Below are 72089 nucleotides of genomic sequence, written 5' to 3' on the forward strand. Positions count from 1 at the left end.
GATATTTCCTTTTTCACCATAGCCCTCTAAGGGCTTCCAAATATCCCTTTGCCAATTCCACAAGAACAGGTTTAGCGAAAGGCTTCTTCAAGGGAAAGATGTAACTCTGTGAGATGAATTAACAGAACACAGAGCAGTTTCTCAGAAAGATTCTTTCCAGTTTTGAACGGAAGATATTTCCTTTTTCACCATAGCCCTCTATGGGCTTCCAAATATCCCTTTGCCAATTCCACAAGAACAGCCTTAGCGAAAGGCTTCTTGAAGGGAAAGATGTAACTCTGTGAGATGAATTAATAGAACACAGAGCAGTTTCTCAGAAAGCTTCTTTCCAGTTTTGAACGGAAGATATTTCCTTTTTCACCATAGCCCTCTATGGGCTTCCAAATATCCCCTTGCCAATTCCACAAGAACAGCCTTAGCGAAAGGCTTCCTGAAGGGAAAGATGTAACTCTGTGAGATGAATTAACAGAACACAGAGCAGTTTCTCAGAAAGCTTCTTTCCAGTTTTGAACGGAAGATATTTCCTTTTTCACCATAGCCCTCTATGGGCTTCCAAATATCCCTTTGCCAATTAAACAAGAACAAGTTTAGCGAAAGGCTTCTTGAAGGGAAAGATGTAACTCTGTGAGATGAATTAACAGAACACAGAGCAGTTTCTCAGAAAGCTTCTTTCCAGTTTTGAACGGAAGATATTTCCTTTTTCACCATAGCCCTCTATGGGCTTCCAAATATCCCTTTGCCAATTCCACAAGAACAGCCTTAGCGAAAGGCTTCTTGAAGGGAAAGATGTAACTCTGTGAGATGAATTAACAGAACACAGAGCAGTTTCTCAGAAAGCTTCTTTCCAGTTTGGAACGGAAGATAATTCCTTTTTCACCATAGCCCTCTATGGGCTTCCAAATATCCCTTTGCCAATTCCACAAGAACAGCCTTAGCGAAAGGCTTCTTGAAGGGAAAGATGTAACTCTGTGAGATGAATTAACAGAACACAGAGCAGTTTCTCAGAAAGCTTCTTTCCAGTTTTGAACGGAAGATGTTTCCTTTTTCACCATAGCCCTCTATGGGCTTCCAAATATCCCTTTGCCAATTAAACAAAAACAAGTTTAGCGAAAGGCTTCTTGAAGGGAAAGGCGTAACTCTGTGAGATGAATTAACAGAACACAGAGCAGTTTCTCAGAAAGCTTCTTTCCAGTTTTGAACGGAAGATATTTCCTTTTTCACCATAGCCCTCTATGGTCTTTCAAATATCCCTTTGCCAATTCCACAAGAACAGCCTTAGCGAAAGGCTTCTTGAAGGGAAAGATGTAACTCTGTGAGATGAATTAACAGAACACAGAGCAGTTTCTCAGAAAGCTTCTTTCCAGTTTGGAACGGAAGATATTTCCTTTTTCACCATAGCCCTCTATGGGCTTCCAAATATCCCTTTGCCAATTCCACAAGAACAGCATTAGCGAAAGGCTTCTTGAAGGGAAAGATGTAACTCTGTGAGATGAATTAACAGAACACAGAGCAGTTTCTCAGAAAGCTTCTTTCCATTTTTGAACGGAAGATATTTCCTTTTTCACCATAGCCCTCTATGGGCTTCCAAATATCCCTTTGCCAATTCCACAAGAACAGCCTTAGCGAAAGGCTTCTTGAAGGGAAAGATGTAACTCTGTGAGATGAATTAACAGAACACAGAGTAGTTTCTCAGAAACCTTCTTTCCAGTTTTGAACGGAAGATATTTCCTTTTTCACCATAGCCCTCTATGGGCTTCCAAATATCCCTTTGCCAATTCCACAAGAACAGCCTTAGCGAAAGGCTTCTTGAACGGAAAGATGTAACTCTGTGAGATGAATTAACAGAACACAGAGCAGTTTCTCAAAAAGCTTCTTTCCAGTTTTGAACGGAAGATATTTCCTTTTTCACCATAGCCCTCTATGGGCTTCCAAATATCCCTTTGCCAATTCCACAAGAACAGCCTTAGCGAAAGGCTTCTTGAAGGGAAAGATGTAACTCTGTGAGATGAATTAAAAGAACACAGAGCAGTTTCTCAGAAACCTTCTTTCCAGTTTTGAACGGAAGATATTTCCTTTTTCACCATAGCCCTCTGTGGACTTCAAAATATCCCTTTGCCAATTCCACAAGAGCAGCCTTAGCGAAAGGCTTCTTGAAGGGAAAGATGTAACTCTGTGAGATGAATTAACAGAACGCAGAGCAGTTTCTCAGAAAGCTTCTTTCCCGTTTGGAACGGAAGATATTTCCTTTTTCACCATAGCCCTCTATGGGCTTCCAAATATCCCTTTGCCAATTCCACAAGAACAGCCTTAGCGAAAGGCTTCTTGAAGGGAAAGATGTAACTCTGTGAGATGAATTAACAGAACACAGAGCAGTTTCTCAGAAAGCTTCTTTCCAGTTTTGAACGGAAGATATTTCCTTTTTCACCATAGCCCTCTATGGGCTTCCAAATATCCCTTTGCCAATTCCACAAGAACAGACTTAGCGAAAGGCTTCTTGAAGGGAAAGATGTAACTCTGTGAGATGAATTAACAGAACACAGAGCAGTTTCTCAGAAACCTTCTTTCCAGTTTTGAACGGAAGATATTTCCTTTTTCACCATAGCCCTCTATGGGCTTCCAAATATCCCTTTGCCAATTCCACAAGAACAGCCTTAGCGAAAGGCTTCTTGAAGGGAAAGATGTAACTCTGTGAGATGAATTAACAGAACGCAGAGCAGTTTCTCAGAAAGCTTCTTTCCAGTTTGGAACGGAAGATATTTCCTTTTTCACCATAGCCCTCTATGGGCTTCCAAATATCCCCTTGCCAATTCCACAAGAACAGCCTTAGCGAAAGGCTTCTTGAAGGGAAAGATGTAACTCTGTGAGATGAATTAACAGAACACAGAGCAGTTTCTCAGAAAGCTTCTTTCCAGTTTTGAACGGAAGATATTTCCTTTTTCACCATAGCCCTCTATGGGCTTCCAAATATCCCTTTGCCAATTCCACAAGAACAGCCTTAGCGAAAGGCTTCTTGAAGGGAAAGATGTAACTCTGTGAGATGAATTAACAGAACACAGAGCAGTTTCTCAGAAAGCTTCTTTCCAGTTTTGAACTTAAGATATTTCCTTTTTCACCATAGCCCTCTATGGACTTCAAAATATCCCTTTGCCAATTCCACAAGAACAGCCTTAGCGAAAGGCTTCTTGAAGGGAAAGATGTAACTCTGTGAGATGAATTAACAGAACGCAGAGCAGTTTCTCAGAAAGCTTCTTTCCAGTTTGGAACGGAAGATATTTCCTTTTTCACCATAGCCCTCTATGGGCTTCCAAATATCCCTTTGCCAATTCCACAAGAACAGCCTTAGCGAAAGGCTTCTTGAAGGGAAAGATGTAACTCTGTGAGATGAATTAACAGAACACAGAGCAGTTTCTCAGAAAGCTTCTTTCCAGTTTTGAACGGAAGATGTTTCCTTTTTCACCATAGCCCTCTATGGGCTTCCAAATATCCCTTTGCCAATTAAACAAAAACAAGTTTAGCGAAAGGCTTCTTGAAGGGAAAGACGTAACTCTGTGAGATGAATTAACAGAACACAGAGCAGTTTCTCAGAAAGCTTCTTTCCAGTTTTGAACGGAAGATATTTCCTTTTTCACCATAGCCCTCTATGGTCTTTCAAATATCCCTTTGCCAATTCCACAAGAACAGCCTTAGCGAAAGGCTTCTTGAACGGAAAGATGTAACTCTGTGAGATGAATTAACAGAACACAGAGCAGTTTCTCAGAAAGCTTCTTTCCAGTTTGGAACGGAAGACATTTCCTTTTTCACCATAGCCCTCTATGGGCTTCCAAATATCCCTTTGCCAATTCCACAAGAACAGCATTAGCGAAAGGCTTCTTGAAGGGAAAGATGTAACTCTGTGAGATGAATTAACAGAACACAGAGCAGATTCTCAGAAACCTTCTTTCCAGTTTTGAATGGAAGATATTTCCTTTTTCACCATAGCCCTCTATGGGCTTCCAAATATCCGTTTGCCAATTCCACAAGAACAGCCTTAGCGAAAAGCTTCTTGAAGGGAAAGATGTAACTCTGTGAGATGAATTAACAGAACACAGAGCAGTTTCTCAGAAAGCTTCTTTCCAGTTTTGAACGGAAGATATTTCCTTTTTCACCATAGCCCTCTATGGGCTTCCAAATATCCCTTTGCCAATTCCACAAGAACAGCCTTAGCGAAAGGCTTCTTGAAGGGAAAGATATAACTCTGTGAGATGAATTAACAGAACACAGAGCAGTTTCTCAGAAAGCTTCTTTCCAGTTTTGAACGGAAGATATTTCCTTTTTCACCATAGCCCTCTATGGGCTTCCAAATATCCCTTTGCCAATTAAACAAAATCAAGTTTAGCGAAAGGCTTCTTGAAGGGAAAGATGTAACTCTGTGAGATGAATTAACAGAACACAGAGCAGTTTCTCAGAAAGCTTCTTTCCAGTTTTGAACGGAAGATATTTCCTTTTTCACCATAGCCCTCTATGGGCTTCCAAATATCCCTTTGCCAATTCCACAAGAACAGCCTTAGCGAAAGGCTTCTTGAAGGGAAACATGTAACTCTGTGAGATGCAATTAACAGAACACAGAGCAGTTTCTCAGAAAGATTCTTTCCAGTTTTGAACGGAAGATATTTCCTTTTTCACCATAGCCCTCTATGGGCTTCCAAATATCCCTTTGCCAATTCCACAAGAACAGCCTTAGCGAAAGGCTTCTTGAAGGGAAAGATGTAACTCTGTGAGATGAATTAACAGAACACAGAGCAGTTTCTCAGAAAGCTTCTTTCCAGTTTTGAACGGAAGATATTTCCTTTTTCAGCATAGCCCTCTATGGGCTTCCAAATATCCCTTTGCCAATTCCACAAGAACAGCCTTAGCGAAAGGCTTCTTGAAGGGAAAGATGTAACTCTGTGAGATGAATTAACAGAACACAGAGCAGTTTCTCAGAAAGCTTCTTTCCAGTTTTGAACAGAAGATAATTCCTTTTTCACCATAGCCCTCTATGGGCTTCCAAATATCCCTTTGTCAATTCCACAAGAACGGCCTTAGCGAAAGGCTTCTTGAAGGGAAAGATGTAACTCTGTGAGATGAATTAACAGAACACAGAGCAGTTTCTCAGAAACCTTCTTTCCAGTTTTGAACGGAAGATATTTCCTTTTTCACCGTAGCCCTCTATGGACTTCAAAATATCCCTTTGCCAATTCCACAAGAACAGCCTTAGCGAAAGGCTTCTTGAAGGGAAAGATGTAACTCTGTGAGATGAATTAACAGAACGCAGAGCAGTTTCTCAGAAAGCTTCTTTCCAGTTTGGAACGGAAGATATTTCCTTTTTCACCATAGCCCTCTATGGGCTTCCAAATATCCCTTTGCCAATTCCACAAGAACAGCCTTAGCGAAAGGCTTCTTGAAGGGAAAGATGTAACTCTGTGAGATGAATTAACAGAACACAGAGCAGTTTCTCAGAAAGCTTCTTTCCAGTATTGAACGGAAGATATTTCCTTTTTCACCATAGCCCTCTATGGGCTTCCAAATATCCCTTTGCCAATTCCACAAGAACAGCCTTAGCGAAAGGCTTCTTGAAGGGAAAGATGTAACTCTGTGAGATGCAATTAACAGAACACAGAGCAGTTTCTCAGAAAGCTTCTTTCCAGTTTTGAACGGAAGATATTTCCTTTTTCACCATAGCCCTCTATGGGCTTCCAAATATCCCTTTGCCAATTCCACAAGAACAGCCTTAGCGAAAGGCTTCTTGAAGGGAAAGATGTAACTCTGTGAGATGAATTAACAGAACACAGAGCAGTTTCTCAGAAAGATTCTTTCCAGTTTTGAACGGAAGATATTTCCTTTTTCACCATAGCCCTCTATGGGCTTCCAAATATCCCTTTGCCAATTCCACAAGAACAGCCTTAACGAAAGGCTTCTTGAAGGGAAAGATGTAACTCTGTGAGATGAATTAACAGAACACAGAGCAGTTTCTCAGAAACCTTCTTTCCAGTTTTGAACGGAAGATATTTCCTTTTTCACCATAGCCCTCTGTGGACTTCAAAATATCCCTTTGCCAATTCCACAAGAGCAGCCTTAGCGAAAGGCTTCTTGAAGGGAAAGATGTAACTCTGTGAGATGAATTAACAGAACGCAGAGCAGTTTCTCAGAAAGCTTCTTTCCAGTTTGGAACGGAAGATATTTCCTTTTTCACCATAGCCCTCTATGGGCTTCCAAATATCCCTTTGCCAATTCCACAAGAACAGCCTTAGCGAAAGGCTTCTTGAAGGGAAAGATGTAACTCTGTGAGATGAATTAACAGAACACAGAGCAGTTTCTCAGAAACCTTCTTTCCAGTTTTGAACTTAAGATATTTCCTTTTTCACCATAGCCCTCTATGGGCTTCCAAATATCCCTTTGCCAATTCCACAAGAACAGCCTTAGCGAAAGGCTTCTTGAAGGGAAAGATGTAACTCTGTGAGATGAATTAACAGAACACAGAGCAGTTTCTCAGAAAGCTTCTTTCCAGTTTTGAACGGAAGATATTTCCTTTTTCACCATAGCCCTCTATGGGCTTCCAAATATCCCTTTGCCAATTCCACAAGAACAGCCTTAGCGAAAGGCTTCTTGAAGGGAAAGATGTAACTCTGTGAGATGCAATTAACAGAACACAGAGCAGTTTCTCAGAAAGATTCTTTCCAGTTTTGAACGGAAGATATTTCCTTTTTCACCATAGCCCTCTATGGGCTTCCAAATATCCCTTTGCCAATTCCACAAGAACAGCCTTAGCGAAAGGCTTCTTGAAGGGAAAGATGTAACTCTGTGAGATGAATTAACAGAACACAGAGCAGTTTCTCAGAAAGCTTCTTTCCAGTTTTGAACGGAAGATATTTCCTTTTTCACCATAGCCCTCTATGGGCTTCCAAATATCCCTTTGCCAATTCCACAAGAACAGCCTTAGCGAAAGGCTTCTTGAAGGGAAAGATGTAACTCTGTGAGATGAATTAACAGAACACAGAGCAGTTTCTCAGAAACCTTCTTTCCAGTTTTGAACGGAAGATATTTCCTTTTTCACCATAGCCCTCTATGGGCTTCCAAATATCCCTTTGCCAATTCCACAAGAACAGCCTTAGCGAAAGGCTTCTTGAACGGAAAGATGTAACTCTGTGAGATGAATTAACAGAACACAGAGCAGTTTCTCAAAAAGCTTCTTTCCAGTTTTGAACGGAAGATATTTCCTTTTTCACCATAGCCCTCTATGGGCTTCCAAATATCCCTTTGCCAATTCCACAAGAACAGCCTTAGCGAAAGGCTTCTTGAAGGGAAAGATGTAACTCTGTGAGATGAATTAACAGAACACAGAGCAGTTTCTCAGAAACCTTCTTTCCAGTTTTGAACGGAAGATATTTCCTTTTTCACCATAGCCCTCTGTGGACTTCAAAATATCCCTTTGCCAATTCCACAAGAGCAGCCTTAGCGAAAGGCTTCTTGAAGGGAAAGATGTAACTCTGTGAGATGAATTAACAGAACGCAGAGCAGTTTCTCAGAAAGCTTCTTTCCCGTTTGGAACGGAAGATATTTCCTTTTTCACCATAGCCCTCTATGGGCTTCCAAATATCCCTTTGCCAATTCCACAAGAACAGCCTTAGCGAAAGGCTTCTTGAAGGGAAAGATGTAACTCTGTGAGATGAATTAACAGAACACAGAGCAGTTTCTCAGAAAGCTTCTTTCCAGTTTTGAACGGAAGATATTTCCTTTTTCACCATAGCCCTCTATGGGCTTCCAAATATCCCTTTGCCAATTCCACAAGAACAGACTTAGCGAAAGGCTTCTTGAAGGGAAAGATGTAACTCTGTGAGATGAATTAACAGAACACAGAGCAGTTTCTCAGAAACCTTCTTTCCAGTTTTGAACGGAAGATATTTCCTTTTTCACCATAGCCCTCTATGGACTTCAAAATATCCCTTTGCCAATTCCACAAGAACAGCATTAGCGAAAGGCTTCTTGAAGGGAAAGATGTAACTCTGTGAGATGAATTAACAGAACGCAGAGCAGTTTCTCAGAAAGCTTCTTTCCAGTTTGGAACGGAAGATATTTCCTTTTTCACCATAGCCCTCTATGGGCTTCCAAATATCCCCTTGCCAATTCCACAAGAACAGCCTTAGCGAAAGGCTTCTTGAAGGGAAAGATGTAACTCTGTGAGATGAATTAACAGAACACAGAGCAGTTTCTCAGAAAGCTTCTTTCCAGTTTTGAACGGAAGATATTTCCTTTTTCACCATAGCCCTCTATGGGCTTCCAAATATCCCTTTGCCAATTCCACAAGAACAGCCTTAGCGAAAGGCTTCTTGAAGGGAAAGATGTAACTCTGTGAGATGAATTAACAGAACACAGAGCAGTTTCTCAGAAAGCTTCTTTCCAGTTTTGAACTTAAGATATTTCCTTTTTCACCATAGCCCTCTATGGACTTCAAAATATCCCTTTGCCAATTCCACAAGAACAGCCTTAGCGAAAGGCTTCTTGAAGGGAAAGATGTAACTCTGTGAGATGAATTAACAGAACGCAGAGCAGTTTCTCAGAAAGCTTCTTTCCAGTTTGGAACGGAAGATATTTCCTTTTTCACCATAGCCCTCTATGGGCTTCCAAATATCCCTTTGCCAATTCCACAAGAACAGCCTTAGCGAAAGGCTTCTTGAAGGGAAAGATGTAACTCTGTGAGATGAATTAACAGAACACAGAGCAGTTTCTCAGAAAGCTTCTTTCCAGTATTGAACGGAAGATATTTCCTTTTTCACCATAGCCCTCAATGGGCTTCCAAATATCCCTTTGCCAATTCCACAAGAACAGCCTTAGCGAAAGGCTTCTTGAAGGGAAAGATGTAACTCTGTGAGATGCAATTAACAGAACACAGAGCAGTTTCTCAGAAAGCTTCTTTCCAGTTTTGAAAGGAAGATATTTCCTTTTTCACCATAGCCCTCTATGGGCTTCCAAATATCCCTTTGCCAATTCCACAAGAACAGCCTTAGCGAAAGGCTTCTTGAAGGGAAAGATGTAACTCTGTGAGATGAATTAACAGAACACAGAGCAGTTTCTCAGAAAGCTTCTTTCCAGTTTTGAACGGAAGATATTTCCTTTTTCACCATAGCCCTCTATGGGCTTCCAAATATCCCTTTGCCAATTCCACAAGAACAGCCTTAGCGAAAGGCTTCTTGAAGGGAAAGATGTAACTCTGTGAGATGAATTAACAGAACACAGAGCAGTTTCTCAGAAAGCTTCTTTCCAGTTTTGAACGGAAGATATTTCCTTTTTCACCATAGCCCTCTATGGGCTTCCAAATATCCCTTTGCCAATTCCACAAGAACAGCCTTAGCGAAAGGCTTCTTGAAGGGAAAGATGTAACTCTGTGAGATGAATTAACAGAACACAGAGCAGTTTCTCAGAAAGCTTCTTTCCAGTTTTGAACTTAAGATATTTCCTTTTTCACCATAGCCCTCTATGGACTTCAAAATATCCCTTTGCCAATTCCACAAGAACAGCCTTAGCGAAAGGCTTCTTGAAGGGAAAGATGTAACTCTGTGAGATGAATTAACAGAACGCAGAGCAGTTTCTCAGAAAGCTTCTTTCCAGTTTGGAACGGAAGATATTTCCTTTTTCACCATAGCCCTCTATGGGCTTCCAAATATCCCTTTGCCAATTCCACAAGAACAGCCTTAGCGAAAGGCTTCTTGAAGGGAAAGATGTAACTCTGTGAGATGAATTAACAGAACACAGAGCAGTTTCTCAGAAAGCTTCTTTCCAGTATTGAACGGAAGATATTTCCTTTTTCACCATAGCCCTCAATGGGCTTCCAAATATCCCTTTGCCAATTCCACAAGAACAGCCTTAGCGAAAGGCTTCTTGAAGGGAAAGATGTAACTCTGTGAGATGCAATTAACAGAACACAGAGCAGTTTCTCAGAAAGCTTCTTTCCAGTTTTGAACGGAAGATATTTCCTTTTTCACCATAGCCCTCTATGGGCTTCCAAATATCCCTTTGCCAATTCCACAAGAACAGCCTTAGCGAAAGGCTTCTTGAAGGGAAAGATGTAACTCTGTGAGATGAATTAACAGAACACAGAGCAGTTTCTCAGAAACCTTCTTTCCAGTTTTGAACGGAAGATATTTCCTTTTTCACCATAGCCCTCTATGGGCTTCCAAATATCCCTTTGCCAATTCCACAAGAACAGCCTTAGCGAAAGGCTTCTTGAACGGAAAGATGTAACTCTGTGAGATGAATTAACAGAACACAGAGCAGTTTCTCAAAAAGCTTCTTTCCAGTTTTGAACGGAAGATATTTCCTTTTTCACCATAGCCCTCTATGGGCTTCCAAATATCCCTTTGCCAATTCCACAAGAACAGCCTTAGCGAAAGGCTTCTTGAAGGGAAAGATGTAACTCTGTGAGATGAATTAACAGAACACAGAGCAGTTTCTCAGAAACCTTCTTTCCAGTTTTGAACGGAAGATATTTCCTTTTTCACCATAGCCCTCTGTGGACTTCAAAATATCCCTTTGCCAATTCCACAAGAGCAGCCTTAGCGAAAGGCTTCTTGAAGGGAAAGATGTAACTCTGTGAGATGAATTAACAGAACGCAGAGCAGTTTCTCAGAAAGCTTCTTTCCCGTTTGGAACGGAAGATATTTCCTTTTTCACCATAGCCCTCTACGGGCTTCCAAATATCCCTTTGCCAATTCCACAAGAACAGCCTTAGCGAAAGGCTTCTTGAAGGGAAAGATGTAACTCTGTGAGATGAATTAACAGAACACAGAGCAGTTTCTCAGAAAGCTTCTTTCCAGTTTTGAACGGAAGATATTTCCTTTTTCACCATAGCCCTCTATGGGCTTCCAAATATCCCTTTGCCAATTCCACAAGAACAGACTTAGCGAAAGGCTTCTTGAAGGGAAAGATGTAACTCTGTGAGATGAATTAACAGAACACAGAGCAGTTTCTCAGAAACCTTCTTTCCAGTTTTGAACGGAAGATATTTCCTTTTTCACCATAGCCCTCTATGGACTTCAAAATATCCCTTTGCCAATTCCACAAGAACAGCCTTAGCGAAAGGCTTCTTGAAGGGAAAGATGTAACTCTGTGAGATGAATTAACAGAACGCAGAGCAGTTTCTCAGAAAGCTTCTTTCCAGTTTGGAACGGAAGATATTTCCTTTTTCACCATAGCCCTCTATGGGCTTCCAAATATCCCCTTGCCAATTCCACAAGAACAGCCTTAGCGAAAGGCTTCTTGAAGGGAAAGATGTAACTCTGTGAGATGAATTAACAGAACACAGAGCAGTTTCTCAGAAAGCTTCTTTCCAGTTTTGAACGGAAGATATTTCCTTTTTCACCATAGCCCTCTATGGGCTTCCAAATATCCCTTTGCCAATTCCACAAGAACAGCCTTAGCGAAAGGCTTCTTGAAGGGAAAGATGTAACTCTGTGAGATGAATTAACAGAACACAGAGCAGTTTCTCAGAAAGCTTCTTTCCAGTTTTGAACGGAAGATATTTCCTTTTTCACCATAGCCCTCTATGGACTTCAAAATATCCCTTTGCCAATTCCACAAGAACAGCCTTAGCGAAAGGCTTCTTGAAGGGAAAGATGTAACTCTGTGAGATGAATTAACAGAACGCAGAGCAGTTTCTCAGAAAGCTTCTTTCCAGGTTGGAACGGAAGATATTTCCTTTTTCACCATAGCCCTCTATGGGCTTCCAAATATCCCTTTGCCAATTCCACAAGAACAGCCTTAGCGAAAGGCTTCTTGAAGGGAAAGATGTAACTCTGTGAGATGAATTAACAGAACACAGAGCAGTTTCTCAGAAAGCTTCTTTCCAGTATTGAACGGAAGATATTTCCTTTTTCACCATAGCCCTCAATGGGCTTCCAAATATCCCTTTGCCAATTCCACAAGAACAGCCTTAGCGAAAGGCTTCTTGAAGGGAAAGATGTAACTCTGTGAGATGCAATTAACAGAACACAGAGCAGTTTCTCAGAAAGCTTCTTTCCAGTTTTGAACGGAAGATATTTCCTTTTTCACCATAGCCCTCTATGGGCTTCCAAATATCCCTTTGCCAATTCCACAAGAACAGCCTTAGCTAAAGGCTTCTTGAAGGGAAAGATGTAACTCTGTGAGATGAATTAACAGAACACAGAGCAGTTTCTCAGAAACCTTCTTTCCAGTTTTGAACGGAAGATATTTCCTTTTTCACCATAGCCCTCTATGGGATTCCAAATATCCCTTTGCCAATTCCACAAGAACAGCCTTAGCGAAAGGCTTCTTGAAGGGAAAGATGTAACTCTGTGAGATGAATTAACAGAACACAGAGCAGATTCTCAGAAAGCTTCTTTCCAGTTTTGAATGGAAGATATTTCCTTTTTCACCATAGCCCTCTATGGTCTTCCAAATATCCCTTTGCCAATTCCACAAGAACAGCCTTAGCGAAAGGCTTCTTGAAGGGAAAGATGTAACTCTGTGAGATGAATTAACAGAACACAGAGCAGTTTCTCAGAAAGATTCTTTCCAGTTTTGAACGGAAGATATTTCCTTTTTCACCATAGCCCTCTATGGGCTTCCAAATATCCCTTTGCCAATTCCACAAGAACAGACTTAGCGAAAGGCTTCTTGAAGGGAAAGATGGAACTCTGTGAGATGAATTAACAGAACACAGAGCAGTTTCTCAGAAACCTTCTTTCCAGTTTTGAACGGAAGATATTTCCTTTTTCACCATAGCCCTCTATGGACTTCAAAATATCCCTTTGCCAATTCCACAAGAACAGCCTTAGCGAAAGGCTTCTTGAAGGGAAAGATGTAACACTGTGAGATGAATTAACAGAACGCAGAGCAGTTTCTCAGAAAGCTTCTTTCCAGTTTGGAACGGAAGATATTTCCTTTTTCACCATAGCCCTCTATGGGCTCCAAATATCCCTTTGCCAATTCCACAAGAACAGCCTTAGCGAAAGGCTTCTTGAAGGGAAAGATGTAACTCTGTGAGATGAATTAACAGAACACAGAGCAGTTTCTCAGAAAGCTTCTTTCTAGTTTTGAACTTAAGATATTTCCTTTTTCACCATAGCCCTCTATGGACTTCAAAATATCCCTTTGCCAATTCCACAAGAACAGCCTTAGCGAAAGGCTTCTTGAAGGGAAAGATGTAACTCTGTGAGATGAATTAACAGAACGCAGAGCAGTTTCTCAGAAAGCTTCTTTCCAGTTTGGAACGGAAGATATTTCCTTTTTCACCATAGCCCTCTATGGGCTTCCAAATATCCCTTTGCCAATTCCACAAGAACAGCCTTAGCGAAAGGCTTCTTGAAGGGAAAGATGTAACTCTGTGAGATGAATTAACAGAACACAGAGCAGTTTCTCAGAAAGCTTCTTTCCAGTTTTGAACGGAAGATGTTTCCTTTTTCACCATAGCCCTCTATGGGCTTCCAAATATCCCTTTGCCAATTCCACAAGAACAGCCTTAGCGAAAGGCTTCTTGAAGGGAAAGATGTAACTCTGTGAGATGAATTAACAGAACACAGAGCAGTTTCTCAGAAAGCTTCTTTCCAGTTTTGAACGGAAGATATTTCCTTTTTCACCATAGCCCTCTATGGGCTTCCAAATATCCCTTTGCCAATTCCACAAGAACAGCATTAGCGAAAGGCTTCTTGAAGGGAAAGATGTAACTCTGTGAGATGAATTAACAGAACACAGAGCAGATTCTCAGAAACCTTCTTTCCAGTTTTGAATGGAAGATATTTCCTTTTTCACCATAGCCCTCTATGGGCTTCCAAATATCCGTTTGCCAATTCCACAAGAACAGCCTTAGCGAAAAGCTTCTTGAAGGGAAAGATGTAACTCTGTGAGATGAATTAACAGAACACAGAGCAGTTTCTCAGAAAGCTTCTTTCCAGTTTTGAACGGAAGATATTTCCTTTTTCACCATAGCCCTCTATGGGCTTCCAAATATCCCTTTGCCAATTCCACAAGAACAGCCTTAGCGAAAGGCTTCTTGAAGGGAAAGATATAACTCTGTGAGATGAATTAACAGAACACAGAGCAGTTTCTCAGAAAGCTTCTTTCCAGTTTTGAACGGAAGATATTTCCTTTTTCACCATAGCCCTCTATGGGCTTCCAAATATCCCTTTGCCAATTAAACAAAATCAAGTTTAGCGAAAGGCTTCTTGAAGGGAAAGATGTAACTCTGTGAGATGAATTAACAGAACACAGAGCAGTTTCTCAGAAAGCTTCTTTCCAGTTTTGAACGGAAGATATTTCCTTTTTCACCATAGCCCTCTATGGGCTTCCAAATATCCCTTTGCCAATTCCACAAGAACAGCCTTAGCGAAAGGCTTCTTGAAGGGAAAGATGTAACTCTGTGAGATGCAATTAACAGAACACAGAGCAGTTTCTCAGAAAGCTTCTTTCCAGTTTTGAACGGAAGATATTTCCTTTTTCACCATAGCCCTCTATGGGCTTCCAAATATCCCTTTGCCAATTCCACAAGAACAGCCTTAGCGAAAGGCTTCTTGAAGGGAAAGATGTAACTCTGTGAGATGAATTAACAGAACACAGAGCAGTTTCTCAGAAAGCTTCTTTCCAGTTTTGAACGGAAGATATTTCCTTTTTCACCATAGCCCTCTATGGGCTTCCAAATATCCCTTTGCCAATTCCACAAGAACAGCCTTAGCGAAAGGCTTCTTGAAGGGAAAGATGTAACTCTGTGAGATGAATTAACAGAACACAGAGCAGTTTCTCAGAAAGCTTCTTTCCAGTTTTGAACAGAAGATAATTCCTTTTTCACCATAGCCCTCTATGGGCTTCCAAATATCCCTTTGTCAATTCCACAAGAACAGCCTTAGCGAAAGGCTTCTTGAAGGGAAAGATGTAACTCTGTGAGATGAATTAACAGAACACAGAGCAGTTTCTCAGAAACCTTCTTTCCAGTTTTGAACGGAAGATATTTCCTTTTTCACCGTAGCCCTGTATGGACTTCAAAATATCCCTTTGCCAATTCCACAAGAACAGCCTTAGCGAAAGGCTTCTTGAAGGGAAAGATGTAACTCTGTGAGATGAATTAACAGAACGCAGAGCAGTTTCTCAGAAAGCTTCTTTCCAGTTTGGAACGGAAGATATTTCCTTTTTCACCATAGCCCTCTATGGGCTTCCAAATATCCCTTTGCCAATTCCACAAGAACAGCCTTAGCGAAAGGCTTCTTGAAGGGAAAGATGTAACTCTGTGAGATGAATTAACAGAACACAGAGCAGTTTCTCAGAAAGCTTCTTTCCAGTATTGAACGGAAGATATTTCCTTTTTCACCATAGCCCTCTATGGGCTTCCAAATATCCCTTTGCCAATTCCACAAGAACAGCCTTAGCGAAAGGCTTCTTGAAGGGAAAGATGTAACTCTGTGAGATGCAATTAACAGAACACAGAGCAGTTTCTCAGAAAGCTTCTTTCCAGTTTTGAACGGAAGATATTTCCTTTTTCACCATAGCCCTCTATGGGCTTCCAAATATCCCTTTGCCAATTCCACAAGAACAGCCTTAGCGAAAGGCTTCTTGAAGGGAAAGATGTAACTCTGTGAGATGAATTAACAGAACACAGAGCAGTTTCTCAGAAACCTTCTTTCCAGTTTTGAACGGAAGATATTTCCTTTTTCACCATAGCCCTCTATGGGATTCCAAATATCCCTTTGCCAATTCCACAAGAACAGCCTTAGCGAAAGGCTTCTTGAACGGAAAGATGTAACTCTGTGAGATGAATTAACAGAACACAGAGCAGATTCTCAGAAAGCTTCTTTCCAGTTTTGAATGGAAGATATTTCCTTTTTCACCATAGCCCTCTATGGGCTTCCAAATATCCCTTTGCCAATTCCACAAGAACAGCCTTAGCGAAAGGCTTCTTGAAGGGAAAGATGTAACTCTGTGAGATGAATTAACAGAACACAGAGCAGTTTCTCAGAAAGATTCTTTCCAGTTTTGAACGGAAGATATTTCCTTTTTCACCATAGCCCTCTATGGGCTTCCAAATATCCCTTTGCCAATTCCACAAGAACAGCCTTAACGAAAGGCTTCTTGAAGGGAAAGATGTAACTCTGTGAGATGAATTAACAGAACACAGAGCAGTTTCTCAGAAACCTTCTTTCCAGTTTTGAACGGAAGATATTTCCTTTTTCACCATAGCCCTCTGTGGACTTCAAAATATCCCTTTGCCAATTCCACAAGAGCAGCCTTAGCGAAAGGCTTCTTGAAGGGAAAGATGTAACTCTGTGAGATGAATTAACAGAACGCAGAGCAGTTTCTCAGAAAGCTTCTTTCCAGTTTGGAACGGAAGATATTTCCTTTTTCACCATAGCCCTCTATGGGCTTCAAAATATACCTTTGCCAATTCCACAAGAACAGCCTTAGCGAAAGGCTTCTTGAAGGGAAAGATGTAACTCTGTGAGATGAATTAACAGAACACAGAGCAGTTTCTCAGAAAGCTTCTTTCCAGTTTGGAACGGAAGATATTTCCTTTTTCACCATAGCCCTCTATGGGCTTCCAAATATCCCTTTGCCAATTCCACAAGAACAGCCTTAGCGAAAGGCTTCTTGAAGGGAAAGATGTAACTCTGTGAGATGAATTAACAGAACACAGAGCAGTTTCTCAGAAAGCTTCTTTCCAGTTTTGAACGGAAGATATTTCCTTTTTCACCATAGCCCTCTATGGGCTTCCAAATATCCCTTTGCCAATTCCACAAGAACAGCCTTAGCGAAAGGCTTCTTGAAGGGAAAGATGTAACTCTGTGAGATGCAATTAACAGAACACAGAGCAGTTTCTCAGAAAGATTCTTTCCAGTATTGAACGGAAGATATTTCCTTTTTCACCATAGCCCTCTATGGGCTTCCAAATATCCCTTTGCCAATTCCACAAGAACAGCCTTAGCGAAAGGCTTCTTGAAGGGAAATATGTAACTCTGTGAGATGAATTAACAGAACACAGAGCAGTTTCTCAGAAAGCTTCTTTCCAGTTTTGAACGGAAGATATTTCCTTTTTCACCATAGCCCTCTATGGGCTTCCAAATATCCCTTTGCCAATTCCACAAGAACAGCCTTAGCGAAAGGCTTCTTGAAGGGAAAGATGTAACTCTGTGAGATGAATTAACAGAACACAGAGCAGTTTCTCAGAAACCTTCTTTCCAGTTTTGAACGGAAGATATTTCCTTTTTCACCATAGCCCTCTATGGGCTTCCAAATATCCCTTTGCCAATTCCACAAGAACAGCCTTAGCGAAAGGCTTCTTGAACGGAAAGATGTAACTCTGTGAGATGAATTAACAGAACACAGAGCAGTTTCTCAAAAAGCTTCTTTCCAGTTTTGAACGGAAGATATTTCCTTTTTCACCATAGCCCTCTATGGGCTTCCAAATATCCCTTTGCCAATTCCACAAGAACAGCCTTAGCGAAAGGCTTCTTGAAGGGAAAGATGTAACTCCGTGAGATGAATTAACAGAACACAGAGCAGTTTCTCAGAAACCTTCTTTCCAGTTTTGAACGGAAGATATTTCCTTTTTCACCATAGCCCTCTGTGGACTTCAAAATATCCCTTTGCCAATTCCACAAGAGCAGCCTTAGCGAAAGGCTTCTTGAAGGGAAAGATGTAACTCTGTGAGATGAATTAACAGAACGCAGAGCAGTTTCTCAGAAAGCTTCTTTCCCGTTTGGAACGGAAGATATTTCCTTTTTCACCATAGCCCTCTATGGGCTTCCAAATATCCCTTTGCCAATTCCACAAGAACAGCCTTAGCGAAAGGCTTCTTGAAGGGAAAGATGTAACTCTGTGAGATGAATTAACAGAACACAGAGCAGTTTCTAAGAAAGCTTCTTTCCAGTTTTGAACGGAAGATATTTCCTTTTTCACCATAGCCCTCTATGGGCTTCCAAATATCCCTTTGCCAATTCCACAAGAACAGACTTAGCGAAAGGCTTCTTGAAGGGAAAGATGTAACTCTGTGAGATGAATTAACAGAACACAGAGCAGTTTCTCAGAAACCTTCTTTCCAGTTTTGAACGGAAGATATTTCCTTTTTCACCATAGCCCTCTATGGACTTCAAAATATCCCTTTGCCAATTCCACAAGAACAGCATTAGCGAAAGGCTTCTTGAAGGGAAAGATGTAACTCTGTGAGATGAATTAACAGAACGCAGAGCAGTTTCTCAGAAAGCTTCTTTCCAGTTTGGAACGGAAGATATTTCCTTTTTCACCATAGCCCTCTATGGGCTTCCAAATATCCCTTTGCCAATTCCACAAGAACAGCCTTAGCGAAAGGCTTCTTGAAGGGAAAGATGTAACTCTGTGAGATGAATTAACAGAACACAGAGCAGTTTCTCAGAAAGCTTCTTTCCAGTATTGAACGGAAGATATTTCCTTTTTCACCATAGCCCTCAATGGGCTTCCAAATATCCCTTTGCCAATTCCACAAGAACAGCCTTAGCGAAAGGCTTCTTGAAGGGAAAGATGTAACTCTGTGAGATGCAATTAACAGAACACAGAGCAGTTTCTCAGAAAGCTTCTTTCCAGTTTGGAACGGAAGATATTTCCTTTTTCACCATAGCCCTCTATGGGCTTCCAAATATCCCTTTGCCAATTCCACAAGAACAGCCTTAGCGAAAGGCTTCTTGAAGGGAAAGATGTAACTCTGTGAGATGAATTAACAGAACACAGAGCAGTTTCTCAGAAAGCTTCTTTCCAGTTTTGAACGGAAGATATTTCCTTTTTCACCATAGCCCTCTATGGGCTTCCAAATATCCCTTTGCCAATTCCACAAGAACAGCCTTAGCGAAAGGCTTCTTGAAGGGAAAGATGTAACTCTGTGAGATGAATTAACAGAACACAGAGCAGTTTCTCAGAAAGCTTCTTTCCAGTTTTGAACGGAAGATATTTCCTTTTTCACCATAGCCCTCTATGGGCTTCCAAATATCCCTTTGCCAATTCCACAAGAACAGCCTTAGCGAAAGGCTTCTTGAAGGGAAAGATGTAACTCTGTGAGATGAATTAACAGAACACAGAGCAGTTTCTCAGAAAGCTTCTTTCCAGTTTTGAACTTAAGATATTTCCTTTTTCACCATAGCCCTCTAAGGACTTCAAAATATCCCTTTGCCAATTCCACAAGAACAGCCTTAGCGAAAGGCTTCTTGAAGGGAAAGATGTAACTCTGTGAGATGAATTAACAGAACGCAGAGCAGTTTCTCAGAAAGCTTCTTTCCAGTTTGGAACGGAAGATATTTCCTTTTTCACCGTAGCCCTCTATGGGCTTCCAAATATCCCTTTGCCAATTCCACAAGAACAGCCTTAGCGAAAGGCTTCTTGAAGGGAAAGATGTAACTCTGTGAGATGAATTAACAGAACACAGAGCAGTTTCTCAGAAAGCTTCTTTCCAGTATTGAACGGAAGATATTTCCTTTTTCACCATAGCCCTCAATGGGCTTCCAAATATCCCTTTGCCAATTCCACAAGAACAGCCTTAGCGAAAGGCTTCTTGAAGGGAAAGATGTAACTCTGTGAGATGCAATTAACAGAACACAGAGCAGTTTCTCAGAAAGCTTCTTTCCAGTTTTGAACGGAAGATATTTCCTTTTTCACCATAGCCCTCTATGGGCTTCCAAATATCCCTTTGCCAATTCCACAAGAACAGCCTTAGCGAAAGGCTTCTTGAAGGGAAAGATGTAACTCTGTGAGATGAATTAACAGAACACAGAGCAGTTTCTCAGAAACCTTCTTTCCAGTTTTGAACGGAAGATATTTCCTTTTTCACCATAGCCCTCTATGGGCTTCCAAATATCCCTTTGCCAATTCCACAAGAACAGCCTTAGCGAAAGGCTTCTTGAACGGAAAGATGTAACTCTGTGAGATGAATTAACAGAACACAGAGCAGTTTCTCAAAAAGCTTCTTTCCAGTTTTGAACGGAAGATATTTCCTTTTTCACCATAGCCCTCTATGGGCTTCCAAATATCCCTTTGCCAATTCCACAAGAACAGCCTTAGCGAAAGGCTTCTTGAAGGGAAAGATGTAACTCTGTGAGATGAATTAACAGAACACAGAGCAGTTTCTCAGAAACCTTCTTTCCAGTTTTGAACGGAAGATATTTCCTTTTTCACCATAGCCCTCTGTGGACTTCAAAATATCCCTTTGCCAATTCCACAAGAGCAGCCTTAGCGAAAGGCTTCTTGAAGGGAAAGATGTAACTCTGTGAGATGAATTAACAGAACGCAGAGCAGTTTCTCAGAAAGCTTCTTTCCCGTTTGGAACGGAAGATATTTCCTTTTTCACCATAGCCCTCTATGGGCTTCCAAATATCCCTTTGCCAATTCCACAAGAACAGCCTTAGCGAAAGGCTTCTTGAAGGGAAAGATGTAACTCTGTGAGATGAATTAACAGAACACAGAGCAGTTTCTCAGAAAGCTTCTTTCCAGTTTTGAACGGAAGATATTTCCTTTTTCACCATAGCCCTCTATGGACTTCAAAATATCCCTTTGCCAATTCCACAAGAACAGCATTAGCGAAAGGCTTCTTGAAGGGAAAGATGTAACTCTGTGAGATGAATTAACAGAACGCAGAGCAGTTTCTCAGAAAGCTTCTTTCCAGTTTGGAACGGAAGATATTTCCTTTTTCACCATAGCCCTCTATGGGCTTCCAAATATCCCCTTGCCAATTCCACAAGAACAGCCTTAGCGAAAGGCTTCTTGAAGGGAAAGATGTAACTCTGTGAGATGAATTAACAGAACACAGAGCAGTTTCTCAGAAAGCTTCTTTCCAGTTTTGAACGGAAGATATTTCCTTTTTCACCATAGCCCTCTATGGGCTTCCAAATATCCCTTTGCCAATTCCACAAGAACAGCCTTAGCGAAAGGCTTCTTGAAGGGAAAGATGTAACTCTGTGAGATGAATTAACAGAACACAGAGCAGTTTCTCAGAAAGCTTCTTTCCAGTTTTGAACTTAAGATATTTCCTTTTTCACCATAGCCCTCTATGGACTTCAAAATATCCCTTTGCCAATTCCACAAGAACAGCCTTAGCGAAAGGCTTCTTGAAGGGAAAGATGTAACTCTGTGAGATGAATTAACAGAACGCAGAGCAGTTTCTCAGAAAGCTTCTTTCCAGTTTGGAACGGAAGATATTTCCTTTTTCACCATAGCCCTCTATGGGCTTCCAAATATCCCTTTGCCAATTCCACAAGAACAGCCTTAGCGAAAGGCTTCTTGAAGGGAAAGATGTAACTCTGTGAGATGAATTAACAGAACACAGAGCAGTTTCTCAGAAAGCTTCTTTCCAGTATTGAACGGAAGATATTTCCTTTTTCACCATAGCCCTCAATGGGCTTCCAAATATCCCTTTGCCAATTCCACAAGAACAGCCTTAGCGAAAGGCTTCTTGAAGGGAAAGATGTAACTCTGTGAGATGCAATTAACAGAACACAGAGCAGTTTCTCAGAAAGCTTCTTTCCAGTTTTGAACGGAAGATATTTCCTTTTTCACCATAGCCCTCTATGGGCTTCCAAATATCCCTTTGCCAATTCCACAAGAACAGCCTTAGCGAAAGGCTTCTTGAAGGGAAAGATGTAACTCTGTGAGATGAATTAACAGAACACAGAGCAGTTTCTCAGAAACCTTCTTTCCAGTTTTGAACGGAAGATATTTCCTTTTTCACCATAGCCCTCTATGGGATTCCAAATATCCCTTTGCCAATTCCACAAGAACAGCCTTAGCGAAAGGCTTCTTGAACGGAAAGATGTAACTCTGTGAGATGAATTAACAGAACACAGAGCAGATTCTCAGAAAGCTTCTTTCCAGTTTTGAATGGAAGATATTTCCTTTTTCACCATAGCCCTCTATGGTCTTCCAAATATCCCTTTGCCAATTCCACAAGAACAGCCTTAGCGAAAGGCTTCTTGAAGGGAAAGATGTAACTCTGTGAGATGAATTAACAGAACACAGAGCAGTTTCTCAGAAAGATTCTTTCCAGTTTTGAACGGAAGATATTTCCTTTTTCACCATAGCCCTCTATGGGCTTCCAAATATCCCTTTGCCAATTCCACAAGAACAGACTTAGCGAAAGGCTTCTTGAAGGGAAAGATGGAACTCTGTGAGATGAATTAACAGAACACAGAGCAGTTTCTCAGAAACCTTCTTTCCAGTTTTGAACGGAAGATATTTCCTTTTTCACCATAGCCCTCTATGGACTTCAAAATATCCCTTTGCCAATTCCACAAGAACAGCCTTAGCGAAAGGCTTCTTGAAGGGAAAGATGTAACACTGTGAGATGAATTAACAGAACGCAGAGCAGTTTCTCAGAAAGCTTCTTTCCAGTTTGGAACGGAAGATATTTCCTTTTTCACCATAGCCCTCTATGGGCTTCCAAATATCCCTTTGCCAATTCCACAAGAACAGCCTTAGCGAAAGGCTTCTTGAAGGGAAAGATGTAACTCTGTGAGATGAATTAACAGAACACAGAGCAGTTTCTCAGAAAGCTTCTTTCCAGTTTTGAACGGAAGATATTTCCTTTTTCACCATAGCCCTCTATGGGCTTCCAAATATCCCTTTGCCAATTCCACAAGAACAGCCTTAGCGAAAGGCTTCTTGAAGGGAAAGATGTAACTCTGTGAGATGAATTAACAGAACACAGAGCAGTTTCTCAGAAAGCTTCTTTCCAGTTTTGAACTTAAGATATTTCCTTTTTCAGCATAGCCCTCTATGGGCTTCCAAATATCCCTTTGCCAATTCCACAAGAACAGCCTTAGCGAAAGGCTTCTTGAAGGGAAAGATGTAACTCTGTGAGATGAATTAACAGAACACAGAGCAGTTTCTCAGAAAGCTTCTTTCCAGTTTGGAACGGAAGATATTTCCTTTTTCACCATAGCCCTCTATGGGCTTCCAAATATCCCTTTGCCAATTCCACAAGAACAGCCTTAGGGAAAGGCTTCTTGAAGGGAAAGATGTAACTCTGTGAGATGAATTAACAGAACACAGAGCAGTTTCTCAGAAAACTTCTTTCCAGTTTTGAACGGAAGATATTTCCTTTTTCACCATAGCCCTCTATGGGCTTCCAAATATCCCTTTGCCAATTCCACAAGAACAGCCTTAGCGAAAGGCTTCTTGAAGGGAAAGATGTAACTCTGTGAGATGAATTAACAGAACACAGAGCAGTTTCTCAGAAAGCTTCTTTCCAGTTTTGAACTTAAGATATTTCCTTTTTCAGCATAGCCCTCTATGGGCTTCCAAATATCCCTTTGCCAATTCCACAAGAACAGCCTTAGCGAAAGGCTTCTTGAAGGGAAAGATGTAACTCTGTGAGATGAATTAACAGAACACAGAGCAGTTTCTCAGAAAGCTTCTTTCCAGTTTTGAACGGAAGATATTTCCTTTTTCACCATAGCCCTCTATGGGCTTCCAAATATCCCTTTGCCAATTCCACAAGAACAGCCTTAGCGAAAGGCTTCTTGAAGGGAAAGATGTAACTCTGTGAGATGAATTAACAGAACACAGAGCAGTTTCTCAAAAAAGCTTCTCTCCAGTTTTGAACGGAAGATATTTCCTTTTTCACCATAGCCCTCTATGGGCTTCCAAATATCCCTTTGCCAATTAAACAAGAACAAGTTTAGCGAAAGGCTTCTTGAAGGGAAAGATGTAACTCAGTGAGATGAATTAACAGAACACAGAGCAGTTTCTCAGAAAGTTTCTTTCCAGTTTTGAACGGAAGATATTTCCTTTTTCACCATAGCCCTCTATGGGCTTCCAAATATCCCTTTGCCAATTCCACAAGAACAGCCTTAGCGAAAGGCTTCTTGAAGGGAAAGATGTAACTCTGTGAGATGAATTAACAGAACACAGAGCAGTTTCTCAGAAAGCTTCTTTCCAGTTTGGAACGGAAGATATTTCCTTTTTCACCATAGCCCTCTATGGGCTTCCAAATATCCCTTTGCCAATTCCACAAGAACAGCCTTAGCGAAAGGCTTCTTGAAGGGAAAGATGTAACTCTGTGAGATGAATTAACAGAACGCAGAGCAGTTTCTCAGAAAGCTTCTTTCCAGTTTGGAACGGAAGATATTTCCTTTTTCACCATAGCCCTCTATGGGCTTCCAAATATCCCTTTGCCAATTCCACAAGAACAGCCTTAGCGAAAGGCTTCTTGAAGGATAAGATGTAACTCTGTGAGATGAATTAACAGAACACAGAGCAGTTTCTCAGAAAGCTTCTTTCCAGTTTTGAACGGAAGATATTTCCTTTTTCACCATAGCCCTCTATGGGCTTCCAAATATCCCTTTGCCAATTCCACAAGAACAGCCTTAGCGAAAGGCTTCTTGAAGGGAAAGATGTAACTCTGTGAGATGAATTAACAGAACGCAGAGCAGTTTCTCAGAAAACTTCTTTCCAGTTTTGAACGGAAGATATTTCCTTTGTCACCATAGCCCTCTATGGGCTTCCAAATATCCCTTTGCCAATTCCACAAGAACAGCCTTAGCGAAAGGCTTCTTGAAGGGAAAGATGTAACTCTGTGAGATGAATTCACAGAACACAGAGCAGTTTCTCAGAAAGCTTCTTTCCAGTTTTGAACGGAAGATATTTCCTTTTTCACCATAGCCCTCTATGGGCTTCCAAATATCCCTTTGCCAATTCCACAAGAACAGCCTTAGCGAAAGGCTTCTTGAAGGGAAAGATGTAACTCTGTGAGATAAATTAACAGAACTCAGAGCAGTTTCTCAGAAAGATTCTTTCCAGTTTTGAACGGAAGATATTTCCTTTTTCACCATAGCCCTCTATGGGCTTCCAAATATTCCTTTGCCAATTAAACAAGAACAAGTTTAGCGAAAGGCTTCTTGAAGGGAAAGATGTAACTCTGTGAGATGAATTAAGAGAACACAGAGCAGTTTCTCAGAAAGCTTCTTTCCAGTTTGGAACGGAAGATATTTCCTTTTTCACCATAGCCCTCTATGGGCTTCCAAATATCCCTTTGCCAATTCCACAAGAACAGCCTTAGCGAAAGGCTTCTTGAAGGGAAAGATGTAACTCTGTGAGATGAATTAACAGAACACAGAGCAGTTTCTCCGAAAGCTTCTTTCCAGTTTTGAACGGAAGATATTTCCTTTTTCACCATAGCCCTCTATGGGCTTCCAAATATCCCTTTGCCAATTCCACAAGAACAGCCTTAGCGAAAGGCTTCTTGAAGGGAAAGATGTAACTCTGTGAGATGAATTAACAGAACACAGAGCAGTTTCTCAGAAAGCTTCTTTCCAGTTTTGAACGGAAGATATTTCCTTTTTCACCATAGCCCTCTATGGGCTTCCAAATATCCCTTTGCCAATTCCACAAGAACAGCCTTAGCGAAAGGCTTCTTGAAGGGAAAGATGTAACTCTGTGAGATGAATTAACAGAACACAGAGCAGTTTCTCAGAAAGCTTCTTTCCAGTTTTGAATGGAAGATATTTCCTTTTTCACCATAGCCCTCTATGGTCTTCCAAATATCCCTTTGCCAATTCCACAAGAACAGCCTTAGCGAAAGGCTTCTTGAAGGGAAAGATGTAACTCTGTGAGATGAATTAACAGAACACAGAGCAGTTTCTCAGAAAGATTCTTTCCAGTTTTGAACGGAAGATATTTCCTTTTTCACCAGAGCCCTCTATGGGCTTTCAAATATCCCTTTGCCAATTCCACAAGAACAGACTTAGCGAAAGGCTTCTTGAAGGGAAAGATGGAACTCTGTGAGATGAATTAACAGAACACAGAGCAGTTTCTCAGAAACCTTCTTTCCAGTTTTGAACGGAAGATATTTCCTTTTTCACCATAGCCCTCTATGGACTTCAAAATATCCCTTTGCCAATTCCACAAGAACAGCCTTAGCGAAAGGCTTCTTGAAGGGAAAGATGTAACACTGTGAGATGAATTAACAGAACGCAGAGCAGTTTCTCAGAAAGCTTCTTTCCAGTTTGGAACGGAAGATATTTCCTTTTTCACCATAGCCCTCTATGGGCTTCCAAATATCCCTTTGCCAATTCCACAAGAACAGCCTTAGCGAAAGGTTTCTTGAAGGGAAAGATGTAACTCTGTGAGATGAATTAACAGAACACAGAGCAGTTTCTCAGAAAGCTTCTTTCCAGTTTTGAACGGAAGATATTTCCTTTTTCACCATAGCCCTCTATGGGCTTCCAAATATCCCTTTGCCAATTCCACAAGAACAGCCTTAGCGAAAGGCTTCTTGAAGGGAAAGATGTAACTCTGTGAGATGAATTAACAGAACACAGAGCAGTTTCTCAGAAAGCTTCTTTCCAGTTTTGAACTTAAGATATTTCCTTTTTCAGCATAGCCCTCTATGGGCTTCCAAATATCCCTTTGCCAATTCCACAAGAACAGCCTTAGCGAAAGGCTTCTTGAAGGGAAAGATGTAACTCTGTGAGATGAATTAACAGAACACAGAGCAGTTTCTCAGAAAGCTTCTTTCCAGTTTGGAACGGAAGATATTTCCTTTTTCACCATAGCCCTCTATGGGCTTCCAAATATCCCTTTGCCAATTCCACAAGAACAGCCTTAGCGAAAGGCTTCTTGAAGGGAAAGATGTAACTCTGTGAGATGAATTAACAGAACACAGAGCAGTTTCTCAGAAAGCTTCTTTCCAGTTTTGAACGGAAGATATTTCCTTTTTCACCATAGCCGTCTATGGGCTTCCAAATATCCCTTTGCCAATTCCACAAGAACAGCCTTAGCGAAAGGCTTCTTGAAGGGAAAGATGTAACTCTGTGAGATGAATTAACAGAACACAGAGCAGTTTCTCAGAAAGCTTCTTTCCAGTTTTGAACTTAAGATATTTCCTTTTTCACCATAGCCCTCTATGGGCTTCCAAATATCCCTTTGCCAATTCCACAAGAACAGCCTTAGCGAAAGGCTTCTTGAAGGGAAAGATGTAACTCTGTGAGATGAATTAACAGAACACAGAGCAGTTTCTCAGAAAGCTTCTTTCCAGTTTGGAACGGAAGATATTTCCTTTTTCACCATAGCCCTCTATGGGCTTCCAAATATCCCTTTGCCAATTCCACAAGAACAGCCTTAGCGAAAGGCTTCTTGAAGGGAAAGATGTAACTCTGTGAGATGAATTAACAGAACACAGAGCAGTTTCTCAGAAAGCTTCTTTCCAGTTTTGAACGGAAGATATTTCCTTTTTCACCATAGCCCTCTATGGGCTTCCAAATATCCCTTTGCCAATTCCACAAGAACAGCCTTAGCGAAAGGCTTCTTGAAGGGAAAGATGTAACTCTGTGAGATGAATTAACAGAACACAGAGCAGTTTCTCAGAAAGCTTCTTTCCAGGTTGGAACGGAAGATATTTCCTTTTTCACCATAGCCCTCTATGGGCTTCCAAATATCCCTTTGCCAATTCCACAAGAACAGCCTTAGCGAAAGGCTTCTTGAAGGGAAAGATGTAACTCTGTGAGATGAATTAACAGAACACAGAGCAGTTTCTCAGAAAGCTTCTTTCCAGTTTTGAACGGAAGATATTTCCTTTTTCACCATAGCCCTCTATGGGCTTCCAAATATCCCTTTGCCAATTCCACAAGAACAGCCTTAGCGAAAGGCTTCTTGAAGGGAAAGATGTAACTCTGTGAGATGAATTAACAGAACAGAGAGCAGTTTCTCAGAATGCTTCTTTCCAGTTTTGAACGGAAGATATTTCCTTTTTCACCATAGCCCTCTATGGGCTTCCAAATATCCCTTTGCCAATTCCACAAGAACAGCCTTAGCGAAAGGCTTCTTGAAGGGAAAGATGTAACTCTGTGAGATGAATTAACAGAACACAGAGCAGTTTCTCAGAAACCTTCTTTCCAGTTTTGAACGAAAGATATTTCCTTTTTCACCATAGCCCTGTATGGACTTCAAAATATCCCTTTGCCAATTCCACAAGAGCAGCCTTAGCGAAAGGCTTCTTGAAGGGAAAGATGTAACTCTGTGAGATGAATTAACAGAACGCAGAGCAGTTTCTCAGAAAGCTTCTTTCCAGGTTGGAACGGAAGATATTTCCTTTTTCACCATAGCCCTCTATGGGCTTCCAAATATCCCTTTGCCAATTCCACAAGAACAGCCTTAGCGAAAGGCTTCTTGAAGGGAAAGATGTAACTCTGTGAGATGAATTAACAGAACACAGAGCAGTTTCTCAGAAAGCTTCTTTCCAGTTTTGAACGGAAGATATTTCCTTTTTCACCATAGCCCTCTATGGGTTTCCAAATATCCCTTTGCCAATTCCACAAGAACAGCCTTAGCGAAAGGCTTCTTGAAGGGAAAGATGTAACTCTGTGAGATGAATTAACAGAACACAGAGCAGTTTCTCAGAAACCTTCTTTCCAGTTTTGAACGGAAGATATTTCCTTTTTCACCATAGCCCTCTAAGGACTTCCAAATATCCCTTTGCCAATTCCACAAGAACAGCCTTAGCGAAAGGCTTCTTGAAGGGAAAGATGTAACTCTGTGAGATGAAATAACAGAACGCAGAGCAGTTTCTCAGAAAGCTTCTTTCCAGTTTGGAACGGAAGATATTTCCTTTTTCACCATAGCCCTCTATGGGCTTCCAAATATCCCTTTGCCAATTCCACAAGAACAGCCTTAGCGAAAGGCTTCTTGAAGGGAAAGATGTAACTCTGTGAGATGAATTAACAGAACACAGAGCAGTTTCTCAGAAAGCTTCTTTCCAGTTTTGAACGGAAGATATTTCCTTTTTCACCATAGCCGTCTATGGGCTTCCAAATATCCCTTTGCCAATTCCACAAGAACAGCCTTAGCGAAAGGCTTCTTGAAGGGAAAGATGTAACTCTGTGAGATGAATTAACAGAACACAGAGCAGTTTCTCAGAAAGCTTCTTTCCAGTTTTGAACTTAAGATATTTCCTTTTTCAGCATAGCCCTCTATGGGCTTCCAAATATCCCTTTGCCAATTCCACAAGAACAGCCTTAGCGAAAGGCTTCTTGAAGGGAAAGATGTAACTCTGTGAGATGAATTAACAGAACACAGAGCAGTTTCTCAGAAAGCTTCTTTCCAGTTTTGAACGGAAGATATTTCCTTTTTCACCATAGCCCTCTATGGGCTTCCAAATATCCCTTTGCCAATTCCACAAGAACAGCCTTAGCGAAAGGCTTCTTGAAGGGAAAGATGTAACTCTGTGAGATGAATTAACAGAACACAGAGCAGTTTCTCAGAAAGCTTCTTTCCAGTTTTGAACGGAAGATATTTCCTTTTTCACCATAGCCCTCTATGGGCTTCCAAATATCCCTTTGCCAATTCCACAAGAACAGCCTTAGCGAAAGGCTTCTTGAAGGGAAAGATGTAACTCTGTGAGATGAATTAACAGAACACAGAGCAGTTTCTCAGAAAGCTTCTTTCCAGGTTGGAACGGAAGATATTTCCTTTTTCACCATAGCCCTCTATGGGCTTCCAAATATCCCTTTGCCAATTCCACAAGAACAGCCTTAGCGAAAGGCTTCTTGAAGGGAAAGATGTAACTCTGTGAGATGAATTAACAGAACACAGAGCAGTTTCTCAGAAAGCTTCTTTCCAGTTTTGAACGGAAGATATTTCCTTTTTCACCATAGCCCTCTATGGGCTTCCAAATATCCCTTTGCCAATTCCACAAGAACAGCCTTAGCGAAAGGCTTCTTGAAGGGAAAGATGTAACTCTGTGAGATGAATTAACAGAACAGAGAGCAGTTTCTCAGAATGCTTCTTTCCAGTTTTGAACGGAAGATATTTCCTTTTTCACCATAGCCCTCTATGGGCTTCCAAATATCCCTTTGCCAATTCCACAAGAACAGCCTTAGCGAAAGGCTTCTTGAAGGGAAAGAAGTAACTCTGTGAGATGAATTAACAGAACACAGAGCAGTTTCTCAGAAACCTTCTTTCCAGTTTTGAACGAAAGATATTTCCTTTTTCACCATAGCCCTGTATGGACTTCAAAATATCCCTTTGCCAATTCCACAAGAGCAGCCTTAGCGAAAGGCTTCTTGAAGGGAAAGATGTAACTCTGTGAGATGAATTAACAGAACGCAGAGCAGTTTCTCAGAAAGCTTCTTTCCAGGTTGGAACGGAAGATATTTCCTTTTTCACCATAGCCCTCTATGGGCTTCCAAATATCCCTTTGCCAATTCCACAAGAACAGCCTTAGCGAAAGGCTTCTTGAAGGGAAAGATGTAACTCTGTGAGATGAATTAACAGAACACAGAGCAGTTTCTCAGAAAGCTTCTTTCCAGTTTTGAACGGAAGATATTTCCTTTTTCACCATAGCCCTCTATGGGTTTCCAAATATCCCTTTGCCAATTCCACAAGAACAGCCTTAGCGAAAGGCTTCTTGAAGGGAAAGATGTAACTCTGTGAGATGAAATAACAGAACGCAGAGCAGTTTCTCAGAAAGCTTCTTTCCAGTTTGGAACGGAAGATATTTCCTTTTTCACCATAGCCCTCTATGGGCTTCCAAATATCCCTTTGCCAATTCCACAAGAACAGCCTTAGCGAAAGGCTTCTTGAAGGGAAAGATGTAACTCTGTGAGATGAATTAACAGAACACAGAGCAGTTTCTCAGAAAGCTTCTTTCCAGTTTTGAACGGAAGATATTTCCTTTTTCACCATAGCCCTCTATGGGCTTCCAAATATCCCTTTGCCAATTCCACAAGAACAGCCTTAGCGAAAGGCTTCTTGAAGTTAAAGATGTAACTCTGTGAGATGAATTAACAGAACTCAGAGCAGTTTCTCAGAAAGCTTCTTTCCAGTTTTGAACGGAAGAAATTTCCTTTTTCACCATAGCCCTCTATGGGCTTCCAAATATCCCTTTACCAATTAAACAAGAACAAGTTTAGCGAAAGGTTTCTTGAAGGGAAAGATGTAACTCTGTGAGATGAATTAACAGAACACAGAGCAGTTTCTCAGAAAGCTTCTTTCCAGTTTGGAACGGAAGATATTTCCTTTTTCACCATAGCCCTCTATGGGCTTCCAAATATCCCTTTGCCAATTCCACAAGAACAGCCTTAGCGAAAGGCTTCTTGAAGGGAAAGATGTAACTCTGTGAGATGAATTAACAGAACACAGAGCAGTTTCTCAGAAAGCTTCTTTCCAGTTTTGAACGGAAGATATTTCCTTTTTCACCATAGCCCTCTATGGGCTTCCAAATATCCCTTTGCCAATTCCACAAGAACAGCCTTAGCGAAAGGCTTCTTGAAGGGAAAGATGTAACTCTGTGAGATGAATTAACAGAACACAGAGCAGTTTCTCAGAAAGCTTCTTTCCAGTTTTGAACGGAAGATATTTCCTTTTTCACCATAGCCCTCTATGGGCTTCCAAATATCCCTTTGCCAATTCCACAAGAACAGCCTTAGCGAAAGGCTTCTTGAAGGGAAAGATGTAACTCTGTGAGATGAATTAACAGAACAAAGAGCAGTTTCTCAGAAAGCTTCTTTCCAGTTTTGAACGGAAGATATTTCCTTTTTCACCAGAGCCCTCTATGGGCTTCCAAATATCCCTTTGCCAATTCCACAAGAACAGCCTTAGCGAAAGGCTTCTTGAAGGGAAAGATGTAACTCTGTGAGATGAATTAACAGAACACAGAGCAGTTTCTCAGAAAACTTCTTTCCAGTTTTGAACGGAAGATATTTCCTTTTTCACCATAGCCCTCTATGGGCTTCCAAATATCCCTTTGCCAATTCCACAAGAACAGCCTTAGCGAAAGGCTTCTTGAAGGGAAAGATGTAACTCTGTGAGATGAATTAACAGAACACAGAGCAGTTTCTCAGAAAGCTTCTTTCCAGGTTGGAACGGAAGATATTTCCTTTTTCACCATAGCCCTCTATGGGCTTCCAAATATCCCTTTGCCAATTCCACAAGAACAGCCTTAGCGAAAGGCTTCTTGAAGGGAAAGATGTAACTCTGTGAGATGAATTAACAGAACACAGAGCAGTTTCTCAGAAAGCTTCTTTCCAGTTTTGAACGGAAGATATTTCCTTTTTCACCATAGCCCTCTATGGGCTTCCAAATATCCCTTTGCCAATTCCACAAGAACAGCCTTAGCGAAAGGCTTCTTGAAGGGAAAGATGTAACTCTGTGAGATGAATTAACAGAACAGAGAGCAGTTTCTCAGAATGCTTCTTTCCAGTTTTGAACGGAAGATATTTCCTTTTTCACCATAGCCCTCTATGGGCTTCCAAATATCCCCTTGCCAATTCCACAAGAACAGCCTTAGCGAAAGGCTTCTTGAAGGGAAAGATGTAACTCTGTGAGATGAATTAACAGAACACAGAGCAGTTTCTCAGAAACCTTCTTTCCAGTTTTGAACGGAAGATATTTCCTTTTTCACCATAGCCCTCTATGGACTTCCAAATATCCCTTTGCCAATTCCACAAGAACAGCCTTAGCGAAAGGCTTCTTGAAGGGAAAGATGTAACTCTGTGAGATGAATTAACAGAACAGAGAGCAGTTTCTCAGAATGCTTCTTTCCAGTTTTGAACGGAAGATATTTCCTTTTTCACCATAGCCCTCTATGGGCTTCCAAATATCCCCTTGCCAATTCCACAAGAACAGCCTTAGCGAAAGGCTTCTTGAAGGGAAAGATGTAACTCTGTGAGATGAATTAACAGAACACAGAGCAGTTTCTCAGAAACCTTCTTTCCAGTTTTGAACGGAAGATATTTCCTTTTTCACCATAGCCCTCTATGGACTTCCAAATATCCCTTTGCCAATTCCACAAGAACAGCCTTAGCGAAAGGCTTCTTGAAGGGAAAGATGTAACTCTGTGAGATGAATTAACAGAACGCAGAGCAGTTTCTCAGAAAGCTTCTTTCCAGTTTGGAACGGAAGATATTTCCTTTTTCACCATAGCCCTCTATGGGCTTCCAAATATCCCTTTGCCAATTCCACAAGAACAGCCTTAGCGAAAGGCTTCTTGAAGGGAAAGATGTAACTCTGTGAGATGAATTAACAGAACACAGAGCAGTTTCTCAGAAAGCTTCTTTCCAGTTTTGAACGGAAGATATTTCCTTTTTCACCATAGCCCTCTATGGGCTTCCAAATATCCCTTTGCCAATTCCAAAAGAACAGCCTTAGCGAAAGGCTTCTTGAAGGGAAAGATGTAACTCTGTGAGATGAATTAACAGAACTCAGAGCAGTTTCTCAGAAAGCTTCTTTCCAGTTTTGAACGGAAGAAATTTCCTTTTTCACCATAGCCCTCTATGGGCTTCCAAATATCCCTTTACCAATTAAACAAGAACAAGTTTAGCGAAAGGTTTCTTGAAGGGAAAGATGTAACTCTGTGAGATGAATTAACAGAACAAAGAGCAGTTTCTCAGAAAGCTTCTTTCCAGTTTTGAACGGAAGATATTTCCTTTTTCACCATAGCCCTCTATGGGCTTCCAAATATCCCTTTGCCAATTCCACAAGAACAGCCTTAGCGAAAGGCTTCTTGAAGGGAAAGATGTAACTCTGTGAGATGAATTAACAGAACACAGAGCAGTTTCTCAGAAAGCTTCTTTCCAGTTTTGAACGGAAGATATTTCCTTTTTCACCATAGCCCTCTATGGGCTTCCAAATATCCCTTTGCCAATTCCACAAGAACAGCCTTAGCGAAAGGCTTCTTGAAGGGAAAGATGTAACTCTGTGAGATGAATTAACAGAACAAAGAGCAGTTTCTCAGAAAGCTTCTTTCCAGTTTTGAACGGAAGATATTTCCTTTTTCACCAGAGCCCTCTATGGGCTTCCAAATATCCCTTTGCCAATTCCACAAGAACAGCCTTAGCGAAAGGCTTCTTGAAGGGAAAGATGTAACTCTGTGAGATGAATTAACAGAACACAGAGCAGTTTCTCAGAAAACTTCTTTCCAGTTTTGAACGGAAGATATTTCCTTTTTCACCATAGCCCTCTATGGGCTTCCAAATATCCCTTTGCCAATTCCACAAGAACAGCCTTAGCGAAAGGCTTCTTGAAGGGAAAGATGTAACTCTGTGAGATGAATTAACAGAACACAGAGCAGTTTCTCAGAAAGCTTCTTTCCAGGTTGGAACGGAAGATATTTCCTTTTTCACCATAGCCCTCTATGGGCTTCCAAATATCCCTTTGCCAATTCCACAAGAACAGCCTTAGCGAAAGGCTTCTTGAAGGGAAAGATGTAACTCTGTGAGATGAATTAACAGAACACAGAGCAGTTTCTCAGAAAGCTTCTTTCCAGTTTTGAACGGAAGATATTTCCTTTTTCACCATAGCCCTCTATGGGCTTCCAAATATCCCTTTGCCAATTCCACAAGAACAGCCTTAGCGAAAGGCTTCTTGAAGGGAAAGATGTAACTCTGTGAGATGAATTAACAGAACACAGAGCAGTTTCTCAGAAAGCTTCTTTCCAGTTTTGAACTTAAGATATTTCCTTTTTCACCATAGCCCTCTATGGACTTCAAAATATCCCTTTGCCAATTCCACAAGAACAGCCTTAGCGAAAGGCTTCTTGAAGGGAAAGATGTAACTCTGTGAGATGAATTAACAGAACGCAGAGCAGTTTCTCAGAAAGCTTCTTTCCAGTTTGGAACGGAAGATATTTCCTTTTTCACCATAGCCCTCTATGGGCTTCCAAATATCCCTTTGCCAATTCCACAAGAACAGCCTTAGCGAAAGGCTTCTTGAAGGGAAAGATGTAACTCTGTGAGATGAATTAACAGAACACAGAGCAGTTTCTCAGAAAGCTTCTTTCCAGTATTGAACGGAAGATATTTCCTTTTTCACCATAGCCCTCAATGGGCTTCCAAATATCCCTTTGCCAATTCCACAAGAACAGCCTTAGCGAAAGGCTTCTTGAAGGGAAAGATGTAACTCTGTGAGATGCAATTAACAGAACACAGAGCAGTTTCTCAGAAAGCTTCTTTCCAGTTTTGAACGGAAGATATTTCCTTTTTCACCATAGCCCTCTATGGGCTTCCAAATATCCCTTTGCCAATTCCACAAGAACAGCCTTAGCGAAAGGCTTCTTGAAGGGAAAGATGTAACTCTGTGAGATGAATTAACAGAACACAGAGCAGTTTCTCAGAAACCTTCTTTCCAGTTTTGAACTTAAGATATTTCCTTTTTCACCATAGCCCTCTATGGGATTCCAAATATCCCTTTGCCAATTCCACAAGAACAGCCTTAGCGAAAGGCTTCTTGAACGGAAAGATGTAACTCTGTGAGATGAATTAACAGAACACAGAGCAGATTCTCAGAAAGCTTCTTTCCAGTTTTGAATGGAAGATATTTCCTTTTTCACCATAGCCCTCTATGGTCTTCCAAATATCCCTTTGCCAATTCCACAAGAACAGCCTTAGCGAAAGGCTTCTTGAAGGGAAAGATGTAACTCTGTGAGATGAATTAACAGAACACAGAGCAGTTTCTCAGAAAGATTCTTTCCAGTTTTGAACGGAAGATATTTCCTTTTTCACCATAGCCCTCTATGGGCTTCCAAATATCCCTTTGCCAATTCCACAAGAACAGACTTAGCGAAAGGCTTCTTGAAGGGAAAGATGGAACTCTGTGAGATGAATTAACAGAACACAGAGCAGTTTCTCAGAAACCTTCTTTCCAGTTTTGAACGGAAGATATTTCCTTTTTCACCATAGCCCTCTATGGACTTCAAAATATCCCTTTGCCAATTCCACAAGAACAGCCTTAGCGAAAGGCTTCTTGAAGGGAAAGATGTAACACTGTGAGATGAATTAACAGAACGCAGAGCAGTTTCTCAGAAAGCTTCTTTCCAGTTTGGAACGGAAGATATTTCCTTTTTCACCATAGCCCTCTATGGGCTTCCAAATATCCCTTTGCCAATTCCACAAGAACAGCCTTAGCGAAAGGCTTCTTGAAGGGAAAGATGTAACTGTGAGATGAATTAACAGAACACAGAGCAGTTTCTCAGAAAGCTTCTTTCCAGTTTTGAACGGAAGATATTTCCTTTTTCACCATAGCCCTCTATGGGCTTCCAAATATCCCTTTGCCAATTCCACAAGAACAGCCTTAGCGAAAGGCTTCTTGAAGGGAAAGATGTAACTCGGTGAGATGAATTAACAGAACACAGAGCAGTTTCTCAGAAAGCTTCTTTCCAGTTTTGAACTTAAGATATTTCCTTTTTCAGCATAGCCCTCTATGGGCTTCCAAATATCCCTTTGCCAATTCCACAAGAACAGCCTTAGCGAAAGGCTTCTTGAAGGGAAAGATGTAACTCTGTGAGATGAATTAACAGAACACAGAGCAGTTTCTCAGAAAGCTTCTTTCCAGTTTGGAACGGAAGATATTTCCTTTTTCACCATAGCCCTCTATGGGCTTCCAAATATCCCTTTGCCAATTCCACAAGAACAGCCTTAGCGAAAGGCTTCTTGAAGGGAAAGATGTAACTCTGTGAGATGAATTAACAGAACACAGAGCAGTTTCTCAGAAAGCTTCTTTCCAGTTTTGAACGGAAGATATTTCCTTTTTCACCATAGCCCTCTATGGGCTTCCAAATATCCCTTTGCCAATTCCACAAGAACAGCCTTAGCGAAAGGCTTCTTGAAGGGAAAGATGTAACTCTGTGAGATGAATTAACAGAACACAGAGCAGTTTCTCAGAAAGCTTCTTTCCAGTTTTGAACTTAAGATATTTCCTTTTTCAGCATAGCCCTCTATGGGCTTCCAAATATCCCTTTGCCAATTCCACAAGAACAGCCTTAGCGAAAGGCTTCTTGAAGGGAAAGATGTAACTCTGTGAGATGAATTAACAGAACACAGAGCAGTTTCTCAGAAAGCTTCTTTCCAGTTTTGAACGGAAGATATTTCCTTTTTCACCATAGCCCTCTATGGGCTTCCAAATATCCCTTTGCCAATTCCACAAGAACAGCCTTAGCGAAAGGCTTCTTGAAGGGAAAGATGTAACTCTGTGAGATGAATTAACAGAACACAGAGCAGTTTCTCAAAAAAGCTTCTCTCCAGTTTTGAACGGAAGATATTTCCTTTTTCACCATAGCCCTCTATGGGCTTCCAAATATCCCTTTGCCAATTAAACAAGAACAAGTTTAGCGAAAGGCTTCTTGAAGGGAAAGATGTAACTCAGTGAGATGAATTAACAGAACACAGAGCAGTTTCTCAGAAAGTTTCTTTCCAGTTTTGAACGGAAGATATTTCCTTTTTCACCATAGCCCTCTATGGGCTTCCAAATATCCCTTTGCCAATTCCACAAGAACAGCCTTAGCGAAAGGCTTCTTGAAGGGAAAGATGTAACTCTGTGAGATGAATTAACAGAACACAGAGCAGTTTCTCAGAAAGCTTCTTTCCAGTTTGGAACGGAAGATATTTCCTTTTTCACCATAGCCCTCTATGGGCTTCCAAATATCCCTTTGCCAATTCCACAAGAACAGCCTTAGCGAAAGGCTTCTTGAAGGGAAAGATGTAACTCTGTGAGATGAATTAACAGAACGCAGAGCAGTTTCTCAGAAAGCTTCTTTCCAGTTTGGAACGGAAGATATTTCCTTTTTCACCATAGCCCTCTATGGGCTTCCAAATATCCCTTTGCCAATTCCACAAGAACAGCCTTAGCGAAAGGCTTCTTGAAGGGAAAGATGTAACTCTGTGAGATGAATTAACAGAACACAGAGCAGTTTCTCAGAAAGCTTCTTTCCAGTTTTGAACGGAAGATATTTCCTTTTTCACCATAGCCCTCTATGGGCTTCCAAATATCCCTTTGCCAATTCCACAAGAACAGCCTTAGCGAAAGGCTTCTTGAAGGGAAAGATGTAACTCTGTGAGATGAATTAACAGAACGCAGAGCAGTTTCTCAGAAAACTTCTTTCCAGTTTTGAACGGAAGATATTTCCTTTTTCACCATAGCCCTCTATGGGCTTCCAAATATCCCTTTGCCAATTCCACAAGAACAGCCTTAGCGAAAGGCTTCTTGAAGGGAAAGATGTAACTCTGTGAGATGAATTCACAGAACACAGAGCAGTTTCTCAGAAAGCTTCTTTCCAGTTTTGAACGGAAGATATTTCCTTTTTCACCATAGCCCTCTATGGGCTTCCAAATATCCCTTTGCCAATTCCACAAGAACAGCCTTAGCGAAAGGCTTCTTGAAGGGAAAGATGTAACTCTGTGAGATAAATTAACAGAACTCAGAGCAGTTTCTCAGAAAGATTCTTTCCAGTTTTGAACGGAAGATATTTCCTTTTTCACCATAGCCCTCTATGGGCTTCCAAATATTCCTTTGCCAATTAAACAAGAACAAGTTTAGCGAAAGGCTTCTTGAAGGGAAAGATGTAACTCTGTGAGATGAATTAAGAGAACACAGAGCAGTTTCTCAGAAAGCTTCTTTCCAGTTTGGAACGGAAGATATTTCCTTTTTCACCATAGCCCTCTATGGGCTTCCAAATATCCCTTTGCCAATTCCACAAGAACAGCCTTAGCGAAAGGCTTCTTGAAGGGAAAGATGTATCTCTGTGAGATGAATTAACAGAACACAGAGCAGTTTCTCCGAAAGCTTCTTTCCAGTTTTGAACGGAAGATATTTCCTTTTTCACCATAGCCCTCTATGGGCTTCCAAATATCCCTTTGCCAATTCCACAAGAACAGCCTTAGCGAAAGGCTTCTTGAAGGGAAAGATGTAACTCTGTGAGATGAATTAACAGAACACAGAGCAGTTTCTCAGAAAGCTTCTTTCCAGTTTTGAACGGAAGATATTTCCTTTTTCACCATAGCCCTCTATGGGCTTCCAAATATCCCTTTGCCAATTCCACAAGAACAGCCTTAGCGAAAGGCTTCTTGAAGGGAAAGATGTAACTCTGTGAGATGAATTAACAGAACACAGAGCAGTTTCTCAGAAAGCTTCTTTCCAGTTTTGAATGGAAGATATTTCCTTTTTCACCATAGCCCTCTATGGTCTTCCAAATATCCCTTTGCCAATTCCACAAGAACAGCCTTAGCGAAAGGCTTCTTGAAGGGAAAGATGTAACTCTGTGAGATGAATTAACAGAACACAGAGCAGTTTCTCAGAAAGATTCTTTCCAGTTTTGAACGGAAGATATTTCCTTTTTCACCAGAGCCCTCTATGGGCTTCCAAATATCCCTTTGCCAATTCCACAAGAACAGACTTAGCGAAAAGCTTCTTGAAGGGAAAGATGGAACTCTGTGAGATGAATTAACAGAACACAGAGCAGTTTCTCAGAAACCTTCTTTCCAGTTTTGAACGGAAGATATTTCCTTTTTCACCATAGCCCTCTATGGACTTCAAAATATCCCTTTGCCAATTCCACAAGAACAGCCTTAGCGAAAGGCTTCTTGAAGGGAAAGATGTAACACTGTGAGATGAATTAACAGAACGCAGAGCAGTTTCTCAGAAAGCTTCTTTCCAGTTTGGAACGGAAGATATTTCCTTTTTCACCATAGCCCTCTATGGGCTTCCAAATATCCCTTTGCCAATTCCACAAGAACAGCCTTAGCGAAAGGTTTCTTGAAGGGAAAGATGTAACTCTGTGAGATGAATTAACAGAACACAGAGCAGTTTCTCAGAAAGCTTCTTTCCAGTTTTGAACGGAAGATATTTCCTTTTTCACCATAGCCCTCTATGGGCTTCCAAATATCCCTTTGCCAATTCCACAAGAACAGCCTTAGCGAAAGGCTTCTTGAAGGGAAAGATGTAACTCTGTGAGATGAATTAACAGAACACAGAGCAGTTTCTCAGAAAGCTTCTTTCCAGTTTTGAACTTAAGATATTTCCTTTTTCAGCATAGCCCTCTATGGGCTTCCAAATATCCCTTTGCCAATTCCACAAGAACAGCCTTAGCGAAAGGCTTCTTGAAGGGAAAGATGTAACTCTGTGAGATGAATTAACAGAACACAGAGCAGTTTCTCAGAAAGCTTCTTTCCAGTTTGGAACGGAAGATATTTCCTTTTTCACCATAGCCCTCTATGGGCTTCCAAATATCCCTTTGCCAATTCCACAAGAACAGCCTTAGCGAAAGGCTTCTTGAAGGGAAAGATGTAACTCTGTGAGATGAATTAACAGAACACAGAGCAGTTTCTCAGAAAGCTTCTTTCCAGTTTTGAACGGAAGATATTTCCTTTTTCACCATAGCCGTCTATGGGCTTCCAAATATCCCTTTGCCAATTCCACAAGAACAGCCTTAGCGAAAGGCTTCTTGAAGGGAAAGATGTAACTCTGTGAGATGAATTAACAGAACACAGAGCAGTTTCTCAGAAAGCTTCTTTCCAGTTTTGAACTTAAGATATTTCCTTTTTCAGCATAGCCCTCTATGGGCTTCCAAATATCCCTTTGCCAATTCCACAAGAACAGCCTTAGCGAAAGGCTTCTTGAAGGGAAAGATGTAACTCTGTGAGATGAATTAACAGAACACAGAGCAGTTTCTCAGAAAGCTTCTTTCCAGTTTGGAACGGAAGATATTTCCTTTTTCACCATAGCCCTCTATGGGCTTCCAAATATCCCTTTGCCAATTCCACAAGAACAGCCTTAGCGAAAGGCTTCTTGAAGGGAAAGATGTAACTCTGTGAGATGAATTAACAGAACACAGAGCAGTTTCTCAGAAAGCTTCTTTCCAGTTTTGAACGGAAGATATTTCCTTTTTCACCATAGCCCTCTATGGGCTTCCAAATATCCCTTTGCCAATTCCACAAGAACAGCCTTAGCGAAAGGCTTCTTGAAGGGAAAGATGTAACTCTGTGAGATGAATTAACAGAACACAGAGCAGTTTCTCAGAAAGCTTCTTTCCAGGTTGGAACGGAAGATATTTCCTTTTTCACCATAGCCCTCTATGGGCTTCCAAATATCCCTTTTCCAATTCCACAAGAACAGCCTTAGCGAAAGGCTTCTTGAAGGGAAAGATGTAACTCTGTGAGATGAATTAACAGAACACAGAGCAGTTTCTCAGAAAGCTTCTTTCCAGTTTTGAACGGAAGATATTTCCTTTTTCACCATAGCCCTCTATGGGCTTCCAAATATCCCTTTGCCAATTCCACAAGAACAGCCTTAGCGAAAGGCTTCTTGAAGGGAAAGATGTAACTCTGTGAGATGAATTAACAGAACAGAGAGCAGTTTCTCAGAAAGCTTCTTTCCAGTTTTGAACGGAAGATATTTCCTTTTTCACCATAGCCCTCTATGGGCTTCCAAATATCCCTTTGCCAATTCCACAAGAACAGCCTTAGCGAAAGGCTTCTTGAAGGGAAAGATGTAACTCTGTGAGATGAATTAACAGAACTCAGAGCAGTTTCTCAGAAAGCTTCTTTCCAGTTTTGAACGGAAGAAATTTCCTTTTTCACCATAGCCCTCTATGGGCTTCCAAATATCCCTTTACCAATTAAACAAGAACAAGTTTAGCGAAAGGTTTCTTGAAGGGAAAGATGTAACTCTGTGAGATGAATTAACAGAACACAGAGCAGTTTCTCAGAAAGCTTCTTTCCAGTTTGGAACGGAAGATATTTCCTTTTTCACCATAGCCCTCTATGGGCTTCCAAATATCCCTTTGCCAATTCCACAAGAACAGCCTTAGCGAAAGGCTTCTTGAAGGGAAAGATGTAACTCTGTGAGATGAATTAACAGAACACAGAGCAGTTTCTCAGAAAGCTTCTTTCCAGTTTTGAACGGAAGATATTTCCTTTTTCACCATAGCCCTCTATGGGCTTCCAAATATCCCTTTGCCAATTCCACAAGAACAGCCTTAGCGAAAGGCTTCTTGAAGGGAAAGATGTAACTCTGTGAGATGAATTAACAGAACACAGAGCAGTTTCTCAGAAAGCTTCTTTCCAGTTTTGAACGGAAGATATTTCCTTTTTCACCATAGCCCTCTATGGGCTTCCAAATATCCCTTTGCCAATTCCACAAGAACAGCCTTAGCGAAAGGCTTCTTGAAGGGAAAGATGTAACTCTGTGAGATGAATTAACAGAACAGAGAGCAGTTTCTCAGAAAGCTTCTTTCCAGTTTTGAACGGAAGATATTTCCTTTTTCACCATAGCCCTCTATGGGCTTCCAAATATCCCTTTGCCAATTCCACAAGAACAGCCTTAGCGAAAGGCTTCTTGAAGGGAAAGATGTAACTCTGTGAGATGAATTAACAGAACTCAGAGCAGTTTCTCAGAAAGCTTCTTTCCAGTTTTGAACGGAAGAAATTTCCTTTTTCACCATAGCCCTCTATGGGCTTCCAAATATCCCTTTACCAATTAAACAAGAACAAGTTTAGCGAAAGGTTTCTTGAAGGGAAAGATGTAACTCTGTGAGATGAATTAACAGAACACAGAGCAGTTTCTCAGAAAGCTTCTTTCCAGTTTGGAACGGAAGATATTTCCTTTTTCACCATAGCCCTCTATGGGCTTCCAAATATCCCTTTGCCAATTCCACAAGAACAGCCTTAGCGAAAGGCTTCTTGAAGGGAAAGATGTAACTCTGTGAGATGAATTAACAGAACACAGAGCAGTTTCTCAGAAAGCTTCTTTCCAGTTTTGAACGGAAGATATTTCCTTTTTCACCATAGCCCTCTATGGGCTTCCAAATATCCCTTTGCCAATTCCACAAGAACAGCCTTAGCGAAAGGCTTCTTGAAGGGAAAGATGTAACTCTGTGAGATGAATTAACAGAACACAGAGCAGTTTCTCAGAAAGCTTCTTTCCAGTTTTGAACGGAAGATATTTCCTTTTTCACCATAGCCCTCTATGGGCTTCCAAATATCCCTTTGCCAATTCCACAAGAACAGCCTTAGCGAAAGGCTTCTTGAAGGGAAAGATGTAACTCTGTGAGATGAATTAACAGAACAAAGAGCAGTTTCTCAGAAAGCTTCTTTCCAGTTTTGAACGGAAGATATTTCCTTTTTCACCAGAGCCCTCTATGGGCTTCCAAATATCCCTTTGCCAATTCCACAAGAACAGCCTTAGCGAAAGGCTTCTTGAAGGGAAAGATGTAACTCTGTGAGATGAATTAACAGAACACAGAGCAGTTTCTCAGAAAACTTCTTTCCAGTTTTGAACGGAAGATATTTCCTTTTTCACCATAGCCCTCTATGGGCTTCCAAATATCCCTTTGCCAATTCCACAAGAACAGCCTTAGCGAAAGGCTTCTTGAAGGGAAAGATGTAACTCTGTGAGATGAATTAACAGAACACAGAGCAGTTTCTCAGAAAGCTTCTTTCCAGGTTGGAACGGAAGATATTTCCTTTTTCACCATAGCCCTCTATGGGCTTCCAAATATCCCTTTGCCAATTCCACAAGAACAGCCTTAGCGAAAGGCTTCTTGAAGGGAAAGATGTAACTCTGTGAGATGAATTAACAGAACACAGAGCAGTTTCTCAGAAAGCTTCTTTCCAGTTTTGAACGGAAGATATTTCCTTTTTCACCATAGCCCTCTATGGGCTTCCAAATATCCCTTTGCCAATTCCACAAGAACAGCCTTAGCGAAAGGCTTCTTGAAGGGAAAGATGTAACTCTGTGAGATGAATTAACAGAACAGAGAGCAGTTTCAGAGAATGCTTCTTTCCAGTTTTGAACGGAAGATATTTCCTTTTTCACCATAGCCCTCTATGGGCTTCCAAATATCCCTTTGCCAATTCCACAAGAACAGCCTTAGCGAAAGGCTTCTTGAAGGGAAAGATGTAACTCTGTGAGATGAATTAACAGAACACAGAGCAGTTTCTCAGAAAGCTTCTTTCCAGTTTTGAACGGAAGATATTTCCTTTTTCACCATAGCCCTCTATGGGTTTCCAAATATCCCTTTGCCAATTCCACAAGAACAGCCTTAGCGAAAGGCTTCTTGAAGGGAAAGATGTAACTCTGTGAGATGAATTAACAGAACACAGAGCAGTTTCTCAGAAACCTTCTTTCCAGTTTTGAACGGAAGATATTTCCTTTTTCACCATAGCCCTCTATGGACTTCCAAATATCCCTTTGCCAATTCCACAAGAACAGCCTTAGCGAAAGGCTTCTTGAAGGGAAAGATGTAACTCTGTGAGATGAATTAGCAGAACGCAGAGCAGTTTCTCAGAAAGCTTCTTTCCAGTTTGGAACGGAAGATATTTCCTTTTTCACCATAGCCCTCTATGGGCTTCCAAATATCCCTTTGCCAATTCCACAAGAACAGCCTTAGCGAAAGGCTTCTTGAAGGGAAAGATGTAACTCTGTGAGATGAATTAACAGAACACAGAGCAGTTTCTCAGAAAGCTTCTTTCCAGTTTTGAACGGAAGATATTTCCTTTTTCACCATAGCCCTCTATGGGCTTCCAAATATCCCTTTGCCAATTCCACAAGAACAGCCTTAGCGAAAGGCTTCTTGAAGGGAAAGATGTAACTCTGTGAGATGAATTAACAGAACTCAGAGCAGTTTCTCAGAAAGCTTCTTTCCAGTTTTGAACGGAAGAAATTTCCTTTTTCACCATAGCCCTCTATGGGCTTCCAAATATCCCTTTACCAATTAAACAAGAACAAGTTTAGCGAAAGGTTTCTTGAAGGGAAAGATGTAACTCTGTGAGATGAATTAACAGAACACAGAGCAGTTTCTCAGAAAGCTTCTTTCCAGTTTGGAACGGAAGATATTTCCTTTTTCACCATAGCCCTCTATGGGCTTCCAAATATCCCTTTGCCAATTCCACAAGAACAGCCTTAGCGAAAGGCTTCTTGAAGGGAAAGATGTAACTCTGTGAGATGAATTAACAGAACACAGAGCAGTTTCTCAGAAAGCTTCTTTCCAGTTTTGAACGGAAGATATTTCCTTTTTCACCATAGCCCTCTATGGGCTTCCAAATATCCCTTTGCCAATTCCACAAGAACAGCCTTAGCGAAAGGCTTCTTGAAGGGAAAGATGTAACTCTGTGAGATGAATTAACAGAACACAGAGCAGTTTCTCAGAAAGCTTCTTTCCAGTTTTGAACGGAAGATATTTCCTTTTTCACCATAGCCCTCTATGGGCTTCCAAATATCCCTTTGCCAATTCCACAAGAACAGCCTTAGCGAAAGGCTTCTTGAAGGGAAAGATGTAACTCTGTGAGATGAATTAACAGAACAAAGAGCAGTTTCTCAGAAAGCTTCTTTCCAGTTTTGAACGGAAGATATTTCCTTTTTCACCAGAGCCCTCTATGGGCTTCCAAATATCCCTTTGCCAATTCCACAAGAACAGCCTTAGCGAAAGGCTTCTTGAAGGGAAAGATGTAACTCTGTGAGATGAATTAACAGAACACAGAGCAGTTTCTCAGAAAACTTCTTTCCAGTTTTGAACGGAAGATATTTCCTTTTTCACCATAGCCCTCTATGGGCTTCCAAATATCCCTTTGCCAATTCCACAAGAACAGCCTTAGCGAAAGGCTTCTTGAAGGGAAAGATGTAACTCTGTGAGATGAATTAACAGAACACAGAGCAGTTTCTCAGAAAGCTTCTTTCCAGGTTGGAACGGAAGATATTTCCTTTTTCACCATAGCCCTCTATGGGCTTCCAAATATCCCTTTGCCAATTCCACAAGAACAGCCTTAGCGAAAGGCTTCTTGAAGGGAAAGATGTAACTCTGTGAGATGAATTAACAGAACACAGAGCAGTTTCTCAGAAAGCTTCTTTCCAGTTTTGAACGGAAGATATTTCCTTTTTCACCATAGCCCTCTATGGGCTTCCAAATATCCCTTTGCCAATTCCACAAGAACAGCCTTAGCGAAAGGCTTCTTGAAGGGAAAGATGTAACTCTGTGAGATGAATTAACAGAACAGAGAGCAGTTTCTCAGAATGCTTCTTTCCAGTTTTGAACGGAAGATATTTCCTTTTTCACCATAGCCCTCTATGGGCTTCCAAATATCCCTTTGCCAATTCCACAAGAACAGCCTTAGCGAAAGGCTTCTTGAAGGGAAAGATGTAACTCTGTGAGATGAATTAACAGAACACAGAGCAGTTTCTCAGAAACCTTCTTTCCAGTTTTGAACGAAAGATATTTCCTTTTTCACCATAGCCCTGTATGGACTTCAAAATATCCCTTTGCCAATTCCACAAGAGCAGCCTTAGCGAAAGGCTTCTTGAAGGGAAAGATGTAACTCTGTGAGATGAATTAACAGAACGCAGAGCAGTTTCTCAGAAAGCTTCTTTCCAGGTTGGAACGGAAGATATTTCCTTTTTCACCATAGCCCTCTATGGGCTTCCAAATATCCCTTTGCCAATTCCACAAGAACAGCCTTAGCGAAAGGCTTCTTGAAGGGAAAGATGTAACTCTGTGAGATGAATTAACAGAACACAGAGCAGTTTCTCAGAAAGCTTCTTTCCAGTTTTGAACGGAAGATATTTCCTTTTTCACCATAGCCCTCTATGGGTTTCCAAATATCCCTTTGCCAATTCCACAAGAACAGCCTTAGCGAAAGGCTTCTTGAAGGGAAAGATGTAACTCTGTGAGATGAATTAACAGAACACAGAGCAGTTTCTCAGAAACCTTCTTTCCAGTTTTGAACGGAAGATATTTCCTTTTTCACCATAGCCCTCTATGGACTTCCAAATATCCCTTTGCCAATTCCACAAGAACAGCCTTAGCGAAAGGCTTCTTGAAGGGAAAGATGTAACTCTGTGAGATGAATTAACAGAACGCAGAGCAGTTTCTCAGAAAGCTTCTTTCCAGTTTGGAACGGAAGATATTTCCTTTTTCACCATAGCCCTCTATGGGCTTCCAAATATCCCTTTGCCAATTCCACAAGAACAGCCTTAGCGAAAGGCTTCTTGAAGGGAAAGATGTAACTCTGTGAGATGAATTAACAGAACACAGAGCAGTTTCTCAGAAAGCTTCTTTCCAGTTTTGAACGGAAGATATTTCCTTTTTCACCATAGCCCTCTATGGGCTTCCAAATATCCCTTTGCCAATTCCACAAGAACAGCCTTAGCGAAAGGCTTCTTGAAGGGAAAGATGTAACTCTGTGAGATGAATTAACAGAACTCAGAGCAGTTTCTCAGAAAGCTTCTTTCCAGTTTTGAACGGAAGAAATTTCCTTTTTCACCATAGCCCTCTATGGGCTTCCAAATATCCCTTTACCAATTAAACAAGAACAAGTTTAGCGAAAGGTTTCTTGAAGGGAAAGATGTAACTCTGTGAGATGAATTAACAGAACACAGAGCAGTTTCTCAGAAAGCTTCTTTCCAGTTTGGAACGGAAGATATTTCCTTTTTCACCATAGCCCTCTATGGGCTTCCAAATATCCCTTTGCCAATTCCACAAGAACAGCCTTAGCGAAAGGCTTCTTGAAGGGAAAGATGTAACTCTGTGAGATGAATTAACAGAACACAGAGCAGTTTCTCAGAAACCTTCTTTCCAGTTTTGAACGGAAGATATTTCCTTTTTCACCATAGCCCTCTATGGGCTTCCAAATATCCCTTTGCCAATTCCACAAGAACAGCCTTAGCGAAAGGCTTCTTGAAGGGAAAGATGTAACTCTGTGAGATGAATTAACAGAACAAAGAGCAGTTTCTCAGAAAGCTTCTTTCCAGTTTTGAACGGAAGATATTTCCTTTTTCACCAGAGCCCTCTATGGGCTTCCAAATATCCCTTTGCCAATTCCACAAGAACAGCCTTAGCGAAAGGCTTCTTGAAGGGAAAGATGTAACTCTGTGAGATGAATTAACAGAACACAGAGCAGTTTCTCAGAAAACTTCTTTCCAGTTTTGAACGGAAGATATTTCCTTTTTCACCATAGCCCTCTAGGGGCTTCCAAATATCCCTTTGCCAATTCCACAAGAACAGCCTTAGCGAAAGGCTTCTTGAAGGGAAAGATGTAACTCTGTGAGATGAATTAACAGAACACAGAGCAGTTTCTCAGAAAGCTTCTTTCCAGGTTGGAACGGAAGATATTTCCTTTTTCACCATAGCCCTCTATGGGCTTCCAAATATCCCTTTGCCAATTCCACAAGAACAGCCTTAGCGAAAGGCTTCTTGAAGGGAAAGATGTAACTCTGTGAGATGAATTAACAGAACACAGAGCAGTTTCTCAGAAAGCTTCTTTCCAGTTTTGAACGGAAGATATTTCCTTTTTCACCATAGCCCTCTATGGGCTTCCAAATATCCCTTTGCCAATTCCACAAGAACAGCCTTAGCGAAAGGCTTCTTGAAGGGAAAGATGTAACTCTGTGAGATGAATTAACAGAACAGAGAGCAGTTTCTCAGAATGCTTCTTTCCAGTTTTGAACGGAAGATATTTCCTTTTTCACCATAGCCCTCTATGGGCTTCCAAATATCCCTTTGCCAATTCCACAAGAACAGCCTTAGCGAAAGGCTTCTTGAAGGGAAAGATGTAACTCTGTGAGATGAATTAACAGAACACAGAGCAGTTTCTCAGAAACCTTCTTTCCAGTTTTGAACGAAAGATATTTCCTTTTTCACCATAGCCCTGTATGGACTTCAAAATATCCCTTTGCCAATTCCACAAGAGCAGCCTTAGCGAAAGGCTTCTTGAAGGGAAAGATGTAACTCTGTGAGATGAATTAACAGAACGCAGAGCAGTTTCTCAGAAAGCTTCTTTCCAGGTTGGAACGGAAGATATTTCCTTTTTCACCATAGCCCTCTATGGGCTTCCAAATATCCCTTTGCCAATTCCACAAGAACAGCCTTAGCGAAAGGCTTCTTGAAGGGAAAGATGTAACTCTGTGAGATGAATTAACAGAACACAGAGCAGTTTCTCAGAAAGCTTCTTTCCAGTTTTGAACGGAAGATATTTCCTTTTTCACCATAGCCCTCTATGGGCTTCCAAATATCCCTTTGCCAATTCCACAAGAACAGCCTTAGCGAAAGGCTTCTTGAAGGGAAAGATGTAACTCTGTGAGATGAATTAACAGAACACAGAGCAGTTTCTCAGAAACATTCTTTCCAGTTTTGAACGGAAGATATTTCCTTTTTCACCATAGCCCTCTATGGACTTCAAAATATCCCTTTGCCAATTCCACAAGAGCAGCCTTAGCGAAAGGCTTCTTGAAGGGAAAGATGTAACTCTGTGAGATGAATTAACAGAACGCAGAGCAGTTTCTCAGAAAGCTTCTTTCCCGTTTGGAACGGAAGATATTTCCTTTTTCACCATAGCCCTCTATGGGCTTCCAAATATCCCTTTGCCAATTCCACAAGAACAGCCTTAGCGAAAGGCTTCTTGAAGGGAAAGATGTAACTCTGTGAGATGAATTAACAGAACACAGAGCAGTTTCTCAGAAAGCTTCTTTCCAGTTTTGAACGGAAGATATTTCCTTTTTCACCTTAGCCCTCTATGGGCTTCCAAATATCCCTTTTCCAATTCCACAAGAACAGGTTTAGCGAAAGGCTTCTTGAAGGGAAAGATGTAACTCTGTGAGATGAATTAACAGAACACAGAGCAGTTTCTCAGAAACCTTCTTTCCAGTTTTGAACGGAAGATATTTCCTTTTTCACCATAGCCCTCTATGGACTTCCAAATATCCCTTTGCCAATTCCACAAGAACAGCCTTAGCGAAAGGCTTCTTGAAGGGAAAGATGTAACTCTGTGAGATGAATTAACAGAACGCAGAGCAGTTTCTCAGAAAGCTTCTTTCCAGTTTTGAACGGAAGATATTTCCTTTTTCACCATAGCCCTCTATGGGCTTCCAAATATCCCTTTGCCAATTCCACAAGAACAGCCTTAGCGAAAGGCTTCTTGAAGGGAAAGATGTAACTCTGTGAGATGAATTAACAGAACACAGAGCAGTTTCTCAGAAAGCTTCTTTCCAGTTTTGAACTTAAGATATTTCCTTTTTCACCATAGCCCTCTATGGGCTTCCAAATATCCCTTTGCCAATTCCACAATAACAGCCTTAGCGAAAGGCTTCTTGAAGGGAAAGATGTAACTCTGTGAGATGAATTAACAGAACACAGAGCAGTTTCTCAGAAAGCTTCTTTCCAGTTTTGAACGGAAGATATTTCCTTTTTCACCATAGCCCTCTATGGGCTTCCAAATATCCCTTTGCCAATTCCACAAGAACAGCCTTAGCGAAAGGCTTCTTGAAGGGAAAGATGTAACTCTGTGAGATGAATTAACAGAACACAGAGCAGTTTCTCAGAAAGTTTCTCTCCAGTTTTGAACGGAAGATATTTCCTTTTTCACCATAGCCCTCTATGGGCTTCCAAATATCCCTTTGCCAATTAAACAAGAACAAGTTTAGCGAAAGGCTTCTTGAAGGGAAAGATGTAACTCTGTGAGATGAATTAACAGAACACAGAGCAGTTTCTCAGAAAGTTTCTTTCCAGTTTTGAACGGAAGATATTTCCTTTTTCACCATAGCCCTCTATGGGCTTCCAAATATCCCTTTGCCAATTCCACAGGAACAGCCTTAGCGAAAGGCTTCTTGAAGGGAAAGATGTAACTCTGTGAGATGAATTAACAGAACGCAGAGCAGTTTCTCAGAAAGCTTCTTTCCAGTTTTGAACGGAAGATATTTCCTTTTTCACCATAGCCCTCTATGGGCTTCCAAATATCCCTTTGCCAATTCCACAAGAAAAGCCTTAGCGAAAGGCTTCTTGAAGGGAAAGATGTAACTCTGTGAGATGAATTAACAGAACACAGAGCAGTTTCTCAGAAAGCTTCTTTCCAGTTTTGAACGGAAGATATTTCCTTTTTCACCATAGCCCTCTATGGGCTTCCAAATATCCCTTTGCCAATTCCACAAGAACAGCCTTAGCGAAAGGCTTCTTGAAGGGAAAGATGTAACTCTGTGAGATGAATTAACAGAACACAGAGCAGTTTCTCAGAAAGCTTCTTTCCAGTTTTGAACGGAAGATATTTCCTTTTTCACCATAGCCCTCTATGGGCTTCCAAATATCCCTTTGCCAGTTCCACAAGAACAGCCTTAGCGAAAGGCTTCTTGAAGGGAAAGATGTAACTCTGTGAGATGAATTAACAGAACACAGAGCAGTTTCTCAGAAAGCTTCTTTCCAGTTTTGAACGGAAGATATTTCCTTTTTCAGCATAGCCCTCTATGGGCTTCCAAATATCCCTTTGCCAATTCCACAAGAACAGCCTTAGCGAAAGGCTTCTTGAAGGGAAAGATGTAACTCTGTGAGATGAATTAACAGAACAAAGAGCAGTTTCTCAGAAAGCTTCTTTCCAGTTTTGAACGGAAGATATTTCCTTTTTCACCAGAGCCCTCTATGGGCTTCCAAATATCCCTTTGCCAATTCCACAAGAACAGCCTTAGCGAAAGGCTTCTTGAAGGGAAAGATGTAACTCTGTGAGATGAATTAACAGAACACAGAGCAGTTTCTCAGAAAACTTCTTTCCAGTTTTGAACGGAAGATATTTCCTTTTTCACCATAGCCCTCTATGGGCTTCCAAATATCCCTTTGCCAATTCCACAAGAACAGCCTTAGCGAAAGGCTTCTTGAAGGGAAAGATGTAACTCTGTGAGATGAATTAACAGAACACAGAGCAGTTTCTCAGAAAGCTTCTTTCCAGGTTGGAACGGAAGATATTTCCTTTTTCACCATAGCCCTCTATGGGCTTCCAAATATCCCTTTGCCAATTCCACAAGAACAGCCTTAGCGAAAGGCTTCTTGAAGGGAAAGATGTAACTCTGTGAGATGAATTAACAGAACACAGAGCAGTTTCTCAGAAAGCTTCTTTCCAGTTTTGAACGGAAGATATTTCCTTTTTCACCAGAGCCCTCTATGGGCTTCCAAATATCCCTTTGCCAATTCCACAAGAACAGCCTTAGCGAAAGGCTTCTTGAAGGGAAAGATGTAACTGTGTGAGATGCAATTAACAGAACACAGAGCAGTTTCTCAGAAAGATTCTTTCCAGTTTTGAACGGAAGATATTTCCTTTTTCACCATAGCCCTCTATGGGCTTCCAAATATCCCTTTGCCAATTCCACAAGAACAGCCTTAGCGAAAGGCTTCTTGAAGGGAAAGATGTAACTCTGTGAGATGAATTAACAGAACACAGAGCAGTTTCTCAGAAACCTTCTTTCCAGTTTTGAACGGAAGATATTTCCTTTTTCACCATAGCCCTCTGTGGACTTCAAAATATCCCTTTGCCAATTCCACAAGAGCAGCCTTAGCGAAAGGCTTCTTGAAGGGAAAGATGTAACTCTGTGAGATGAATTAACAGAACGCAGAGCAGTTTCTCAGAATGCTTCTTTCCCGTTTGGAACGGAAGATATTTCCTTTTTCACCATAGCCCTCTATGGGCTTCCAAATATCCCTTTGCCAATTCCACAAGAACAGCCTTAGCGAAAGGCTTCTTGAAGGGAAAGATGTAACTCTGTGAGATGAATTAACAGAACACAGAGCAGTTTCTCAGAAAGCTTCTTTCCAGTTTTGAACGGAAGATATTTCCTTTTTCACCATAGCCCTCTATGGGCTTCCAAATATCCCTTTGCCAATTCCACAAGAACAGACTTATCGAAAGGCTTCTTGAAGGGAAAGATGTAACTCTGTGAGATGAATTAACAGAACACAGAGCAGTTTCTCAGAAACCTTCTTTCCAGTTTTGAACGGAAGATATTTCCTTTTTCACCATAGCCCTCTATGGACTTCAAAATATCCCTTTGCCAATTCCACAAGAACAGCCTTAGCGAAAGGCTTCTTGAAGGGAAAGATGTAACTCTGTGAGATGAATTAACAGAACGCAGAGCAGTTTCTCAGAAAGCTTCTTTCCAGTTTGGAACGGAAGATATTTCCTTTTTCACCATAGCCCTCTATGGGCTTCCAAATATCCCCTTGCCAATTCCACAAGAACAGCCTTCGCGAAAGGCTTCTTGAAGGGAAAGATGTAACTCTGTGAGATGAATTAACAGAACACAGAGCAGTTTCTCAGAAAGCTTCTTTCCAGTTTTGAACGGAAGATATTTCCTTTTTCACCATAGCCCTCTATGGGCTTCCAAATATCCCTTTGCCAATTCCACAAGAACAGCCTTAGCGAAAGGCTTCTTGAAGGGAAAGATGTAACTCTGTGAGATGAATTAACAGAACACAGAGCAGTTTCTCAGAAAGCTTCTTTCCAGTTTTGAACTTAAGATATTTCCTTTTTCACCATAGCCCTCTATGGACTTCAAAATATCCCTTTGCCAATTCCACAAGAACAGCCTTAGCGAAAGGCTTCTTGAAGGGAAAGATGTAACTCTGTGAGATGAATTAACAGAACGCAGAGCAGTTTCTCAGAAAGCTTCTTTCCAGTTTGGAACGGAAGATATTTCCTTTTTCACCATAGCCCTCTATGGGCTTCCAAATATCCCTTTGCCAATTCCACAAGAACAGCCTTAGCGAAAGGCTTCTTGAAGGGAAAGATGTAACTCTGTGAGATGAATGAACAGAACACAGAGCAGTTTCTCAGAAAGCTTCTTTCCAGTTTTGAACGGAAGATGTTTCCTTTTTCACCATAGCCCTCTATGGGCTTCCATATATCCCTTTGCTAATTAAACAAAAACAAGTTTAGCGAAAGGCTTCTTGAAGGGAAAGACGTAACTCTGTGAGATGAATTAACAGAACACAGAGCAGTTTGTCAGAAAGCTTCTTTCCAGTTTTGAACGGAAGATATTTCCTTTTTCACCATAGCCCTCTATGGTCTTTCAAATATCCCTTTGCCAATTCCACAAGAACAGCCTTAGCGAAAGGCTTCTTGAAGGGAAAGATGTAACTCTGTGAGATGAATTAACAGAACACAGAGCAGTTTCTCAGAAAGCTTCTTTCCAGTTTGGAACGGAAGATATTTCCTTTTTCACCATAGCCCTCTATGGGCTTCCAAATATCCCTTTGCCAATTCCACAAGAACAGCATTAGCGAAAGGCTTCTTGAAGGGAAAGATGTAACTCTGTGAGATGAATTAACAGAACACAGAGCAGATTCTCAGAAACCTTCTTTCCAGTTTTGAATGGAAGATATTTCCTTTTTCACCATAGCCCTCTATGGGCTTCCAAATATCCGTTTGCCAATTCCACAAGAACAGCCTTAGCGAAAAGCTTCTTGAAGGGAAAGATGTAACTCTGTGAGATGAATTAACAGAACACAGAGCAGTTTCTCAGAAAGCTTCTTTCCAGTTTTGAACGGAAGATATTTCCTTTTTCACCATAGCCCTCTATGGGCTTCCAAATATCCCTTTGCCAATTCCACAAGAACAGCCTTAGCGAAAGGCTTCTTGAAGGGAAAGATATAACTCTGTGAGATGAATTAACAGAACACAGAGCAGTTTCTCAGAAAGCTTCTTTCCAGTTTTGAACGGAAGATATTTCCTTTTTCACCATAGCCCTCTATGGGCTTCCAAATATCCCTTTGCCAATTAAACAAAATCAAGTTTAGCGAAAGGCTTCTTGAAGGGAAAGATGTAACTCTGTGAGATGAATTAACAGAACACAGAGCAGTTTCTCAGAAAGCTTCTTTCCAGTTTTGAACGGAAGATATTTCCTTTTTCACCTTAGCCCTCTATGGGCTTCCAAATATCCCTTTTCCAATTCCACAAGAACAGCCTTAGCGAAAGGCTTCTTGAAGGGAAAGATGTAACTCTGTGAGATGCAATTAACAGAACACAGAGCAGTTTCTCAGAAAGATTCTTTCCAGTTTTGAACGGAAGATATTTCCTTTTTCACCATAGCCCTCTATGGGCTTCCAAATATCCCTTTGCCAATTCCACAAGAACAGCCTTAGCGAAAGGCTTCTTGAAGGGAAAGATGTAACTCTGTGAGATGAATTAACAGAACACAGAGCAGTTTCTCAGAAAGCTTCTTTCCAGTTTTGAACGGAAGATATTTCCTTTTTCACCATAGCCCTCTATGGGCTTCCAAATATCCCTTTGCCAATTCCACAAGAACAGCCTTAGCGAAAGGCTTCTTGAAGGGAAAGATGTAACTCTGTGAGATGAATTAACAGAACACAGAGCAGTTTCTCAGAAAGCTTCTTTCCAGTTTTGAACAGAAGATAATTCCTTTTTCACCATAGCCCTCTATGGGCTTCCAAATATCCCTTTGTCAATTCCACAAGAACAGCCTTAGCGAAAGGCTTCTTGAAGGGAAAGATGTAACTCTGTGAGATGAATTAACAGAACACAGAGCAGTTTCTCAGAAACCTTCTTTCCAGTTTTGAACGGAAGATATTTCCTTTTTCACCGTAGCCCTCTATGGACTTCAAAATATCCCTTTGCCAATTCCACAAGAACAGCCTTAGCGAAAGGCTTCTTGAAGGGAAAGATGTAACTCTGTGAGATGAATTAACAGAACGCAGAGCAGTTTCTCAGAAAGCTTCTTTCCAGTTTGGAACGGAAGATATTTCCTTTTTCACCATAGCCCTCTATGGGCTTCCAAATATCCCTTTGCCAATTCCACAAGAACAGCCTTAGCGAAAGGCTTCTTGAAGGGAAAGATGTAACTCTGTGAGATAAATTAACAGAACACAGAGCAGTTTCTCAGAAAGCTTCTTTCCAGTATTGAACGGAAGATATTTCCTTTTTCACCATAGCCCTCTATGGGCTTCCAAATATCCCTTTGCCAATTCCACAAGAACAGCCTTAGCGAAAGGCTTCTTGAAGGGAAAGATGTAACTCTGTGAGATGCAATTAACAGAACACAGAGCAGTTTCTCAGAAAGCTTCTTTCCAGTTTTGAACGGAAGATATTTCCTTTTTCACCATAGCCCTCTATGGGCTTCCAAATATCCCTTTGCCAATTCCACAAGAACAGCCTTAGCGAAAGGCTTCTTGAAGGGAAAGATGTAACTCTGTGAGATGAATTAACAGAACACAGAGCAGTTTCTCAGAAACCTTCTTTCCAGTTTTGAACGGAAGATATTTCCTTTTTCACCATAGCCCTCTATGGGATTCCAAATATCCCTTTGCCAATTCCACAAGAACAGCCTTAGCGAAAGGCTTCTTGAACGGAAAGATGTAACTCTGTGAGATGAATTAACAGAACACAGAGCAGATTCTCAGAAAGCTTCTTTCCAGTTTTGAATGGAAGATATTTCCTTTTTCACCATAGCCCTCTATGGGCTTCCAAATATCCCTTTGCCAATTCCACAAGAACAGCCTTAGCGAAAGGCTTCTTGAAGGGAAAGATGTAACTCTGTGAGATGAATTAACAGAACACAGAGCAGTTTCTCAGAAAGATTCTTTCCAGTTTTGAACGGAAGATATTTCCTTTTTCACCATAGCCCTCTATGGGCTTCCAAATATCCCTTTGCCAATTCCACAAGAACAGCCTTAACGAAAGGCTTCTTGAAGGGAAAGATGTAACTCTGTGAGATGAATTAACAGAACACAGAGCAGTTTCTCAGAAACCTTCTTTCCAGTTTTGAACGGAAGATATTTCCTTTTTCACCATAGCCCTCTGTGGACTTCAAAATATCCCTTTGCCAATTCCACAAGAGCAGCCTTAGCGAAAGGCTTCTTGAAGGGAAAGATGTAACTCTGTGAGATGAATTAACAGAACGCAGAGCAGTTTCTCAGAAAGCTTCTTTCCAGTTTGGAACGGAAGATATTTCCTTTTTCACCATAGCCCTCTATGGGCTTCCAAATATCCCTTTGCCAATTCCACAAGAACAGCCTTAGCGAAAGGCTTCTTGAAGGGAAAGATGTAACTCTGTGAGATGAATTAACAGAACACAGAGCAGTTTCTCAGAAACCTTCTTTCCAGTTTTGAACTTACGATATTTCCTTTTTCACCATAGCCCTCTATGGGCTTCCAAATATCCCTTTGCCAATTCCACAAGAACAGCCTTAGCGAAAGGCTTCTTGAAGGGAAAGATGTAACTCTGTGAGATGAATTAACAGAACACAGAGCAGTTTCTCAGAAAGCTTCTTTCCAGTTTTGAACGGAAGATATTTCCTTTTTCACCATAGCCCTCTATGGGCTTCCAAATATCCCTTTGCCAATTCCACAAGAACAGCCTTAGCGAAAGGCTTCTTGAAGGGAAAGATGTAACTCTGTGAGATGCAATTAACAGAACACAGAGCAGTTTCTCAGAAAGATTCTTTCCAGTTTTGAACGGAAGATATTTCCTTTTTCACCATAGCCCTCTATGGGCTTCCAAATATCCCTTTGCCAATTCCACAAGAACAGCCTTAGCGAAAGGCTTCTTGAAGGGAAAGATGTAACTCTGTGAGATGAATTAACAGAACACAGAGCAGTTTCTCAGAAAGCTTCTTTCCAGTTTTGAACGGAAGATATTTCCTTTTTCACCATAGCCCTCTATGGGCTTCCAAATATCCCTTTGCCAATTCCACAAGAACAGCCTTAGCGAAAGGCTTCTTGAAGGGAAAGATGTAACTCTGTGAGATGAATTAACAGAACACAGAGCAGTTTCTCAGAAACCTTCTTTCCAGTTTTGAACGGAAGATATTTCCTTTTTCACCATAGCCCTCTATGGGCTTCCAAATATCCCTTTGCCAATTCCACAAGAACAGCCTTAGCGAAAGGCTTCTTGAAGGGAAAGATGTAACTCTGTGAGATGAATTAACAGAACACAGAGCAGTTTCTCAAAAAGCTTCTTTCCAGTTTTGAACGGAAGATATTTCCTTTTTCACCATAGCCCTCTATGGGCTTCCAAATATCCCTTTGCCAATTCCACAAGAACAGCCTTAGCGAAAGGCTTCTTGAAGGGAAAGATGTAACTCTGTGAGATGAATTAACAGAACACAGAGCAGTTTCTCAGAAAGCTTCTTTCCAGTTTTGAACGGAAGATATTTCCTTTTTCACCATAGCCCTCTGTGGACTTCAAAATATCCCTTTGCCAATTCCACAAGAGCAGCCTTAGCGAAAGGCTTCTTGAAGGGAAAGATGTAACTCTGTGAGATGAATTAACAGAACGCAGAGCAGTTTCTCAGAAAGCTTCTTTCCCGTTTGGAACGGAAGATATTTCCTTTTTCACCATAGCCCTCTATGGGCTTCCAAATATCCCTTTGCCAATTCCACAAGAACAGCCTTAGCGAAAGGCTTCTTGAAGGGAAAGATGTAACTCTGTGAGATGAATTAACAGAACACAGAGCAGTTTCTCAGAAAGCTTCTTTCCAGTTTTGAACGGAAGATATTTCCTTTTTCACCATAGCCCTCTATGGGCTTCCAAATATCCCTTTGCCAATTCCACAAGAACAGACTTAGCGAAAGGCTTCTTGAAGGGAAAGATGTAACTCTGTGAGATGAATTAACAGAACACAGAGCAGTTTCTCAGAAACCTTCTTTCCAGTTTTGAACGGAAGATATTTCCTTTTTCACCATAGCCCTCTATGGACTTCAAAATATCCCTTTGCCAATTCCACAAGAACAGCATTAGCGAAAGGCTTCTTGAAGGGAAAGATGTAACTCTGTGAGATGAATTAACAGAACGCAGAGCAGTTTCTCAGAAAGCTTCTTTCCAGTTTGGAACGGAAGATATTTCCTTTTTCACCATAGCCCTCTATGGGCTTCCAAATATCCCCTTGCCAATTCCACAAGAACAGCCTTAGCGAAAGGCTTCTTGAAGGGAAAGATGTAACTCTGTGAGATGAATTAACAGAACACAGAGCAGTTTCTCAGAAAGCTTCTTTCCAGTTTTGAACTTAAGATATTTCCTTTTTCACCATAGCCCTCTATGGACTTCAAAATATCCCTTTGCCAATTCCACAAGAACAGCCTTAGCGAAAGGCTTCTTGAAGGGAAAGATGTAACTCTGTGAGATGAATTAACAGAACGCAGAGCAGTTTCTCAGAAAGCTTCTTTCCAGTTTGGAACGGAAGATATTTCCTTTTTCACCATAGCCCTCTATGGGCTTCCAAATATCCCTTTGCCAATTCCACAAGAACAGCCTTAGCGAAAGGCTTCTTGAAGGGAAAGATGTAACTCTGTGAGATGAATTAACAGAACACAGAGCAGTTTCTCAGAAAGCTTCTTTCCAGTTTGGAACGGAAGATATTTCCTTTTTCACCATAGCCCTCTATGGGCTTCCAAATATCCCTTTGCCAATTCCACAAGAACAGCCTTAGAGAAAGGCTTCTTGAAGGGAAAGATGTAACTCTGTGAGATGAATTAACAGAACACAGAGCAGTTTCTCAGAAAGCTTCTTTCCAGTTTTGAACGGAAGATATTTCCTTTTTCACCATAGCCCTCTATGGGCTTCCAAATATCCCTTTGCCAATTCCACAAGAACAGCCTTAGCGAAAGGCTTCTTGAAGGGAAAGATGTAACTCTGTGAGATGAATTAACAGAACACAGAGCAGTTTCTCAGAAAGCTTCTTTCCAGTTTTGAACTTAAGATATTTCCTTTTTCACCGTAGCCCTCTATGGACTTCAAAATATCCCTTTGCCAATTCCACAAGAACAGCCTTAGCGAAAGGCTTCTTGAAGGGAAAGATGTAACTCTGTGAGATGAATTAACAGAACGCAGAGCAGTTTCTCAGAAAGCTTCTTTCCAGTTTGGAACGGAAGATATTTCCTTTTTCACCATAGCCCTCTATGGGCTTCCAAATATCCCTTTGCCAATTCCACAAGAACAGCCTTAGCGAAAGGCTTCTTGAAGGGAAAGATGTAACTCTGTGAGATGAATTAACAGAACACAGAGCAGTTTCTCAGAAAGCTTCTTTCCAGTATTGAACGGAAGATATTTCCTTTTTCACCATAGCCCTCAATGGGCTTCCAAATATCCCTTTGCCAATTCCACAAGAACAGCCTTAGCGAAAGGCTTCTTGAAGGGAAAGATGTAACTCTGTGAGATGCAATTAACAGAACACAGAGCAGTTTCTCAGAAAGCTTCTTTCCAGTTTTGAACGGAAGATATTTCCTTTTTCACCATAGCCCTCTATGGGCTTCCTAATATCCCTTTGCCAATTCCACAAGAACAGCCTTAGCGAAAGGCTTCTTGAAGGGAAAGATGTAACTCTGTGAGATGAATTAACAGAACACAGAGCAGTTTCTCAGAAACCTTCTTTCCAGTTTTGAACGGAAGATATTTCCTTTTTCACCATAGCCCTCTATGGGCTTCCAAATATCCCTTTGCCAATTCCACAAGAACAGCCTTAGCGAAAGGCTTCTTGAACGGAAAGATGTAACTCTGTGAGATGAATTAACAGAACACAGAGCAGTTTCTCAAAAAGCTTCTTTCCAGTTTTGAACGGAAGATATTTCCTTTTTCACCATAGCCCTCTATGGGCTTCCAAATATCCCTTTGCCAATTCCACAAGAACAGCCTTAGCGAAAGGCTTCTTGAAGGGAAAGATGTAACTCTGTGAGATGAATTAACAGAACACAGAGCAGTTTCTCAGAAACCTTCTTTCCAGTTTTGAACGGAAGATATTTCCTTTTTCACCATAGCCCTCTGTGGACTTCAAAATATCCCTTTGCCAATTCCACAAGAGCAGCCTTAGCGAAAGGCTTCTTGAAGGGAAAGATGTAACTCTGTGAGATGAATTAACAGAACGCAGAGCAGTTTCTCAGAAAGCTTCTTTCCCGTTTGGAACGGAAGATATTTCCTTTTTCACCATAGCCCTCTATGGGCTTCCAAATATCCCTTTGCCAATTCCACAAGAACAGCCTTAGCGAAAGGCTTCTTGAAGGGAAAGATGTAACTCTGTGAGATGAATTAACAGAACACAGAGCAGTTTCTCAGAAAGCTTCTTTCCAGTTTTGAACGGAAGATATTTCCTTTTTCACCATAGCCCTCTATGGACTTCAAAATATCCCTTTGCCAATTCCACAAGAACAGCATTAGCGAAAGGCTTCTTGAAGGGAAAGATGTAACTCTGTGAGATGAATTAACAGAACGCAGAGCAGTTTCTCAGAAAGCTTCTTTCCAGTTTGGAACGGAAGATATTTCCTTTTTCACCATAGCCCTCTATGGGCTTCCAAATATCCCCTTGCCAATTCCACAAGAACAGCCTTAGCGAAAGGCTTCTTGAAGGGAAAGATGTAACTCTGTGAGATGAATTAACAGAACACAGAGCAGTTTCTCAGAAAGCTTCTTTCCAGTTTTGAACGGAAGATATTTCCTTTTTCACCATAGCCCTCTATGGGCTTCCAAATATCCCTTTGCCAATTCCACAAGAACAGCCTTAGCGAAAGGCTTCTTGAAGGGAAAGATGTAACTCTGTGAGATGAATTAACAGAACACAGAGCAGTTTCTCAGAAAGCTTCTTTCCAGTTTTGAACTTAAGATATTTCCTTTTTCACCATAGCCCTCTGTGGACTTCAAAATATCCCTTTGCCAATTCCACAAGAACAGCCTTAGCGAAAGGCTTCTTGAAGGGAAAGATGTAACTCTGTGAGATGAATTAACAGAACGCAGAGCAGTTTCTCAGAAAGCTTCTTTCCAGTTTGGAACGGAAGATATTTCCTTTTTCACCATAGCCCTCTATGGGCTTCCAAATATCCCTTTGCCAATTCCACAAGAACAGCCTTAGCGAAAGGCTTCTTGAAGGGAAAGATGTAACTCTGTGAGATGAATTAACAGAACACAGAGCAGTTTCTCAGAAAGCTTCTTTCCAGTATTGAACGGAAGATATTTCCTTTTTCACCATAGCCCTCAATGGGCTTCCAAATATCCCTTTGCCAATTCCACAAGAACAGCCTTAGCGAAAGGCTTCTTGAAGGGAAAGATGTAACTCTGTGAGATGCAATTAACAGAACACAGAGCAGTTTCTCAGAAAGCTTCTTTCCAGTTTTGAACGGAAGATATTTCCTTTTTCACCATAGCCCTCTATGGGCTTCCAAATATCCCTTTGCCAATTCCACAAGAACAGCCTTAGCGAAAGGCTTCTTGAAGGGAAAGATGTAACTCTGTGAGATGAATTAACAGAACACAGAGCAGTTTCTCAGAAACCTTCTTTCCAGTTTTGAACGGAAGATATTTCCTTTTTCACCATAGCCCTCTATGGGATTCCAAATATCCCTTTGCCAATTCCACAAGAACAGCCTTAGCGAAAGGCTTCTTGAACGGAAAGATGTAACTCTGTGAGATGAATTAACAGAACACAGAGCAGATTCTCAGAAAGCTTCTTTCCAGTTTTGAACGGAAGATATTTCCTTTTTCACCATAGCCCTCTATGGTCTTCCAAATATCCCTTTGCCAATTCCACAAGAACAGCCTTAGCGAAAGGCTTCTTGAAGGGAAAGATGTAACTCTGTGAGATGAATTAACAGAACACAGAGCAGTTTCTCAGAAAGATTCTTTCCAGTTTTGAACGGAAGATATTTCCTTTTTCACCATAGCCCTCTATGGGCTTCCAAATATCCCTTTGCCAATTCCACAAGAACAGACTTAGCGAAAGGCTTCTTGAAGGGAAAGATGGAACTCTGTGAGATGAATTAACAGAACACAGAGCAGTTTCTCAGAAACCTTCTTTCCAGTTTTGAACGGAAGATATTTCCTTTTTCACCATAGCCCTCTATGGACTTCAAAATATCCCTTTGCCAATTCCACAAGAACAGCCTTAGCGAAAGGCTTCTTGAAGGGAAAGATGTAACACTGTGAGATGAATTAACAGAACGCAGAGCAGTTTCTCAGAAAGCTTCTTTCCAGTTTGGAACGGAAGATATTTCCTTTTTCACCATAGCCCTCTATGGGCTTCCAAATATCCCTTTGCCAATTCCACAAGAACAGCCTTAGCGAAAGGCTTCTTGAAGGGAAAGATGTAACTCTGTGAGATGAATTAACAGAACACAGAGCAGTTTCTCAGAAAGCTTCTTTCCAGTTTTGAACGGAAGATATTTCCTTTTTCACCATAGCCCTCTATGGGCTTCCAAATATCCCTTTGCCAATTCCACAAGAACAGCCTTAGCGAAAGGCTTCTTGAAGGGAAAGATGTAACTCTGTGAGATGAATTAACAGAACACAGAGCAGTTTCTCAGAAAGCTTCTTTCCAGTTTTGAACTTAAGATATTTCCTTTTTCAGCATAGCCCTCTATGGGCTTCCAAATATCCCTTTGCCAATTCCACAAGAACAGCCTTAGCGAAAGGCTTCTTGAAGGGAAAGATGTAACTCTGTGAGATGAATTAACAGAACACAGAGCAGTTTCTCAGAAAGCTTCTTTCCAGTTTGGAACGGAAGATATTTCCTTTTTCACCATAGCCCTCTATGGGCTTCCAAATATCCCTTTGCCAATTCCACAAGAACAGCCTTAGCGAAAGGCTTCTTGAAGGGAAAGATGTAACTCTGTGAGATGAATTAACAGAACACAGAGCAGTTTCTCAGAAAGCTTCTTTCCAGTTTTGAACGGAAGATATTTCCTTTTTCACCATAGCCCTCTATGGGCTTCCAAATATCCCTTTGCCAATTCCACAAGAACAGCCTTAGCGAAAGGCTTCTTGAAGGGAAAGATGTAACTCTGTGAGATGAATTAACAGAACACAGAGCAGTTTCTCAGAAAGCTTCTTTCCAGTTTTGAACTTAAGATATTTCCTTTTTCAGCATAGCCCTCTATGGGCTTCCAAATATCCCTTTGCCAATTCCACAAGAACAGCCTTAGCGAAAGGCTTCTTGAAGGGAAAGATGTAACTCTGTGAGATGAATTAACAGAACACAGAGCAGTTTCTCAGAAAGCTTCTTTCCAGTTTGGAACGGAAGATATTTCCTTTTTCACCATAGCCCTCTATGGGCTTCCAAATATCCCTTTGCCAATTCCACAAGAACAGCCTTAGCGAAAGGCTTCTTGAAGGGAAAGATGTAACTCTGTGAGATGAATTAACAGAACACAGAGCAGTTTCTCAAAAAAGCTTCTCTCCAGTTTGGAACGGAAGATATTTCCTTTTTCACCATAGCCCTCTATGGGCTTCCAAATATCCCTTTGCCAATTAAACAAGAACAAGTTTAGCGAAAGGCTTCTTGAAGGGAAAGATGTAACTCTGTGAGATGAATTAACAGAACACAGAGCAGTTTCTCAGAAAGCTTTTTTCCAGTTTTGAACGGAAGATATTTCCTTTTTCACCATAGCCCTCTATGGGCTTCCAAATATCCCTTTGCCAATTCCACAAGAACAGCCTTAGCGAAAGGCTTCTTGAAGGGAAAGATGTAACTCTGTGAGATGAATTAACAGAACACAGAGCAGTTTCTCAGAAAGCTTCTTTCCAGTTTGGAACGGAAGATATTTCCTTTTTCACCATAGCCCTCTATGGGCTTCCAAATATCCCTTTGCCAATTCCACAAGAACAGACTTAGCGAAATTCTTCTTGAAGGGAAAGATGTAACTCTGTGAGATGAATTAACAGAACACAGAGCAGTTTCTCAGAAACCTTCTTTCCAGTTTTGAACGGAAGATATTTCCTTTTTCACCATAGCCCTCTATGGACTTCAAAATATCCCTTTGCCAATTCCACAAGAACAGCCTTAGCGAAAGGCTTCTTGAAGGGAAAGATGTAACTCTGTGAGATGAATTAACAGAACGCAGAGCAGTTTCTCAGAAAGCTTCTTTCCAGTTTGGAACGGAAGATATTTCCTTTTTCACCATAGCCCTCTATGGGCTTCCAAATATCCCCTTGCCAATTCCACAAGAACAGCCTTAGCGAAAGGCTTCTTGAAGGGAAAGATGTAACTCTGTGAGATGAATTAACAGAACACAGAGCAGTTTCTCAGAAAGCTTCTTTCCAGTTTTGAACGGAAGATATTTCCTTTTTCACCATAGCCCTCTATGGGCTTCCAAATATCCCTTTGCCAATTCCACAAGAACAGCCTTAGCGAAAGGCTTCTTGAAGGGAAAGATGTAACTCTGTGAGATGAATTAACAGAACACAGAGCAGTTTCTCAGAAAGCTTCTTTCCAGTTTTGAACTTAAGATATTTCCTTTTTCACCATAGCCCTCTATGGACTTCAAAATATCCCTTTGCCAATTCCACAAGAACAGCCTTAGCGAAAGGCTTCTTGAAGGGAAAGATGTAACTCTGTGAGATGAATTAACAGAACGCAGAGCAGTTTCTCAGAAAGCTTCTTTCCAGTTTGGAACGGAAGATATTTCCTTTTTCACCATAGCCCTCTATGGGCTTCCAAATATCCCTTTGCCAATTCCACAAGAACAGCCTTAGCGAAAGGCTTCTTGAAGGGAAAGATGTAACTCTGTGAGATGAATTAACAGAACACAGAGCAGTTTCTCAGAAAGCTTCTTTCCAGTTTTGAACGGAAGATATTTCCTTTTTCACCATAGCCCTCTATGGGCTTCCAAATATCCCTTTGCCAATTCCACAAGAACAGCCTTAGCGAAAGGCTTCTTGAAGGGAAAGATGTAACTCTGTGAGATGAATTAACAGAACACAGAGCAGTTTCTCAGAAAGCTTCTTTCCAGTTTTGAACTTAAGATATTTCCTTTTTCAGCATAGCCCTCTATGGGCTTCCAAATATCCCTTTGCCAATTCCACAAGAACAGCCTTAGCGAAAGGCTTCTTGAAGGGAAAGATGTAACTCTGTGAGATGAATTAACAGAACACAGAGCAGTTTCTCAGAAAGCTTCTTTCCAGTTTGGAACGGAAGATATTTCCTTTTTCACCATAGCCCTCTATGGGCTTCCAAATATCCCTTTGCCAATTCCACAAGAACAGCCTTAGCGAAAGGCTTCTTGAAGGGAAAGATGTAACTCTGTGAGATGAATTAACAGAACACAGAGCAGTTTCTCAGAAAGCTTCTTTCCAGTTTTGAACGGAAGATATTTCCTTTTTCACCATAGCCCTCTATGGGCTTCCAAATATCCCTTTGCCAATTCCACAAGAACAGCCTTAGCGAAAGGCTTCTTGAAGGGAAAGATGTAACTCTGTGAGATGAATTAACAGAACACAGAGCAGTTTCTCAGAAAGCTTCTTTCCAGTTTTGAACTTAAGATATTTCCTTTTTCAGCATAGCCCTCTATGGGCTTCCAAATATCCCTTTGCCAATTCCACAAGAACAGCCTTAGCGAAAGGCTTCTTGAAGGGAAAGATGTAACTCTGTGAGATGAATTAACAGAACACAGAGCAGTTTCTCAGAAAGCTTCTTTCCAGTTTGGAACGGAAGATATTTCCTTTTTCACCATAGCCCTCTATGGGCTTCCAAATATCCCTTTGCCAATTCCACAAGAACAGCCTTAGCGAAAGGCTTCTTGAAGGGAAAGATGTAACTCTGTGAGATGAATTAACAGAACACAGAGCAGTTTCTCAAAAAAGCTTCTCTCCAGTTTGGAACGGAAGATATTTCCTTTTTCACCATAGCCCTCTATGGGCTTCCAAATATCCCTTTGCCAATTAAACAAGAACAAGTTTAGCGAAAGGCTTCTTGAAGGGAAAGATGTAACTCTGTGAGATGAATTAACAGAACACAGAGCAGTTTCTCAGAAAGCTTTTTTCCAGTTTTGAACGGAAGATATTTCCTTTTTCACCATAGCCCTCTATGGGCTTCCAAATATCCCTTTGCCAATTCCACAAGAACAGCCTTAGCGAAAGGCTTCTTGAAGGGAAAGATGTAACTCTGTGAGATGAATTAACAGAACACAGAGCAGTTTCTCAGAAAGCTTCTTTCCAGTTTGGAACGGAAGATATTTCCTTTTTCACCATAGCCCTCTATGGGCTTCCAAATATCCCTTTGCCAATTCCACAAGAACAGACTTAGCGAAATTCTTCTTGAAGGGAAAGATGTAACTCTGTGAGATGAATTAACAGAACACAGAGCAGTTTCTCAGAAACCTTCTTTCCAGTTTTGAACGGAAGATATTTCCTTTTTCACCATAGCCCTCTATGGACTTCAAAATATCCCTTTGCCAATTCCACAAGAACAGCCTTAGCGAAAGGCTTCTTGAAGGGAAAGATGTAACTCTGTGAGATGAATTAACAGAACGCAGAGCAGTTTCTCAGAAAGCTTCTTTCCAGTTTGGAACGGAAGATATTTCCTTTTTCACCATAGCCCTCTATGGGCTTCCAAATATCCCCTTGCCAATTCCACAAGAACAGCCTTAGCGAAAGGCTTCTTGAAGGGAAAGATGTAACTCTGTGAGATGAATTAACAGAACACAGAGCAGTTTCTCAGAAAGCTTCTTTCCAGTTTTGAACGGAAGATATTTCCTTTTTCACCATAGCCCTCTATGGGCTTCCAAATATCCCTTTGCCAATTCCACAAGAACAGCCTTAGCGAAAGGCTTCTTGAAGGGAAAGATGTAACTCTGTGAGATGAATTAACAGAACACAGAGCAGTTTCTCAGAAAGCTTCTTTCCAGTTTTGAACTTAAGATATTTCCTTTTTCACCATAGCCCTCTATGGACTTCAAAATATCCCTTTGCCAATTCCACAAGAACAGCCTTAGCGAAAGGCTTCTTGAAGGGAAAGATGTAACTCTGTGAGATGAATTAACAGAACGCAGAGCAGTTTCTCAGAAAGCTTCTTTCCAGTTTGGAACGGAAGATATTTCCTTTTTCACCATAGCCCTCTATGGGCTTCCAAATATCCCTTTGCCAATTCCACAAGAACAGCCTTAGCGAAAGGCTTCTTGAAGGGAAAGATGTAACTCTGTGAGATGAATTAACAGAACACAGAGCAGTTTCTCAGAAAGCTTCTTTCCAGTATTGAACGGAAGATATTTCCTTTTTCACCATAGCCCTCAATGGGCTTCCAAATATCCCTTTGCCAATTCCACAAGAACAGCCTTAGCGAAAGGCTTCTTGAAGGGAAAGATGTAACTCTGTGAGATGCAATTAACAGAACACAGAGCAGTTTCTCAGAAAGCTTCTTTCCAGTTTTGAACGGAAGATATTTCCTTTTTCACCATAGCCTTCTATGGGCTTCCAAATATCCCTTTGCCAATTCCACAAGAACAGCCTTAGCGAAAGGCTTCTTGAAGGGAAAGATGTAACTCTGTGAGATGAATTAACAGAACACAGAGCAGTTTCTCAGAAACCTTCTTTCCAGTTTTGAACGGAAGATATTTCCTTTTTCACCATAGCCCTCTATGGGATTCCAAATATCCCTTTGCCAATTCCACAAGAACAGCCTTAGCGAAAGGCTTCTTGAAGGGAAAGATGTAACTCTGTGAGATGAATTAACAGAACACAGAGCAGTTTCTCAGAAAGCTTCTTTCCAGTTTTGAACGGAAGATATTTCCTTTTTCACCATAGCCCTCTATGGGCTTCCAAATATCCCTTTGCCAATTCCACAAGAACAGCCTTAGCGAAAGGCTTCTTGAAGGGAAAGATGTAACTCTGTGAGATGAATTAACAGAACACAGAGCAGTTTCTCAGAAAGCTTCTTTCCAGTTTTGAACTTAAGATATTTCCTTTTTCAGCATAGCCCTCTATGGGCTTCCAAATATCCCTTTGCCAATTCCACAAGAACAGCCTTAGCGAAAGGCTTCTTGAAGGGAAAGATGTAACTCTGTGAGATGAATGAACAGAACACAGAGCAGTTTCTCAGAAAGCTTCTTTCCAGTTTTGAACGGAAGATATTTGTTTTTCACCATAGCCCTCTATGGGCTTCCAAATATCCCTTTGCCAATTCCACAAGAACAGCCTTAGCGAAAGGCTTCTTGAAGGGAAAGATGTAACTCTGTGAGATGAATTAACAGAACACAGAGCAGTTTCTCAAAAAAGCTTCTCTCCAGTTTTGAACGGAAGATATTTCCTTTTTCACCATAGCCCTCTATGGGCTTCCAAATATCCCTTTGCCAATTAAACAAGAACAAGTTTAGCGAAAGGCTTCTTGAAGGGAAAGATGTAACTCTGTGAGATGAATTAACAGAACACAGAGCAGTTTCTCAGAAAGTTTCTTTCCAGTTTTGAACGGAAGATATTTCCTTTTTCACCATAGCCCTCTATGGGCTTCCAAATATCCCTTTGCCAATTCCACAAGAACAGCCTTAGCGAAAGGCTTCTTGAAGGGAAAGATGTAACTCTGTGAGATGAATTAACAGAACGCAGAGCAGTTTCTCAGAAAGCTTCTTTCCAGTTTGGAACGGAAGATATTTCCTTTTTCACCATAGCCCTCTATGGGCTTCCAAATATCCCTTTGCCAATTCCACAAGAACAGCCTTAGCGAAAGGCTTCTTGAAGGGAAAGATGTAACTCTGTGAGATGAATTAACAGAACGCAGAGCAGTTTCTCAGAAAGCTTCTTTCCAGTTTGGAACGGAAGATATTTCCTTTTTCACCATAGCCCTCTATGGGCTTCCAAATATCCCTTTGCCAATTCCACAAGAACAGCCTTAGCGAAAGGCTTCTTGAAGGGAAAGATGTAACTCTGTGAGATGAATTAACAGAACACAGAGCAGTTTCTCAGAAAGCTTCTTTCCAGTTTTGAACGGAAGATATTTCCTTTTTCACCATAGACCTCTATGGGCTTCCAAATATCCCTTTGCCAATTCCACAAGAACAGCCTTAGCGAAAGGCTTCTTGAAGGGAAAGATGTAACTCTGTGAGATGAATTAACAGAACGCAGAGCAGTTTCTCAGAAAACTTCTTTCCAGTTTTGAACGGAAGATATTTCCTTTTTCACCATAGCCCTCTATGGGCTTCCAAATATCCCTTTGCCAATTCCACAAGAACAGCCTTAGCGAAAGGCTTCTTGAAGGGAAAGATGTAACTCTGTGAGATGAATTAAGAGAACACAGAGCAGTTTCTCAGAAAGCTTCTTTCCAGTTTGGAACGGAAGATATTTCCTTTTTCACCATAGCCCTCTATGGGCTTCCAAATATCCCTTTGCCAATTCCACAAGAACAGCCTTAGCGAAAGGCTTCTTGAAGGGAAAGATGTAACTCTGTGAGATGAATTAACAGAACACAGAGCAGTTTCTCCGAAAGCTTCTTTCCAGTTTTGAACGGAAGATATTTCCTTTTTCACCATAGCCCTCTATGGGCTTCCAAATATCCCTTTGCCAATTCCACAAGAACAGCCTTAGCGAAAGGCTTCTTGAAGGGAAAGATGTAACTCTGTGAGATGAATTAACAGAACACAGAGCAGTTTCTCAGAAAGCTTCTTTCCAGTTTTGAACGGAAGATATTTCCTTTTTCACCATAGCCCTCTATGGGCTTCCAAATATCCCTTTGCCAATTCCACAAGAACAGCCTTAGCGAAAGGCTTCTTGAAGGGAAAGATGTACCTCTGTGAGATGAATTAACAGAACACAGAGCAGTTTCTCAGAAAGCTTCTTTCCAGTTTTGAATGGAAGATATTTCCTTTTTCACCATAGCCCTCTATGGTCTTCCAAATATCCCTTTGCCAATTCCACAAGAACAGCCTTAGCGAAAGGCTTCTTGAAGGGAAAGATGTAACTCTGTGAGATGAATTAACAGAACACAGAGCAGTTTCTCAGAAAGCTTCTTTCCAGTTTTGAACGGAAGATATTTCCTTTTTCACCAGAGCCCTCTATGGGCTTCCAAATATCCCTTTGCCAATTCCACAAGAACAGCCTTAGCGAAAGGCTTCTTGAAGGGAAAGATGTAACTCTGTGAGATGAATTAACAGAACACAGAGCAGTTTCTCAGAAAGCTTCTTTCCAGTTTGGAACTTAAGATATTTCCTTTTTCAGCATAGCCCTCTATGGGCTTCCAAATATCCCTTTGCCAATTCCACAAGAACAGCCTTAGCGAAAGGCTTCTTGAAGGGAAAGATGTAACTCTGTGAGATGAATTAACAGAACACAGAGCAGTTTCTCAGAAAGCTTCTTTCCAGTTTGGAACGGAAGATATTTCCTTTTTCACCATAGCCCTCTATGGGCTTCCAAATATCCCTTTGCCAATTCCACAAGAACAGCCTTAGCGAAAGGCTTCTTGAAGGGAAAGATGTAACTCTGTGAGATGAATTAACAGAACACAGAGCAGTTTCTCAGAAAGCTTCTTTCCAGTTTTGAACGGAAGATATTTCCTTTTTCACCATAGCCCTCTATGGGCTTCCAAATATCCCTTTGCCAATTCCACAAGAACAGCCTTAGCGAAAGGCTTCTTGAAGGGAAAGATGTAACTCTGTGAGATGAATTAACAGAACACAGAGCAGTTTCTCAGAAAGCTTCTTTCCAGGTTGGAAGGGAAGATATTTCCTTTTTCACCATAGCCCTCTATGGGCTTCCAAATATCCCTTTGCCAATTCCACAAGAACAGCCTTAGCGAAAGGCTTCTTGAAGGGAAAGATGTAACTCTGTGAGATGAATTAACAGAACACAGAGCAGTTTCTCAGAAAGCTTCTTTCCAGTTTTGAACGGAAGATATTTCCTTTTTCACCATAGCCCTCTATGGGCTTCCAAATATCCCTTTGCCAATTCCAGCAGAACAGCCTTAGCGAAAGGCTTCTTGAAGGGAAAGATGTAACTCTGTGAGATGAATTAACAGAACAGAGAGCAGTTTCTCAGAATGCTTCTTTCCAGTTTTGAACGGAAGATATTTCCTTTTTCACCATAGCCCTCTATGGGCTTCCAAATATCCCTTTGCCAATTCCACAAGAACAGCCTTAGCGAAAGGCTTCTTGAAGGGAAAGATGTAACTCTGTGAGATGAATTAACAGAACACAGAGCAGTTTCTCAGAAACCTTCTTTCCAGTTTTGAACGAAAGATATTTCCTTTTTCACCATAGCCCTGTATGGACTTCAAAATATCCCTTTGCCAATTCCACAAGAGCAGCCTTAGCGAAAGGCTTCTTGAAGGGAAAGATGTAACTCTGTGAGATGAATTAACAGAACGCAGAGCAGTTTCTCAGAAAGCTTCTTTCCAGGTTGGAACGGAAGATATTTCCTTTTTCACCATAGCCCTCTATGGGCTTCCAAATATCCCTTTGCCAATTCCACAAGAACAGCCTTAGCGAAAGGCTTCTTGAAGGGAAAGATGTAACTCTGTGAGATGAATTAACAGAACACAGAGCAGTTTCTCAGAAAGCTTCTTTCCAGTTTTGAACGGAAGATATTTCCTTTTTCACCATAGCCCTCTATGGGTTTCCAAATATCCCTTTGCCAATTCCACAAGAACAGCCTTAGCGAAAGGCTTCTTGAAGGGAAAGATGTAACTCTGTGAGATGAATTAACAGAACACAGAGCAGTTTCTCAGAAACCTTCTTTCCAGTTTGGAACGGAAGATATTTCCTTTTTCACCATAGCCCTCTATGGACTTCCAAATATCCCTTTGCCAATTCCACAAGAACAGCCTTAGCGAAAGGCTTCTTGAAGGGAAAGATGTAACTCTGTGAGATGAATTAACAGAACGCAGAGCAGTTTCTCAGAAAGCTTCTTTCCAGTTTTGAACGGAA

This window comes from Chlorocebus sabaeus, chromosome 13, assembly GCF_047675955.1.
Source record: "Chlorocebus sabaeus isolate Y175 chromosome 13, mChlSab1.0.hap1, whole genome shotgun sequence".
Taxonomy (NCBI): Eukaryota; Metazoa; Chordata; class Mammalia; order Primates; family Cercopithecidae; genus Chlorocebus; species Chlorocebus sabaeus.